Source organism: Zootoca vivipara, chromosome Z1, assembly GCF_965207765.1.
Source record: "Zootoca vivipara chromosome Z1, rZooViv2.hap1.1, whole genome shotgun sequence".
Taxonomy (NCBI): Eukaryota; Metazoa; Chordata; class Lepidosauria; order Squamata; family Lacertidae; genus Zootoca; species Zootoca vivipara.
In genome coordinates this window covers 35856650-35928738 of record NC_142583.1, presented here as the reverse complement: position 1 = coordinate 35928738, position 72089 = coordinate 35856650, and the positions used below count along the sequence as shown (strand labels likewise).

General features: G+C 42.5%; 1 protein-coding gene across 1 annotated transcript; it reads left to right on the top strand.

Moving 5' to 3' along the window:
• Window positions 1-19174: 19174 nt before the first annotated feature.
• FHDC1 (FH2 domain containing 1) lies at window positions 19175-52352 on the top strand. Its single transcript, XM_088660244.1, has 11 exons — window positions 19175-19800; window positions 28427-28488; window positions 29097-29199; window positions 36065-36150; window positions 36239-36339; window positions 38763-38833; window positions 38956-39063; window positions 40006-40076; window positions 41881-41998; window positions 44850-45014; window positions 48030-52352. Exons 1-11 carry the CDS (start codon window positions 19327-19329, stop codon window positions 50052-50054), a joined length of 3384 nt encoding a protein of 1127 aa, XP_088516370.1. The 5' UTR covers window positions 19175-19326; the 3' UTR covers window positions 50055-52352.
• The last annotated feature ends 19737 nt before the right edge of the window (window positions 52353-72089 follow it).

Below are 72089 nucleotides of genomic sequence, written 5' to 3'. Positions count from 1 at the left end.
AGGCTTATACCTCTCCTGCTGTTTCCTCTGCACAACACTTGAGTGTGTTTTGTGTTTATTTAGGGGGCCTCTCTGTAGTGGGGGCCAATGTGTTTTAAGGTATTTGCATATTATCAGTTCTTAAATACTTCCCAATCTGCAAACTGCCTTATTAATGGTCTCGACAATTTGACAGCTTGTTCTGCAAATGTGAAACTGAGATGGAGCGACTGATTTGCATAAGGTGACCCGGTGTGGCTGGAGGACAGAGCTGTGGTTTTACATTACCCAGGTGTGTCTGATCCAAATGTGCACTGCCCATGGCAGCTATATTTATCTCAGCTTCTTCAAATACTGTAAAACATTTGAGTTTAAATCTTAAATGCTCCCAGGTCATAGGTGTGCTTTCTCCCGATAGATAAGAATCTTACCTTAGAGAGGGGGGGAAACATATAAACCATCAGTTATCTGACTGCAGGCAAAATGGCACTGTGAGCAGGCTCAGGGGAATCCCAAGGTTTTAGAAGTACAAAAACAACAGCAACAAAAAATTAGGAGTGGAAAACCTGGAACATGGAGCAACCTGATGTTTGGTGGCCATGGAACGCTGTTTCTGTATGGGAATGGGGAAACTGGAAAACTAAGGGAGATGGACTGTGCAGTATCTGTGAAGAAAGTATGGGTAGAATCCCGAACAGGAATTCTCCACTCTGCAAGGTTTTGTTGCAGGTCCCACTCATTTTCTGATTTTTTTGTATTCCCGTTTGGTAATAAAAGCAAAACAGTGGTACCTTGGTTTAAGAACAGCCCTGTTTATGAACTATTTGGTTTATGAACTCCGCAAAACTGGAAGTAGTGTCCCGGTTTGTGAACTTTACCTCGGTCTAAGAACGGAATCTGAACGGTGGAAGGGCAGCAGCGGTGGGAGGCCTCATTAAGGAAAGCGCACCTCGATATAAGAACGCTTTTGGTTTAAGAACAGACTTCCGGAACGGATTAAGTTCGTAAACCGAGGTACCAATGTAAAACAAAGTTATTTTTTCCTTACTTACGCCTGTCCCAATTTTCTCCTGTTTTATTTTTTCTATATACTTCCAGCATAAATGTAATGTTTTGTTCATCTCTTGATGTGCATGCAGGGTTTCTGCATGTGTAAGTGCCACAACCCTCACGTTGCACCAAGGGGCAACTCCACCCAAATAGCTAAAATGGGGGAAGCCATATATTTGTGGGCAGGTGTGTAGGAAATGCACACTGAAGACTCCAAAGTCACAATACTGTGATCAGGGTGACTGCTTATAAACGTGAGCGTGCTTTGTTTACAAAGGTGGACCTGGCAGCAGGTGCTCGCCTCCCATCCTCCCATTGTGAATCCGGTGTAACATGTTTTGGTCTTGCTACTACCTCCAGCATTAATTGGCGTCCCAGCCTTGTCCCTCCGCACAAATAGGCTGGGTCTGCTGTATGGAACCTAGGAATCCTCACTACCGACACTGCAGGTATATGGAATTGAAAATGAAATGAGAAACAATATTTAACTGAAAGCAAGAATGGAAGCTGCAGTGGCTTCAGCTTGAGAAACACAGTTCTTTCTCTCTCTCGTGTGTATGTTAGCTACTGTGCAATATCTTTTACATATTCAAAGTACTAAAACCAGAGGCTTTTTGGAGTGGAGGCAGGGAGCGCTGCTAGGGCTGGGGTCTCTTCTTACACGGTACCAGGATTTCTCCAAGTGTTCTAGCAAATGCAGGGGGTTTGAGCAAGGGGCACCCAAGTGCAAAAAGAATTAGTGAGAAGTGGCACATGGCATAGCGTTTCAATTGCGGTTTGATAGTGGAAAGAGTAAATGTGAAAACGTGATGGCATCTCAAGTGGCTCTGTTTAACTGGATCCAGTTTGTGTGTGTGTGTGTGTGTGTCCCTGTGGCCTTTCATTCATTCACTAGTCTATACTATTGTATAGGGACGTTTTAATGTTTGATCATTTTATTATGCTTTTATATTTGCTGGAAGCCTCCCAGAGTGGCTGCGGCAACCTGGTCAGCTGGGCAAGGTACAAATAATAAATTATTATTATTAGTAGTAGTAGTAGTATAGCCACCCAACCTCTTAGATCACTCTGTTTTCGCCTCCTAGGTCCTTGGCCACTCTGCTTTATGTTCAGGGACATAGCTGAACATATTGAGAAGCAAACTAAGTTAAAGGAAGAAGTGGAAGAGAGTGTTGCTCTTTGAACTCCCTCCTTCAGCACTTTTCAAGGGGGAAGGGAAGGGTAAGCATTTTTAGCACCTCATGGCAGGTGGGTGGGTACACATATTGAAGTATGAATGGATTCAGGTTGTAGTAGCTCTGTGTGTGTGTGTGTGTGTGTGTGTGTGTGTGTGTGTGTGTGTATGATTCAGATCAGACATACTGAAATCAATAGACTTAAAGTCGATTTTTTTTCTGTGGATCTACTCTGAGTATAACCATCAAATGATTGGGAATAATAATGAAATAAAGCATTAGAGCCTGGAATGGAAGTTGTGAAATTATCTATCCTAGAGTTTCTTCAGGAGATGGGATGATAAGCATCTTCTGGGAGCGACTGTAGTGGGAAATTTTATCCCTGGAGAGAGTTTGACACTGACCATCAAGGTTCCTTTTCACTTGTCTAATATGATACATTATTAGTATGTGAGTAGCCCATAGATTTCAAAGGGATTGCTTTCATGTAATTGTCAGGCTGGTTGAGCACAAAGTGTGGAATGTCAGGAATGTATGCTAATTGCAATTTAAATTGTTATTCAACTACCAAGCAACCAGGTATCCACAGACATAATTAATTTCCTTCACGTTGTGTAATACATTTTTATCCCTCTGCGTTTGCTTCATATTATAAAACAAAAAATATTACACAGCCACGGACCTGGTAGAAGTTTCTTACTTGTCAACCCACTACCCATCTCCTTTAGATTCAAATTCATCCTATTTTAGCCTTCTGCTTCTTTCCTGTGCAGCTATATACAGGGTGATTCACTCATATCCCCTTTCAAATATCTCCCCCCCCCTGCACAAATATGTCTTGTACCTGTTTTGGGCATAACCTCTGAGGATCATCTTGTCCAACCCCCTGCAATGCAGGAATCTCAGCTAAAGCATCCATGACAGATGGCCATCCAACCTCTGCTTAGAAACCTCCAAGGAAGAAGACTCCATCCCCTTCCAAGGAGGACCATTCTACTGTCAGAAAGTTCTTCCTGATGTTTAGTCAGAATTTTTTTTCTTGTAACGTGAATCCATTGGTTTCGGACATAGCTAATAATAATAATAATTTATTATTTATACCCCGCCCATCCGGCTGGTTTTCCCCAGCCACTCTGGGCGGCTTCCAACAGAAGAATAAAATAACCGATTAAAGATTAAAAGCCTCTCTAAACAGGGCTGCCTTCAGATGTCTTCTAAAAATCTGGTAGCTGTTTTTCTCTTTGACATCTGATGGGAGGGCGTTCCACAGGATGGGTGCCACTACTGAGAAGGCCCTCTGCCTGGTCCCTGCAACTTGGCTTCTCGCAGTGAGGGAATTGCCAGAAGGCCCTCGGCACTGGACCTCAGTGTCCGGGCAGAATGATGGGGGTGGAGACGCTCCTTCAGGTGAAACCCTAGCCCTGTCTACACAGAATGTAGAATGAATTCAGTGGGGCTATCTCCTACATAAGTGGGGTTAGGATTACAGTCTTTCTATACAAAGCCAAGAATCCTATCCGTTGCTCCACACACTGTTCCCTCTGGCCTCACCCTCCACTAGGATGCGCTCCTTGAAACGTTGCAGAAGATGGAATGCAGCACCCAGCTGAAAAAAAAATTCCCACATAGATCTCAGTGACTTTTAGTACGTAAGTGGACTCCTCTCCAGTAATTCTAGTGAATCCCATTTTCAGTTTGCATTCATGAAATCCAGCATAAAAGGACTTCAGTGAAGGGAATAAATGCAGAACAGGATATACCATAGCTTTACCTTATCCTTTGTCGGTCACATTCTAATTGCTCTTCAAAACTTTACAGAAACTCTCAAAAGTGTGTCTCAAGACATTTTAGTCTCCAATGTAGAGTACATTCTTAGCTACGGAAGCCAATTAGTCTGAAAGTTGAATCCTACTCCATCACTAGCAATGGGATAGCATTCTCTACCATATCACACCTGAAGCAACAGACTAATGGCCGGGGGTGGGGGGGAGCACAGCAGTGGCAGACCTTGGGGCCAAAAATTCCAGCAGCACCCTGTGCAACACTAAAACAACTGCCTACCACCAGCAACCATCTAAGGTGTTTGCATAAGGTGGCTTTAGGGTAATGCGACCGGTTCGGCCACACTGGGTGCTGCACTGCAGAGGGTGCCACAACAATACTGTAGAATGGAGTGCAAATGGCAGAGGGCTCTGAACTGCAGCATTGAACAGGGCACCATTGGTAGTTGCTTCCCTCTGCCTAATGGCCCTAGCTGCTGTCCAGGGGTCCTTTTACCTTTTTCTACCATGAAGCAGCGAAGGGACCCAGGTGGTGCTGTGGGTTAAACCACTGAGCCTAGGGCTTGCTGATCAGAAGGTCGGTGGTTCAAATCCCTGTGACGGGGTGAACTCCCGTTGCTTGGTCCCAGCTCCTGCCAACCTAGCAGTTCGAAAGCACGTCAAAGTGCAAGTAGATAAATAGGAACCGCTACAGCGGGAAGGTAAACGGCGTTTCCATGTGCTGCTCTGGTTTGCCAGAAGCGACTTTGTCATGCTGGCCACATGACCTGGAAGCTGTACGCCGGCTCCTTTGGCCAATAACGCGAGATGAGCACCACAAACCCAGAGTCGGTCACGACTGGACCTAATGGTCAGGGGTCCCTTTACCTTTACCTTTACCTTTACCATGAAGCAGCAAAAAGGCTTGCTTGTGTGCAGACAATGGGCCTGGCTTCTTTTGTTCTGTTCTCTTTACCAATCACTGCCCTATAGAGACTGTTGTGACCCCAGCTTTCCTCCAGAACTTTCCCCCTGTACTTGCCTGCCTCAATGACCCTTGTAGACGTGGTCTACTCAGAAGCAAGCCCCATGGAGCTCAATGGGACCCACTCCCAAATCAGGATCTGTAAGGGTCCGTTGAGTCCAGTGGGGACCTATTCCTCCCCAGTGTAGGATCTGAGAGCCCCACTGAGTTCAATGGGAGGTCCTCTCCGTATAAAACTCCCAGCTCGCATCCGGGGCACCACGGTTTGCTTGCCTCTCAACTTTGGCCATTCATTCCCACCGGAGCCTGGTCGAACCGAGAGGCTGGGAGGAGGAAGAAAAGAACCTATATAGCCAGAATGTCCCCAGCACCAGCCTTTCGGCTTGACTCGGAGAACAGGCTGGTGGCGTTACCTGAAACAGCCCCGCCTAACGCCGCGCCTGCGCGGTGCCGCCTCCCTCCTCCGCCCGGGCCGCAGTGAGAGCGAAGGGAGGAGGCAGAGCAGGGGAGGCGGCGGCGGCGCAGCAGCTCTCTCTTCGCAAGAGTTGGACAGGCAGCGAGAAGGACTCCGGAGTCCGCGAAGGAGTCCCGGGTGGCCGAGGGCGGCGCGCACACAGCTGGGGGGGGCTGGGTAAGTCGAGGCAGCAGCAGCACCCGCTCCGTCTGGGAAGGCGACGCGTAGACGGGTGGGGGGGGGCGGCAGTGGCTCTTTCCAGGGACAGGTTCTCTAGCCCTGTGCGGCTAAGCGGGGGCTTCCCACACCCGCTCCCCGCCCCTTCGCTTCATCCCGGTAGGGGTGTCTCGGTGCGCATCTTCCATGGGACCACGGAGCTGCTTTCCTCGAAATTGCGACCTGGTAGCAATCCCGCCCCGCGCGACATCCTGGGCACTGCAATCTAGTAATCCGATCTGTAGGTGTCCAGGAGGAAATTAAAATCCGGGCACGGGGCCTTGGACGAGGGAGGACCCGGCTTTTTTTTTGGTCCTCTAGAATAACAGAAGCCGTGAAACCTCCCCTCCCCACGGCCCATTTAAAACCTATTCATCGCTGAGCCCCGGCAGAGGCTGCTGTAATTATGATTAGACGGCAGCAGGCTGGCTCTCCGGGGATCCTGGGCGCCCCCCGGGTGAATCTCCTTCCCAGATTTCTCCTCGCTCGCTCGGGGTCTGCTGGGTCCTCCTCGAGGGCAGCAGAAATGTTTGCTGGCGTTACGAGGAGGAGATCTGCGGCTTTCCGCCCGCCGGGTCGCGCGACTCCGCTGGCGAGCGTGAAAGGGGAGGGGAGGCTGAGCGGACCCTGCAAGGGCAGAGGAGCGCAGCAGCCTCGGCCTGGCTCTCCGGGCGTTGAAAGATAATTTTCTTTTTGCTGAAGTTGGAAGTCTGTAGCTGCTTCTCCCCCGCTCCAATTAGTGTGAGGTGGAAGCGAAACAGGGAGGGAAGGAAGAAACCTCTCCCCCCCCCCGCGCCCTCTCCACACTTTTAAAATACGCCGCGTATTGGTGACCCTTTGATTGCAGCCGCCTCGGCCGCCTCTTGTCTCCTCAGGGCTGACCTAAGGCTGCCAAACGCGATGCTCTTATTGCCCTTTTCCTGGGAACCATAAAGTTGGACGCGGGGTGAGGCCGGGAGAGCGAGCGAGCGAGACGGCGCACGTGAGAGGAGGACTTGGCCGGCTGGCGGCGAGAGTTGGCGGTGGGAAGCTGCCGCTGGGTGTCCTTTCCCGGGGAGTCACCCTCCGCTCTGTCTCCCGCCGCGCATCCCCCCCCCGCCCGGCCAGCCTCGCGCGCTTCCCTCGGGCTGTGAGGGGAGGAAAACGGCGGAGATCTGATTACAAAGCGCCGAGGCCACCTTGGAGCAGCCGCTGCCGCCGCCGCAAGGTGCCTGAGGAGCTCGTGTGGGGAGGGGGGACGACGAGGAGGACAGGGCCCTGGGGAGCGCGCCGGGAAAACAATAGGGCTGCGGAGAGGGCGAGGGGGGCGATTTTTCTTTCACACCCCGTCGAGGAAGGAGTGTGAGGAGAGGAGGAGGACGCCTCAGCCGCCGCCGCCCGCGGGGAAAGGAGCTCTGGCTACGGGAGAAGGAGGGCGAGCTAAGGAAACGCCAGTGTGGGAACTCCTGAGCCGGCGGGAGGCGGAGGTCTTGGGACCGCGCACGGGGCAGCGGGGGATTCGGGGCGTCTGCCGCCGCCTGGGCTGCTTTGGCGGCGGCCGAGGTCTCTTGGCTGCCGCGGCTCCCGAGGGGGCGGCAATCTGGTCTAGGCTGCCGCCTCGCCCCATCTGAAGAGAAGAGCTCTCCTCCAACTTGGTCTCTCTTGGCGGTGGGCTTGTTATTTTTAATTGGCCTGTTCTTTTCTTCTCCCCCCCTCCAGGATCCGCCCTGAAACAAAACAAGCAATTAAGAAATAATAATAATAATAATAATAATAATAATAATAATAATAATAATAATAATAATAAAAAGGCTGGGGAGGGTGATGATGAGGGAAGGGGCGTTTTACACTTTTGTTGCCGTTCATCCAAAAGTAGGGGCCAGGACTCGAGGAGGGAGAAGAGTCTGTCTCGGTTTTTGGTTTTTTTTGTTAAATCACACCACACTCCCTATAAAACACGGGCTAACAATGGAGTTTCCAATTTCAAGTGTTGCATCCAGGCAACGATTGTTAACCAAACCAGGAGCGGGGCAAACTTAGGTGAACCTTTTTCTTAATGATCAACTAGTAGTCGCATTTTCATGCCCAGCCCCTCTTGGGTGGTCTTGGGTGGACAAGACAATTCTATTCTTCCGAGTTCATGCCCCCTCCACTTTTGCTTTTATTAGCACGGAGGAGGTGCCTTTTAGCTGGTGAAGTGCAGGTTGCAAGTACTGTAAGCAAAAGAGAAATTAAAATTGTTTTTCAGATATTTAAGGGTGGGGTGTATTTTTTTCCTGTTGCAAAAACATGCTTTTTTACAACCTCCAGTAGCCTTAAATTGCATGTTGTGCTGCTAGCCAGAGGGACATTTGGGTTAATTGCTTGAGCTAGGACTATAATATTTCTTTTGGTCTGATTTATACAAAGTGTGTTGCTTTTAAGAGAACTCTTTTTTTATTCCAGAAGGTATCTTAAGGTTAATTTAAGGTGCTGAAACCCCATCCTTTTAGTGGCTTACTGGTGGTAGCCCCAAAGAAAACTAGTGTGTCACTATATCTCAGCATCTTCTTTAAAGAGAGTTGTACATAGGCTTCTGGGGAGGATATTCTCTCCAACTTTGCAAATTCAATTTTGGAAAGCAACATTTGAGAAGAGGGTGCTCTGAGGTTACAGGTGCCTGCCAGTAGATGCCAGCAGCAAAATCGCCAATAACATCCACACATCATTTTGCTTTCAGTAGTTGTGCTACCAGAAGTAATATTCACCTGGTTAGTACAATATTGTGGTTTTCAGCAATGAGAAACTGAAAATTGCCAGCAATGGATTTGCTTCTGAGCAATGGAGTATTATGTGAATTGCTGGCAAGGAACAATTAGCATTAGCATTGCATGGAAAGATTCAGTGCTTTTCCATGGAAATAACATGGACTTTATTCCCAGTTTAAATGTATAGGATTGGGCTATATCTTTTAGTATGCTAAGCAAAACAGGCTTGTGTTCCTTTCTTTTTGGGAAGGAGTAGGATTCCAAGTGCCATTTATTGAGCTCCTGCTAATGCATAACAGTAGTTCTGGTTAGTTGCTCTCTTTACCCATTTTGTATGGATGATGTTATTGGGGTACTGAGTTGAAAGGCTGTGTTATATATGAAACTTAAGACATCACAGTTCTGATATGGAAGCATGTATTTTGACTTGAGTCTATTCTGCACTCATTGCTTGTGGCAGGATCTCTGCCTCCTATGCTCGCTTTATATTGAATACAGCTGAATATTGCTGAGTAGACCTTTTATTTTATTTTACAGATATTTTAATGGTAGCCTGTTTGTTTGGAAGAATATAAACAAATGGTGAAAAGGCAAATGTAGCTTATTTCTGGAGCAATCCCAATTTGTCTATGGATCCCTGGTGTTAATTACTATCAGACAGACCCAGACGAATGAACTATTTGTAATTTGTTGCTTAAACCTGGTGATGGTCTACTTGCTTTAGACTGGAATTCTGTTCTCTCTCATTAGTCTTGTCTCTATGAAATAATAAAGTATAAACTGGTCTTGCATATTCTAAGCAGCACCATTCCATTGCACAGTTGTCTTGTTCCTCTAGCACTTTTGGCATAATGTACTCAAAGGGATCTTTGCTGTGTACACAACATACATTTAAAGCAAATATTTTCCTTCAAAGAATTCAGGAATCTGTTGCCCCCTGCCCCCAAGCCACAGTTCCCAGGTTCCTCTGGGGAAAGTCATGTGCTTTAAATGTATGGATTGCTCAGTTGGTTAGAGTATGGTGCTGATAATGCCAAGGTTGCAGGTTCGATCCCTGGCTGCATATTCCTGCATTGCAGGGGGTTGGATTAGATGATCCTCAGGGTCCCTTCTAACTCTACAATTCTATGATTCTGTGATTCCATTCAGCCTTGTGTGTCACTTTTGCAGCAAGGTGTTCAAGTTCCCCTGGTGTGGTACCATCAGTACAGAGGTCCTTGGTCCCACTAAGGAGGAGGAGCAGAGAGGCTCTTCAAACATAGCAGAGCTAGCACACCACAGTTTTGAAGCAAGTGAAGTGATACACGTTACCAGCTGAAAAGTGCCCCATTCCTCTCCAGAGTTCAGAATAACCTAACTGTGCCATTGTGCATCAGCTTTTACATTGCAAAGCAGTTCTGTGTATCTTTTTTGTGCAGAACACAGGTGTGTGTGTATATGCTATGTATGATGGTGCTGTGAGAGCGAGCCTTGGGTATGCACATCCCCCTCCTGGCCGCCCAGCATTCACTCACACCCTTTAATGTAAAGCAGGGCCCTATGTGAGGCTCACTACTGTACCCCACCTGTGTAACCTGAACACCTGGGTTGTATGGGAACCAACCCTAAGACCTCTTAGAATTGAAACGCCAGTTCCTTTCAGACTGGTTGTTCAGGCTGTTATCCCACATGCAGCAAAGTGTGTGGCAATAGCCTCCAGTTTTACTCTCGTACTTGCTTACAGGGTAGGAGACACCTGCTGAAGCAAATTGAGCAATAGTTTTCCAGGCTCCTGTGTAGTTTGATAAGTCTCATTTTCCTGAATCGCTGGGGACTGTATGGTGAATTTGCCTTAAGGTAGACCTTGGGTAAAACGAGCATCAAAATAAAACCATGTAATTCCTTCTCCAATTGTTGGGTTTCCGTGCTGTGCCACAATGAAGTACACCCTTGCCTAAAGCAGATACAACTGACACAACTGTGTGCATGCATGGGTTTTTTTTTGTGTTTATATATACACACACCCTGCAATAAACAAAAATTGGATGTTTTATCTAAAGTGAACCTTCAGCAAGACTAAGAAACATGCCTGTTTCAAACCTGAATTGAACTGAAATAAGATACTTCAAATATAGTTCTGGAAGCAAATTTATTGGGTTGTACTGTTTTAATAGTCAATTTCGTTCTCTGAAATGTTTTACCAGGAGAAGCCTAACCAAATCTAAAATTGGCTACAGAATCTGGAATTGAAATACCACAGTCAGATTTTCATCTGTGTCTGCTTAAATTCATTTTTATTATAACCTCTAGGTTTCCTTGAAAATTCTGGCATTATGTGGATTTGACAACTGGATAGCTCAGTCCGTACCGTTAGAGCATGGTGCTGATGACACCAAGGTCACAGGTTCGATCCCCATATGGGGCAACTGCATATTTCTGCATTGCAGAGGGTTGGACTAGATGATCCTCAAGGCCCCTTCCAACTCTACAACCCTATTATTCCTATCCTATTTTTTATTTTTTTAAAAAAAACAAACAAACCTGGAGTGAGTCAGAGATGTAAATGTGTCAAAGCAGCTTACAGTAAAAATAAAACCTATATTGGTGTCAGTCTTAAAATAGAATAGGTTATGTCTTCTAGTCTTCTCCTCTGAGGATGTTCACACAATCCCCGAGGAAACAGAAAGTACCTAACATGTGAAATAGTGTTAGGCATGTGACCATAGCAAATCCATATGTATGGAAGCTACTACCATTTATTGTGCTTCTTGTCTGAATGGTGTGTCTTTGGTGGGGGAGATGGTGAAGCCCATCTGTGGGTATCTTGCATGTGTGATTTCACTACTACCATAACTTACCGTTTCCAAAAACCTGGCAATTCTCTAGTTGTGCCAAGAAAAATGGCTGCAATACTGCAGAAAGAACTTACTGCAAATTGTGCATGGTGCCCAAATAACCACTGAAAGCTGTGGGTATGTACGTAGATACCGTATCTTCTTTCTCACCTTGCTGTTTCTCAGCTCTTGTGGGGGCAGAGGAGCTTCAGAGAGAATTCTTCCACAATTGTATCATAAAGCTATGTATGTACATAGAAGGCAGTTTTCAATTCAATTTGTAAAACTTGCATCGAAGTGATGTGTAGAATAGAATTATTAAACAAAGTAGTGGCTTCTCTTGCCACTTCCCACTGTCTTTGCCACTCTATGATGCTGCTCAGGAGGCGTGTTTTGTGTCCTCTCCTCTTGACTATAAAGGATTCTCCTCCCTCAACCTCTTGCATCTATTCATTCTGCGCATCAGTGCAGTATTATGAATGTATTAATCACTTCCTTTTAGATCATCCATTACCTGCTTCCTTTACTGATGGACAGAGCAGAGAATAATTTGTAGCATTCATACTTATCTTGCACATGAGATGTAATTTGGGATTACTGGGCTTCTGTGAATGTTATGTATGTGTGTGATACATTTAGAATGGTTACCGTACTTAATTAATGCACATATTGAAAGCTAGACAGTCTAGTGTGGAAGGTAACTTCAATTCAGTCCTCCCTGTTGCAACAAAACGTCCTAAGTTAGATGTCTTTTTCTTAACCACTCTTTACGATTTTCTCAATTAAGTAGCATGTTGTCAAGCACCCCTACTCTGTTTTTGAATGCATTAGTTGTAGATCAAAGAAGCCAGTCTTGGAACAATGGCAGTAATCTCATTTAAAAAGCAACATGGTTCTTCAAAACATATTTTAGAGCTGATGGTTAAGTACCAGCACCCTTCAGCAATTGGGCACAAACCCATGGAAGTTTGCAGTGACTGGGAATTGCATTTAAAAACGCCAACATTGTGTGACTTGCAAAGAAAAAGATGAGATGAGTTTCAGCCATGGAGAATAACCAGAATAAGGGAAAATATCCATTTCTGTGGATGTCTTGAATTTGTATAGCTTCTGAAGCCATTTGCCATGCTGGCAAATCCTTGATATATTTCATTATAATTATTGCATAATCTGAAGAATCAAACTCATTTTTTAAATATCCCAGCAATCCAAAATAAACCTCTTTTCTTATAGATGATCTTTGTCCAGTATGTATTTACCTTTAATCCAACATCTTCATTCTGTCTCCCCCACTCCCAGGAAGTTTTAGTAATCTTTCAGTATTCCTGTAACAAAGAACTACATTGTTGTGCTAATGCAGAATAGTAATTGTGCTCTTTCTGCTGCAAGCTTTTTATTCTCTAAGACTTGCTTGTGATCTTATTATCCTATGTCTGTTATGCACAGTTGAGTAAAACTCCTGCTAATATGCCTTTTTTGCTCAGCATGGTTTTAATTTCACCATATGCCTCAAACCAACTTCTTGGTCCTTGTAATCCATATTTCATCGTGTATTGAAGTTGAATTTTTAGATCTAACAAGTTACAGGATAAGGATCCTGCTTCAGGTCTGTTAACTGGTTCCTGGTTACCATCAATTTAGTAACTTGGCTCTGTGTACCTTTAGACACTGAAAAAAAGCCCACTGTTGTGCATCCCTGCACAACAACACTGCTGTGTGTTGGTGTTGTGTTTAAAAAAAAATATTATAAAAATATTTCTATACCTCTATTCATAAATATCAGACTAGGTTAGAACAATAGTGCAAAAACCCCATACAATAAAAACCATATTAAGAAAGCTAAAATCAGGAATCCACCAACTACTGTGGAAAGATATCTTAAGTTTTCAGTATTTTATCCTAGTAGCTCATACTTGTGGAAGGAAGCACCATGTGCCACTATAGTAAAATAGTTCCCCCCCAAACTATCAAGGGGAAGAAACTGCTTTGATAAACTTACATCACCCCCCAATAAAACATTGTATGTGTATTGTATAGTATAGTATAGTATAGCATAGCATAGCATAGCATAGCATAGCATAGCATAGCATAGCATAGCATAGCATAGCATAGCATAGCATAGCATAGCATAGCATAGCATAGTAAACTCTGCCACTGAGATGCAACCTATCATATAGCAGACTTGATTTACAGATGGTGTTTTCATATTTGAAGGTAAAGGGACCCCTAACCATTAGATTCAGTCGCGACCGACTCTGGGGTTGCGGTGCTCATCTCGCATTATTGGCCGAGGGAGCCGGCGTACAGCTTCCAGGTCATGTGGCCAGCATGATTAAGCCACTTCTGGCGAACCAGAGCAGCACACGGAAATGCCGTTTACCTTCCCGCTGTAGCAGTACCTATTTATCTACTTGCATTTTGACATGCTTTCGAACTGCTAGGTTGGCAGCAGCTGGGACCAAGCAATGGGAGCTCACCTCATCACAGGGATTCGAACCATCTTCTGATGGCAAGCCCCACAGCACCACCCGCGTCCCATTTTCATCTTTAAGTTAACATAAATTGCTTTGCCCTTGCTTTAATACTTGCCTATGATAAAATTGGACACTAATAAAGAAAGTATCACCATTCAATAGAATCATAGAAATGTAGAGTTTGAATGGACCACGAGGGTCATCTAGTCCAATCCCTTGCAATGCAGAAATATTTTTTGCCCAACATGGGCTTGAACTGAGAACTCTCAGATTAAGAGTCTGATGCTCCACCAACTGAGCTATTCCGATAGCTTTCTTCAAAGGAAAGGAGAAAGCATACAAGAAAAACTCTTTAGTGATATTGTCAATCACTTAGAGCAGGCATAGGCAACCTCCGGCCCATGGGCTGGATCTGGCCCACGGAGGCCATTTAACTGGCCCATGAGCCACCTGCTCGGCAAGTCCCCCGCAGGCTGTGCTAAACCGGTGTGGCGCAGGGACTCGCTGAGTGGTGCTGGAAATGGCATCTGTGCACACGCAGATGCCAAAAATTGCGTCTGTGCATGCCCAGACGCCGAAAATCGCTTCTGTCCAGGTGCTATTTTCGGCTTCCGGGCATGCGCAGAAGCGATTTCCAGTGCTGCGGACATGCGCAGGCATGATTTCCGGCATTGCACTGTGCATGTCCGACCCACAGACGATTGTCCATGGGAATGATCTGGCCCATGGCCGGAAAACCTTGCCAACCCCTGACTTAGAGACAGTCATGGCAAGCATTTGCTATATGCTATATGCAGGGGGAAATGATCTAAAGTATGGCTTGCAAGTTTCTAAACATCTAGTAGACATGTACCTGGATGACATGACGGTCACAACTGCATAGTTATGTGTCACACCATAATTCTTACTATGGCACAAAAAACCTGCTGCATCAAGCATGAATGGGCCCTTATTCAGTTCACTTAGTCTCACAACAGCCATACAGATAATTACTACTCCCATTTTATGGTACTCATTGTGTAGTTCCAAGTCTAGTACTATTGACTGCAGTGTTAGTTTTCCTTGCCTGTTTTTTTTTTTAAAGTTGTACCTCTTACGCATTTTTAAAATGTGGTTCATTGGATGTATCTGAAACCTATCTGACCATTATATGGTGACACAAGAAAGGGAATTCTCTGTAGTAGTGGAATTCCTTCTCTGTGGAACCTAGTTTGTCCCTCTCAGTGACAACTTCCCAATATCCACTGAAAACACAACTGTTCACTTGGGCTTGCGGGTAATGATAGTGATATTGAGCCTCAAAGTTAGTCTTTTTTTATTACTGTGTTATGGAAATGGTTTTGGCTGATGGATATAGTTTAATACTCTTAATTATTTTTAGAATTGGTTGTTTTCTGTGTGTTTTGTCTATAAACCACCCTGGGATCCCATGGGAGGAAAGGCAGTTTAATGATATGTGCCCCTTTTCTGCCATAACTGTGTCTGATATCCCATCTGCATGTTACTAAAATGAAAATATTTAGCAGCTTTTATATGTTTCTCCACACATGTTTAGGGAGTGCAAGTAGGATGATTGGTTGCTAAAATTTCTGTTCTTAGCAACTGCATTAATCCTGGTTTGGCTTCCTTTCTACCAATTGTGCTACATTCGTTTTCTTGTGGGTTTTCCATTCACCTTTTTCTGTTTACTGCTTTAAATGTTGTAGTTTTCCTATAATGCAGTTGTGCTGTTTACCACATCCCTGGTTAAGCCCTCTTCCTTATCTGATTCTTTTGCTTCATCATTTGAATTAGACAGGGTTTCACTGAAGCATTGGTAAAGACTGAGAATAAAGTAGTTGTTGTTTTAAAAAGAGAGAATGAATTTACACTTTAGGATGATTCAGATTTCAAAACCATAAAAGACTAAATTTAAAAATACGTATTTGCTTCCAATGCCAACTTTACTTGCTGGATGACGGCAGTACAATTATATGGTTGTTGTCTGGTTGTTGTCTGAGCTTTGAAAGTTCCCATTAAACTGGTATGAGGCAATCTGGACATACAGGTTTGCCTATGTAAATTCTTAGCTTTGCACATATGCAGAGTTTAAGGTACACATCTTCCTCTCCACGTATGATCATTTATTTTACTGACTTTGCAGTAGCAGTGTGTGTCCATGGAATTTTTTTATTTTTTTTACCTAATGCTGCTGAATTTCATTACGTAGTTTTGCCAACAGGTGTTGGACTGTTGGGCTGCTCTCGAAATATATCAGGATTGCTTGGGGATCCTTGGTTCATCCAATATCCAGAATTTGGTCTTCAACAATTATATTAATTTTACAAAATTGTTAATACTCTTAGTGTGTGGGTTTTAATATTAAGACCATGGCTTCTGCAATAAACTGCCTCTTACATTTAGAGTGAAATATATACAGTATCAGGAATTTCTAACTAGTGTATCATTTTAAATGCTTAGTGGAGGCACCACAGTTACAGAACTCATTTCTGATTGATTGAAGTACAGTGGTACCTCTACTTACGAATTTAATGTGTTCCGAATGCACATTTGTAAGTCGAAAAAAATTGTAAGTCGAATCCCATAGGAATGCATTGGGAGAAAAAATTCATAAGTGGAAGCAACCCTATCTAAAAATTCATAAGTAGAAAAAATCCTATCTAAACCGCATCCAAGATGGTGGATGGAGCTCCATTCCTAAGTAGAAACATTCGTAAGTAGAGGTACCACTGTATACTGGAGTACTGTATATTCCTGCGTATAAGACTACTTTTAAACCCAGGAAAATCTTCTCAAAAGTCGGGGGTCGTCTTATACGCCGGGTCATATTTCTTATACAGCGAGTATATCCCAAACTCTATATTTTAACTGGAAAAGTTGGGGGTCATCTTATAAGCTGGAATATACGGTATATCTCTTTCCAATGCTCGCCTTCCCCAAGGGTACAAATCGGGTGGCTAACCTGTGGCCCTCCAGATGTTGTGATACTCCAACTTCCACCAGCACTCAGCTAGCTTGCCCAATGGTAGGGAATGATGTGAGTTGTAGTCCAGCAACATCTGTAGCACCACCTTAGTGTACATGGTTTATGTGATTCAGTGAAGCTATCGCATAGATAGCAATGTGTACCATTCTGATGTGTCTTAAACAGTACATCTTGTGTACATTGCTTTGTGAAAGCATGGCTTTGAAAAGTGCCATATTAATACTTTGAATGAATTACAAATTAGTCCATTATACAGAGTATCTATATCACATGTGGACAGTTTATTAGCATTTCCTTTTATTGCCATGGTGATAGAGGGGTAATATCATTTTCTTTTTATACTTTGTTACATTTCAATTAAATAGCCAGTTTTAATCTTTATAATGGCAACTGGCTACACAATTAGGTGGTTTTTTAAAAATCTGTTTTGTAATAGAGAACCATTTTCTAAGGCAGGAAAAATGGCATTTGGTTAAATATAAGTTTCAAGTCCTGCTATGTATGTGGGCAGTGGTTCGGAAACTCAGTGTGTGACTATGGCTGTATACAGACTTGTCCTTTAAAATCTGAATTTAAAAAATGAGAATTTTAGTTGGTAAACACCTGACTCCAGAAGGTTGACAATTCACAAGATTTCATATTAATTTCTCAGAGTTTGAAAACTGTGGCTTCCTATTCCCTTGACATATCTTTCATGGGAAGCCTTGACTTCTGCACTCAGTTCAGGATAATTCTAAACTGTTCCATACAAATGTTACTCTGAACAAGGTGAAATGACTAAATTGCTAAACAATTCCAATGCAATTAAATAAATGTTTGGAGTATTGTTCTGTTATTATTAGTCATCAAGTTCCCATGGCAAGCTTTTGTGGAGAGTCTTGCATGCTTGAGGATAACAATGTTAGATAGTACTATGCAATATGTAAAGCATGCCTTCCTACTGTAGCTTGGCATCCATACACGTGATATTAATGATATGAAAGAAATGTAAATGATAAGCAGTGATGATGAAGTGATGAGTCCAAGGTCTACAATTAACTTTTTGTTTTTAATGCAGTTATAACAAGGTTTTAAGTGTTGGTATGATGAGTTTGAGAAGACTACCTCAATATTTTTTTCATTAAGCTAGTGTAGATCTATTTATCATACAAGTTGCTATTAAGCTTTCAGATTACCTTTTGTGTTGCATTTAAAACAAGGAAGCTAAACAGTATTGAATTTTCACACATTATGTGAATGGAGATTTGTCTTAAATTTTGAAGTACAGACTATAGCAGCAATAATAATAATAGTAATAATAATAATAATAAATAAATAAATAATAAATAAATAAATAATTATTTCTACACCCCCCAACAGATCATTAAAAACAGAATAAAACTTCAAATTTTCAAAACTTCAAACTTCAAAACATTAAAAACTTCCCTAAACAGGATTGCCTTCAGATGTCTTCTAAAAGTCGGCTAGTTGTTTATTCCCTTGACATCTGATGGGAGGGCGTACCACAGGGCGGGCACCACTACTGAGAAGGCCCTTTGCCTGGTTCCCTGTAACTTTGCTTCTCGCAGTGAGGGAACTGCCAGAAGGCCCTCAGAGCTGGACCTCAGTGTCCGGGCTGAACAATGGGGGTGGAGACACTCCTTCAGGTATACTGGGCCACGGCTAAAATAAATTTTAGATTTACTCAGTTAATGGAATGAATAATACTTTTCCAAAGCTGTATATGTAATTAGCACCCCATATTAGCTCAGTGGTAAACCATCTGCCTTGAATGCAGGAGGTCCCTGGTGCAATCTCTGACATCTCCAGGTAGGGCTGGAAGAGCATCCCTGCCTGAAACTCTGGAGAGCGATTGCCAGTCAGTGTAGGCCAGGCATCCCCAAACTCGGCCCTCCAGATGTTTTGGGACTACAGTTCTCATCATCCCTGACCACTGGTCCTGTTGGCTAGGTATGATGGGAGTTGTACGGTAGTCCCAAAACATCTGGAGGACCGAGTTTGGGGGTGCCTGCTGTAGACAATACTGAGCTAGATGGACCAATGGTCTGATTCAGTGTAAGGTAGTTTCCTATGCTTCTAAAAAATAAGTAACAATGTCCTAACACTGGTTGCATAATAAACTCTTTGAGTATCCCTGTGGATTGTCATGGCTGTCTCCTTCGTTAAGGTGCCACCTTCATTTGTAGGGTCTTGATTTCATTGCTCAATTTTACTGCCAAAGAGGCAAGGTCCTTTGGTGTGGAATGGAACTACTTCAGTAAAATCATGGACATCCCTCATGTGCATGACCTCCTCCTTTGGATCATAGTCTGTACACTCAAAGATCAGGCTAACAAGCCTTGGGCATGAAGGTTTTAAGCAATGGTTCCTGCCTCTGTTGTTTACAAACATGCCACTGAGATGTCTCCTAGAGCCCAAGAGCCATAGGGTGGAGCTAGTAATTGGTGTGTCTGGATTGGTCATCTTATTTGCACACAGCTACAAATTGATGCTTCAACCATGCTACTCAGCATATCCAGTCTAATTTTGTTTCTCTCTGCTATTATTTTGTTGCAGGTTTCTGAGAAATGACTGATTTCCTGCATTCCCCGTCGCTGATGGTAAATTAACAGTTCTGGTGTGCAAATAATAAGTTGCCGCTGTGTGTTTGGTGCTCCATGCACATCTGAGGAAGTAAGTCTCTCTCTCATAGAGAGAGAGGCTGTAAAATGCACGTTATGAATTGTGTCTCTTTGGTCAATGACAAAGAAAATGGAGCTCTTTCAGCTGAAGCTGGATTAATGATTGGAGATACAACAGAACCAGAAGAACAACTGTCTCCAGCACCGCCACCGCCGCCACCTCTACCATGTCCACCCGCAGAACCTGGATTTTCTTCACTAGAAGTGGTGCCACCCCCTCCACCCCCTCCACCTCTAGCACTGAGCAGACCTCCACTGCCGCAGCTGGTAAATGGGCATGGCCACCAGAGCAAGAAAAAGAGACTACGTAGCTTCTTCTGGAAAACTATACCTGAAGAACAAGTCCGTGGCAAAAACAATATCTGGACTATTGGTGCTAAACAGAATTATCAGATTGACACCAAGACAATGGAGGAGTTTTTTGGCCAGCAAGAAGAGACGCCACCCCGAGATTCCAAAACCAAAACTTTAAGGAGGTCCTTTAAAGATACTAAACAAGAGGTAAGTGTGAGCGTACTTCCTCTTCGTTAAAGAAAACCTTATGTGTTGCAAATTGCTATGGAATTTCTTGCCTTCATTTCCCTTGCCCACTGTTCTTGTGCTGTAGCCTTATTCCTATCAGGGAAAATGTTTATTAAATCTGTATACCACTCTTCATCTGCAACTAGAGCCTAAATTTGTGCGTCGCTCAAAATTGATGGTTGAAGGTGTCTGTAGATCAAGATGTGTCATGCAATGATATGGGGTTAATGTATTAGCAATTTGACATTGCCTGAAGTATTTAAGGATCGTTGGGACTTTGTATATTGCTGTGCGGTTCAAATATATCTGCTCTCATGAAAAGGGCAAGCCCCTAGCTCTCATGAAAAACTTGGACAGTGTCTCAAAACTTGTGCTGTCCACAGTTCCCACTAGTTTTTTATTTGTTACTGACCAACCCAATATTTGTCACCAGAACACACTCTCTTTACCAGGTAGAGGCCTGCCTGAAATGCATCTCCTGCTCCTCAAAGTCCCAAAAGGTCAGAGCTGGAGTGTGGCGAGGCTCCTTGTTCCTTGGTGCCTCTATCATTCGAGCTCCAAGCTTCCAGCATCGGAAGGGAGAGGCAGAGGTGGACTGTCTTGCTGTGCCTCTGAGCAAACAGGTGCTCAGAGCTGGAAGGGAGAGGCAGAAGCTGGTTCTGCCTCTATGCCTGACTAGTGTTTAGGAGCCCTCCACCTCTTCATCCCAGCTGCCAGAGCTGAAGGTGGGAGGTAGAGGCTTGTAATGGATCTATGATAGCACCCAGTAAATCAAGAGCGACCCTACCATTGGGCATAGTGAAGTGACACCTCAGGCGGCACATGTTGGAGTGGTGGTATTGCAGGAAGCTCCCCTGGCTGTTTCTCCAAAGTCTTCCCCCCCAGCCATTCCTGTCTGTTGGTGGGTGGAGACTCTCTCTCTCTCTTTTTGCTACTTGGCCTGTCCTGCCCCCTCTCCTGCCAAAAAACCCCACCCTCTCCTGCTGTCTCAGGTGCAGTGGTGGATATCATCTTGTCACTAGTGATGAAGTAAGATTCCAACACCAGTCTATGGTTAGTTTCTCTATTGGGAAGGGGTGCTTTATCCATCTTGATGAATTAAATTTTTAAAATTTGAGGCAGTTTAAAACAGATTACTAAAGCAGGTTTGTTTTATTGCATTGTTTTGCACATAGCATTTGCATTGTTTGACACAGAATACATGAGAGTGGTGGTATTTTTTCTTAATGAATGGATGGCTCTGTAGTCCGCAGTTCACTTCTTTTCTTCTGACTTTGAGGCAGTGGAGGTGACCCTAGTTCAGACATCCCCAAACTCGGCCCTCCAGATGTTTTGGGACTACAACTCTCATAATCCCTAGCCAACAGGACCAGTGGTCAGGGATGATGGGAATTGTAGTCCCAAAACATCTGGAGGGCCGAGTTTGGGGATGCCTGCCCTAGTTCCTGGAGCAAGGAACCTTCCTGAATCAGTATGGGCACACATGTTTCTGGTGTGCTTAAGGTCTCTGTCTTGGCTACTTGTTAGATCTGTTTGCACATAATTCATTTCTTCATTCAGGACAATTGAGGGCTAGCTTAGTGAATGCACACTATATGATCTGTACTAATGAGCTGGTGAATATTAAAGGGATAAGACTGTTGGACCACTAACTATGTACAGTAGAAAGAATTAAAAGCTGTCTAAAACTTGGAGGTTGGGCACTGCATGCATAAAGGGCTTCCTTCAGCAAAGAAATATTTCTGTCAGAAGTGGCTTTCTTTTCAGGAAATGCTGTATAAAAATTGTGCATGGTGCCATCACCCTCATAAAGTTAGTTGTTTGGATTGTAGCCAGAAGAGTTGGTAGGCAGCACATTTGCTGCCATGAATCCTAAACTGTGTTAATGTTGCAATCCTAAGCACACACATTAGTGAGTCAGCTCCTTTGAGCTCTGTGGACTTGCAGTCCTAAGCATGTTTACTGAAAAACATCGCATGACATGATAGGAACATGTTAGCTCTTTTTGAAAAATTAAAACCCATTTAACTTTTATCTCGTAGCAAATGCCTCTAAAATAACTTATGGGCGATTATTACAAATGCATAAGACTAAATCCATAAAACAACGCTGCATTTTTGTGGAAATATCCTTGTGTTTTATCAAATTATGTGTTTCCTAAAAAAAAAAAATACCTTGATACACTGCTTATTTATCATTCCCGAGTGTATGTTCTATAAAGTGATTGTTCTCTTTTTATAATACGCTAATATGTTTGGGCTGTGCCTTTTGAAGCTTTTGCCTCTTAGCATTACTTTTGTGTTGAAAATGCAATCTAGACTCAGACTTTTGGAAAGCTGCTAATGTTAGGTTTTGCTAGGATGGGTGTCTGTGTGGGGACGTCATCATGTGGTTTGGGGAAAATGTCTAAGATAGTGTGCAAGCACAATTAGAAGAAAATAATGATGCACTCTGTGGTAGAAATTTGTAGAAAAGACAAGTTCATGCATATAGAACTAAACAACAACCACCTGATAATTCTAGGAGCGCATTTAGAAAAATCTGCTTGGAAGCATCTTTCTGTCTGACTACAGATTGTTACAAGTTGGTGAAGGAGTTTGTGTACTATGACTAAACACATACACATATTTGGTAAGATTGAAAGGGAGGGTAGGGAAGTGGGTGTATATACTTAAGTGTGTTAATCATAGCTGTGTGTACATTTGAAAAGTTACTTCAAGTTCTTGTCCACCTCCTGCAGAGAGGTTGCCACCTGTAGTTTTCTTGTTGATTTTAATAGCTGACCTCAAACCACTTTATTCCAGAGTGGTTCTATAAATGTTTAATAGCGTTGTCACACAGAAAATAGTTTGAGGTCTCAAAACAAGTTATTTCTTTGCCATGGAAAACCAATATATACATAAAAGGTAAAGGACCCCTGGATGGTTAAGTCCAGTCAAAGGCGACTATGGGGTGTGGCGCTCATCTGGCTTTCAGGCAAAGGGAGCCAGCGTTTGTCCACAGACAGCTTTCCGGGTCATGTGGCCATCATGACTTAACCGCTTCTGGTGCAATGGAACACCATGACGAAAGCCAGACCACACAGAAATGCAATTTACCTTTCCGCCACAGCAGTACCTGTTTATATGCTTGCACTGGGGTGCTTTCAAACTGCTAGTTTGACAGAAGCTCGGACAGAGTAACAGGAGCTCACCTAGTCACGCGGATTTGAACTGCCGACCTTCCAGTCGGCAAGCCCAAGAGGCTCAGTGGTTTAGACCAGAAAACATACTGCACGTAAGCAAAATGTGATGATCTGAAGGAATTTAAATATTTCGCGTGAAACTGTTGGGTTAGCTTAAACTCCTGCCAAGTAAAAATCTGCAGTGAAGACCAGGTTGTTCTATGGCAAAGGGTGCAAAGGTGACCCATGGCACAGTGTAATTTGCCCATGACTGTGTATCTGTGATATTGAACCAAAATATGGATTTATATGAGTGCAGACAGAAGCTGGGGTAAAGACAGGTGTACTGTTAATACTAGGGCTCTGGACTAATCCTGAATCAGGCCAAATAAAGTTTAAAACCCTGATTAAACATGTGGTTTGGAGGGGGATCACATATTTAATTAGGATGCATTGTAGGCATACCAACTTCCAGACACCGATATACAATTGTGGTGGTGAACTAAAAGTCATTCCATGCTGTCTTCAGCATGTGGCGCAGGCATGCGTATGCCTGGTTCAATGTGACTGGAAAGCAGCAGAAATTGATTGGAAGCTTTTGATTCCCACTATTACGATCCTGAGAATAGGCCCCTAGAGAGCAGTTGAACAGCTGAACCACAAATGACTGGATGCTTTCCAGCAGGCAGAGGCAAACTCCGGCCCTCGAGATGTTTGGGACTACAATTCCCATCATCCCTAGCTAACAGGACCAGTGGTCAGGGATGATGGGAATTGTAGTCCCAAACATCTTGAGGGCCGGAGTTTGCCTATGTCTGCTTTCCAGTGTTGCAGTGATGAAAAAACATAGATCTGAGGCATATCTCCATATGATCCCTCATAATTTTTACAAGCAATTCCACCTATTAAACAGTAGGCCACCCAGTATATGAATTCTGTGATTCGGTGATGGTTTTTCTTGTCAGCCTATGCAAAAATCATGAAGATCCATGTGGATCTGTGCCTTGGATTGATGTCTTTGTAGCAAGCACTGGATCTGATTATTATTATTTTTTTACTCTGCAGTCTACCAGCATAAACTTTACTTTGGTGGTGTTTTGGGGAAATTCAAGAGAATCCAATTTAATTCCACTGCATCTGATTTTTATCCAGATCTCGTGGAAATTAAAAAAAATGTGTACACTCATCCACATGCACATATTATGTATTTCTGTTTGTACAAGTGACAAGTGAGGGAGAGGGGGAAGAATGAACCAGAGGGACTGAGGTGCTATGACACCTTTTCAAAATTCCAGATGTGATTGTGGGGCCCAAAAGAATGGTGACTCAGGTGAGAAAGGAATATACAAGTCTGTGTTAATGCCCCAATATTATATCTTTATCTGTCTTGCGATTTTTATCTATAGTTCTAGAGCAAGGGTTATCAACCTGGTCCCTACCGCTCACTAGTGGGCATTTTAGGATTCTAGGTGGGCGGTAGGGGGTTCTACAGCACAAGCCGAATCCTCCTTCCACCGAGCACTGGTGGGCAGTAAGGGAATTTTACCATCAAGAAAGATGCATTAGTGGGCGGTAGGGATAAAAAGGTTGGCTACCCCTGCTCTAGAGAGTTTTTGTTTGATTTCAGACTTGTTCATAAATATGAATCCAAAATAGGCATGCAAGGGTCGAAGTGTTGTGAAATCTACTTTTTCAGAGTTGTGGAAATGACAATTATTGGACTATCATCTTGTGCCAGGTGAAAGAAATGGGAAGTTTTTACTCAACAAGAGTATAATAGTAAATTATTCCCATGCAGATGAGGAAAACTGAGTGCTCTTCAAATAGAATATAGTAGAATATAGGTGTATACATACATATACATACACACACACACTGTCCTAATGAATGGAGTGTAGTGTAGTGCTGAATGCGGATATTACTGCTGAATGTGGATATTACTTTACATTGCTAGTGAGGAAGAAGGAAGAAGGATATTGGTCAAAAGAGTTGGGGAAGGGGAGATGAATGGAAGAGAAGACACCTTGGAATTTCATTGCGAAATGTTTCACTTGTGCAGATGACAAACTTAAGAGATTTTAAAAGATTAATGTGTGTTGGGGTAAATTATAATTCCAGATTTTTCCTATGCCGAATTGAAAAATCTATGTAGACTAAAGATATTTGGGCTTGAAATAGCAGAATCTGGTCTTCTGTCCATAGATCTTTCCTTCAAAAGCCACTTTTTTCCTACATTCAAATAACTCAGTTGTTTGACTGCCCTGTCTCGCCTTCCAATTATAAAATATGCATAGCTGCCAAGTTATCCCTTTTTTTAAGGGATTTTCCCTTATGCTGAATAGGCTTCCTCGCGAGAAAAGGGAAAACTTGGCAGCTATGAAAATATGGGATAAAAGTGGAATTCACTTAATGACTCTTGAAGAATATCAGGAGATATGACTCTTAATAAATCTATGAGTAGCTGGTTATCCAAAAAGAATGGAAATGGAACAGCTCAGATAAAAGATGATGGTGAAGAAAGAGCCTTTGAGCTCCATTTCAAGACTGAGAAACATGATGAAAAATGTAGCTTGAGCTTTCAGTCCAATGCATGTGTCTTGCAAGTTTGGCTTCAAAAGCAGGGAAAGAACTAGTGTAGTCACATTCAGGATGAATCAAGTTACAATCTGTTTAACATCTTTAATAGAAATGGGCTATCAACATTGTGCTGAGTTTATATCACGTGCTTAATCTTGGTCATCTGTCTGACTAAACTTTATATATGACTTCAGGTCAGGAGCCATGAGGTTGCAGAGATGCTCAAGTCTCAGGACTGTAGAGTAATGAAATGTGGAAATATGTTGGCATACCTTTTAAGTAAGTGCAAAGCCAAGCCCCAGAATGAGGTGATGGTTGTCAGGAATGCCAAACAGGATTTAGGAGTGATAAAAATGTGGCATTTACATGTAAAAGCACAGATGATAATTGCCATGTACTGAGCAACACTTGAACAGGTTTTATCTTTTGTCCTTGCTTGTCTTCCTGAATTTTTGAGCACTTCCAAAGGGTGGGTGCTTATTAGTTCCTGAGGCTTCCTATTAAATACTTGCTTGAAACATCTGAGGGCAACTGTTCAGGAAAGTATGTTGCATGAATCAGTAAGCAAAAGGGAGAAATTTGTTGGTAGAGTGTGGAAAAAGTAATGCTTGTTGAACGGAGAGAGCTCTTTTCACCTTGCCTGTTGCATCCTCTTCAATATCTGATTGTGCAGCTCACTAAGAGGGTATGATGGGTAGATGTTTGCAAAAGAGAGAATATGCCTCAAGTTAGTACTCACCCAAGGAGGTGGGTACCCACCCAAGGAGATGGTGTACTTTTATCTATTTCATCTGGTAACTTCAAAATTGATAGTATGATATGATCCCCCTGGGGGCTTATGTTTGCCCCTCCCTTTAACATAGTGATCTGGTATCTTTTAACACATCTTTTTAAAAATTATAAAGGATTCCCTTGCATTTTAATATGGGTTTACCAGTTAGCCAATGAATTTGCTTTTCTAGGGGTCAATGAAAGTACATTCAGGAAAACATTTGAGAACAGATTAGATACAGCTTCTTTAATGACAGTTCAGGCTTTACTATATGCATAAGTTTTCACTTAATCATCTACTCCTTGCTTTGGCAAATATTCAGAAGGGGTTGTTCTTTCTATAAGACTGGACTTGCACTATAAAAATCTAATTAAAAAATAAAATAAAACGTAGTATTCATGTTTTAGTTATAAACAGCGTATTGTAACAAGTGGGGACTATTGTAATGTTTGTACATTCTCAGATAAACACACCAACAGTAATTTATCAGGAAACTTAGGGTCTTGTTATCAATAGTTGCAGCAGTGTTCAAAATTAGCGATGTGCCAGGCTCATTTTGTACTTGACTATTGCCCACTTGCAACTAAGTGAAGATGCCTGGGCGCCAGGATAGTGCCTGACATCGCCACCATCTGGAGGTGCATGCCCAGGGATCAATGGATCTTGGCTATTTTCACTGCTTACTAAGAGTAAGAAACAATGCAACTTAGCCTGTAACTACTTTCCAGAATCCAGACCATAGAGTCGTTTGGAGGAGAACTCTGTTATCTGTCACTTCTGTTATCAATCAACATTATAGTATTGGAATGACTAACTGCTAACTCTGACTTTGCATGAGTCAAACAATTGTATTTTGTGAGTATTACCACACAGAAACCACAATTCACATTTTCACCCCTCCTTCAGGGAATTGAACAATAGTATACTTTTAGTTTTAGATTACCAAGTGTGGTTTGTTATGCTATTCTAAGAGGAATTTAACTGAGGGCTGCTAAACTAGTCACTGTGTATGATGGTGCAATGTATTATTGTACAAAGACATTATGCTTTTGGGTATCTGCCTTTGCTGGCCTACAGGTGACAGTTGTCATAAAGCAGTTTTCTGCTGCTAATGAACTGCATGGGGGTTAATAGCAGCAATGAAAGCCAAGTTACCAATGTAAAGTTTTTTCCTAATAACATAAGGTGGCATCATTCCTGGTAATTGTTTCTGGCTTTTTTAGATTCCAGTGTGGAATGTGGTGAAGTAATGTGTCTGGAGTGTGCAAAATGGAAGCCACATACTTATTTGGGCTTTTAGCATTTCAAGACTAGCCACAGATTCAAATGGGTAGGCAGGTATATCAAAAGGAGTCAAGAAAACTTTAGAGGGTTAGGATAGCCTTCAGGTTTCATTTGTATTCTCTGTCCCCCATCCCCCAATATTTTCACCTTTGTTTCTTATCATTCATTTGTGCATGCAACCATGCTCAGCAATGTTGGCTAACCTGTGGCTGGGCTACAACTCCCACAATTCCTGATCATTTGCAGGGGCTAAGAATTATATTCTAGCAATATAGTATTATAGTATTAGTGCTAAGGGAAAATTAATTTTAGTTAGCATGAATGTGAAAACCATGGATCCAATCAATTTTTTGTCAGATGGATATTAAACAAATAGCATCATAAAGATGCAATGCTATTTTTTAAAAAAGCTTAAAGTGTATTATTTATGTTCTAAGGCAGCAGTACAGGGTACTTAAAGTCAACTTCAGTTCGTAGAGGTGATGATGTTTAATGTGTAACGGTATGAACTGTTAACAGTATTGTGCTGGATACATGCATTGTAAAGTTTGTATAGGGGAAAAAGAGAAAAGCAAGTTCTGGTTATTTACAGATAATTGGCTCTAATGGCAACTTCTTTCATTGTGTATGAATGTTTACACAGTATTTGGGATGATTTGCATATCACAGAAGAATTATCCTTGCATTTGCTATAGGGTAGAACTTTCTTCTGCTTTTCCATGCCAGGAAATGTAAGCAAAGTAATCCAGCATTATTAAAACATTCTGTTTGAACAAGCCTTTTAATGCATCTTGCTCTCTTTTTTTCAGATTAATATTTTGGATGCCAAAAGAAGTATGAATATTGGGATCTTTCTTAAGCAGTTTAAAAAGTAAGACGTTACATGACTATGGCAACTGTCATACATGGTGATAAAAATATGGTAGAAAATGAGAAATACCTCACCATAACTAATATAGCTACAAGCCCAATCTAGCTAAAAAATGGGGTACAGATTTGTCAACTTGTACAATTTGTACTGTGTTTTTCTTATACATGTGCTAATCTTACATTCTATTCTGAACACTGCATTTGTAAAGTTGGGCAGTCTATAGTTAGATACTTCATTTTCAGTTGAGCTCAGTGTTTCTCTTCAAGGATTGAAACCCATTATAGTTTGAAGATTAATGTTATATTTTTCTAAAGTCATTTATTTTATGTGTAAAAAAGGCAGAGGGTAAGAATTGTGGGTTGTATTGGCATAAATGCATTAATTGTTCTAGACAGTTGTATTCATTTCAGTGGAACCTGCAATGAGGGCACTGATATCAATACCATGCATGGGCACTGAAAGTTGTATAGCAATGAAGCTGTCAAAGCATATAAAGCAAAAACAGCTTGGTTATGTTCTTGAACATGCAAGAAATCTAATCTTCTAGCTTATAGAAATGGCAACTTCCAAGATCAAACTGTATGTCTTTGTTATATTTCCCCACCAAGGTCAGTTGAATCCATAATTGAAGATCTCCACTCAGGAAGAAGTGATCTCTATGGTTCTGAGATACTACGTGAACTCATCAAGTTATTGCCAGAAACAGAAGAGGTAAGAGGAGGATTGTATTGAAAAACTTCTGTAAATAGAACAGGGACTATTAGCTACATGTTCTTGAAGATGAAAAAGAGATGTCTTTTTTCCGGAGGGGGGGGGGATGTTCTAACTGGTCAAGATAGTAAGTCAGATCCAGACTTGATCCTGTATGGAAGGGTTTCTTCCGTTGGTTCTGGGAGCTAAGATCCAGCGAAAGTTTCTTATTCCATCTGCAGCCCAAGTACCACCTCAAACAATGTTCTAGGGGTCCCCAAAACTTCCAGGGGCAGTTTTTCAGGGAGCACTGGCGACTGTGGAGAGTAGGAGGGACCATAAACAAACAAACTCACCCTGCCCCCCCTTCTTCAGCAGCGGTGGAACTCTGCTGAGCTCAGGTCGGGATTCAACCAAAAATATAATGCTTATCCTGTGACTTGCTGACTAATGTCACAAAACCCGACATTACAGCAGCCTTAAAGCAATGTTAAATTTGAGCAAATGTTGTTTAGGACTATGCTAAAGCTATATCTTGTAAAGGTGGTGTTATGGAACCGTCAGTATACATTAGGGATCTTAATTACTCCTTTCCTGTTGTGCTCTTGAGCATTTTTTGAAAACATTTTTTGTTACGTATTCAGTCTTGCTTAGTGGAAAGATTGTATAGGTCAGGGGTGGCCAACTCCCAAGAGACTGAGATCTACTCACAGTGTTAAAAACTGGCGGTGATCTACTCCTTTTTAGGGGTTCAGGTCACAGTTGTTGAGCTTCTTTTAGGGAGGAAGAAAGCCACATTTTAGGGGGTGCAGGGCAAAAATGTTGAGCTTTTTTAGGGGAGCCAAAGTTGTTGAACTTCTTTGGGGGAACCAGTGATCTGCCAGTGATCTACCACGGACGTCCAGTGATCTACCGGTAGATCACGATCTCCCTGTTAGACATGCCTGGTATAAGTGATCAAACAGTGCTGATGGAAAAGAAAAGACAGTCCTGAGGAGTAGGAAGGCAATAGCCAGTAACAGAATAGGCTAGGAAAATATTTCTGGCGGGAAACTGGATTGTGTGGAGGAACTAAGAGGAAGGATGGAAATTTGAAGCACAGTAATAGAGAAGTTGCTCCAGGCATAAGAACAGCATGGTTGAGAGAAGGTGTTCTATGTGCTGACAAAAAGAGAGAGAGAAAAATGAATAGATTAGGGACTTGAGAGTGAAAAAAAGTCCATTTAACTGTAAGAACAGAAGTTTTTAGATATTGAGTATTTCATGGATAACCAACTCTGACATTCAGGACCACCACAGAATGTTCATGTGGAATTGCTCCTTGGCACCTTCATACAGAATCTGTTTTCATATGGAGGACTATGTCAGATACTTCCCTGAATATATAAACTGGCTAGCAGATGTTATCACTAAAGGGAAATATGGCTTTAGCAGAGACCAGTGTTGAGGCCCAGGATGACCCAGTCATGAAGGAGTGTCCCAACAGTAGATACAAACAGAGAAAAAGGACTTCTTTTAGATATGGGGGCGGGGGCGGGGGGGAGGAACCAGAAGTTGTAAGATGTCCCCTCCTCCAACTTGTATATAAGAAGAGAAGGAAGGAACAAAGATGAAAGACATGGCAAAAGTTGCATATTTAGGAACAAAGGGGAATAGGTTTCTCTAATGGAGGTTCCAAAGGAATAGGATGTGTCTATGTGTTTGGGGGGGGGGGAAGGTGAGCAATGGCTTCTGCATTCAGTCTCAGATGCAAGAGAAGGGGAAAATGTGTAAGTGCACATGTGTGAGCACACACACAAAGTTCTGGGTCTGAAAAGTGTGGAATGTCAAGGGTAAGCATTGTTAAAGACGAAGAGCTGCCAGATGAGATGACTTTACACAGGTGGACGGGGAAAGAAGAGAGGGTGGTGCGCAAAGCCAAAGGAAGTTAGGGAATATTAGTATTGCAATTAGGGCTGTGTTCCAATGTATGCCATATCATGGGTGTTTTTGGTATAACTCAACATCAACATGCTTCGACTTGCACAGTTTTACTGCTACAGTGTAGAAGTAATTAAAATAGTCACACTTTGCAACATTTTGTTTTAATGCAAGCTAGCTCTATACTGAAGTGTTAGCTTGAAGATCTGAGCAAGCTAAGAAGATAGCATGTTAATCCCCAAACTATTGTTGTACTTAAGGCAACATTTTAACTACCCATATACCCAGTGCACTGTATGCTACAATTCTTTAGCCATTGTATTTGCTACTGGGTGTATACCGTAATAAAAAACATTCTGGCTTTTATTACGAGTTCAGAGTGTAAACAGAGTTCAGAAGACAGCAGCAGTCACACTACAGGAGCCTCTTACATAGCTCCCTGAACACATACAGGGACACATACAAATGTTGTGCCCCTTTCCTAAGTTCTCAGAAGACCGACGGGCTCAGGATAGGAGCAGAGTCTTATCTCTGACTTCACGCTGTGCTTTGGTGCTGCTCAGAATGTTTCTCTAAAGTGCAGTATGGAGACTGGGAAACTTCCCCCTACAAGCTTAGGTTCAGGAAAGAGGCAGGGCCATTTGAAGCTCAGGCAGTTGAAGATGAGGGCAGGGATGATTGCCAGAGGAAGGACGGACAGTTTCCATGGTGACTAAATTTATGGACTCTTGTTTACACTGTTTCGCTTAGTTTACATTGTTAAAGAATTCAACTTTCATTGATTCAGAGTCGAACAATGTATCACCCTGTTTACAGGTCCCAGCCCTTGAAACATTTCCTTTGCATAGTATTCCCTGCCAAAGTATCTATCTATCCATCAGTAGCAAATGGCTCATTAGCCAGCAATAGGCTACTTAAGTTCTTCTCTCGAGCAGTTATTCCTTTTTGTACCCGCTCAGCGAGAAAGTGCATATTTCTTATTTGTCAGAGGCCTGTGACATTTGGAGCAAGGTGCTTAAGCAATGTTCAATCATTGGGTTGTCTTTTAAAAAGATGTACCAAAACTGAAATGCAAATAGGTTGGGGGGGGGAATAGAAATCAAGCATGGAGATGGAGAAGTGACAAGTGGCTTTTGTTGTGTTAAATAATACATCATTTACTTTATAACTTTTTTTCGGGGGGGGGGGTATGAAATATTCACACGAGTTGCATTGTTGTAGACACAAAATAACACCAAGTCCTGAATGTGCAAAACTGTTTTGGGGCCAAATCTGCACTTAATAGCTTAGAAATAACTTCCCTGTAGCAAGATCTACTGTATGCAAAAACTATATAGGTAGGACTTGCTTCATTCTTTTTCATTCAGTTGCTGCCCATCTCCCAGGCCTATATGTGATGTCCAACTCATAATTCTTATACTAAGGAAATGGGTTCCATTCATCTCTTTGGAAGAGTTCTCATCTCTTAAATGGGTGGTGGGCATAGCATATTTTCAAAGACCTGGTTCATAAAGCACCCTTGTTTTAGAGATTGCCACTAGATAGATTCTGTTCTGCATTTGGATATTTGCATTATGTTTCCATACCAATGTTCATAGTCTCAGTGGAGGGGAAAACGGCAGGAATCCGAACAACCCATGTGAGCAGCGTCACTGTGTCACTGACTTTGTGAGGGAGCCAGACATTTAAGTCTATAAAGATAATGGTAATTGAACAAAGGGAAGCTTTCCTCCAATGTTTTCGAAGTTTTAAAACATTTGGATATAGGTAGGGTTTGTTTAAGTAGCTCTTGGGCACATCCCAGGTCTAAAAACAAACATTGGGGCTCAGTTTTTGAATGTGTACAATACAGAGGGTCTTTGAACATGTGCAGAATGCTTTTGCCTTCGCAATACCTAATCGCACCAATGTATCTCCACCTTGTCCCCTTACAAATCTGGGATTTAGTTTATGGATTCATACAGTAAAGGGCACAACTTCTTGCCATGTCTCTCACTTCTAGTTTTAGAAATCAGACCCGGGTGTGCAAAAGGGTGAGGGCATGATGGGGTGAGAGAAGCTGCCCACCTCCATTTCCGCCTAAACATGGCTATTAACTTCACACTTTATGAAATAGGCCTGCCCTGATAAAGCATAGCCAGTTAATGTTGCATTTGTATTTTGCCTACCCTTGTCTTTAGCATGGGTGCCTTTTTTTAAAAAAAGTACCTTATGAGTACTGAAGCCATCTGTACACCCACAGCTTCCACAATCAGTGTCTATGAAGGATTCAAGGAGCACTAAAAAAATACATAACAGATATTACTGTCATTAATTTGCATACTAAGTAGGAGTGATTCAATTATCTTTGCAGCAAAGCAATTGTTAACTTTTTAAAGAGGTTTTTAAAATTCTTACAGGTTTGCTTTAGGTGTTGGAAGTTTAGAAGTGTGTAAAAGTTTGGTTTTTTTAGTAAACTATTTTCCTCTTCATGTTATATTAATCTACCCACAAATTGTAAAGTATGTAGACTCACGTTTTCCAAAAGTAATGTAGATACCATATCCTTGTCTGAGTAAAGGCCAAGAATGTGTGAAATTGTCCCCCTAAAGGAGAAATGAAGGGAGGGAGGGAGGGAGAAATGAGACACAACTTGTTTTTGATAATTTCCACGGTAATGTGTTGGCAGGCTGTCTTGTGCTATCTTGTAGCGCTCAGTACTATTAACTGCCAGGTGTGTGTGCCTTATGCCAGTTTTGTGACAACATGGAGATTGATCTTGTGGTCCTCTGCATGCCTGATACCTGTCAGACAAAACATTTCAACGATAAGCAGTCAAATGAACACATTTAAGGCTTCTGGAAACCTCTGCTTTTCCTAGCAATGCACTTATTCATTGATGCTTTCTGCTGCCCCAAAGCAATATTTTGCATTCAGGCAAAGTCTGAATCGAGCCTATGTTTGAAACAGAGGCATGTGTGAGTGACAATTAAATTTAGTGGGGGGGGGAAATGTTTGTTTTGCCTAGAATTTCCAGATAATTAACTGGATTCAGTATTGTTCATTTGTTCTGTATTTTATTATTTTATAGTTGTTTAATGTGTTTTTTTTATTGTACACTGCCATGAGATTTGTTTTGAGCTGGTGGCTTTAAAATATTCTAATAAACAAATACACAGTTGAACAACTCTTTGCCCCCTTGTTAGTTCTAACCACAGAGAGAACTAGGTTGTTTTTCTAGAGTCCATCTTTCTTCACAATTACAAAAATATGGTTGAAAGAAGAGTAGGTTTATCAGACACAGTTCAGCCCTGCAGGGAGCCATACACACCAAGAGCTAGGTACTGTGTTTCCCCGAAAATAAGACACTGTCTTATATTCATTTTTTCTCAAGAAGACACACTATGGCTTATTTTCAGGGGATGTCTTATTTTTTATTATGCGTCCAGCCTTGCCTCTTCCTTGGTGCCCTCCAGAACTGCGCCTATCACTATGTCTTATTTTCGGGCTATGGCTTATATTGCGCAAATGCTTAGAAATCCTGCTACGGCTTATTGTATGAGTATGTCTTATTTTCGGGGAAATGGGGTAGGAGCAGCTGGGAAGGTTAGCTGTGATACAGTCTCCAGCCGAGGACTATTTGCTACACATTTGCCTGAGCACACAGCAGCTCAAGGGCTCATAACTCACAATTCCATTTTTCCCTGATAAGGAGCAAATGGAGCTGGCCTGTGTGGAGAGGGGCTCTGCAAAGTTCCTGTCATCAGTTGGCAACAGTGTGGGTCCTGGGAAGCCTTTGTCCTGTCTTTCCTTTGTGAAGTGCAGGCATAGGCAAACTCGGCCCTCCAGATGTTTTGGGACTACAACTCCCATCATCCCTGACCATTGGTCCTGTAAGCTAGGGATGATGGGAGTTGTAGTCCCAAAACATCTGGAGGGCTGAGTTTGCCTATGCCTAGTGAAGTGCCTTTCTATGAAAGGTAGAATAACAACATTTACCATATTTTTCACTCCATAAAATGCACTTTTCCCCTCCTAAAAAGGAAGGGGAAATGTCTGTGAGTCTTATGGAGTGAAGGCACTGGACGGCAGCGGGATCCCGTGGCTGCCACTGCAATCGCAAGTGAAGGGAGATATCTGCTGCCGGAGCAATGGCTCCTGGTGGTGGCAGAGGAACAAGCAGCCCGAAAGCAGCCCTTTCAGACTGCTCGTTCCTCTGCCGCTCGCAAGAGCCAGCATAGGAGCTGCGGTTGGGAGAGGCAACCTCTCCCATCCGCGCCTCAGTGTCTGCCCCAGCGAGAGGTGGCGGCGGGACCGGTTGTTTATTAAAGGTAGTTTAGTACAACGTTTGATCCAGAATTTCCCCCCCTTGTTTTCCTCCTCTAAAAACTAAGTGCGTCTTATGGAGCAAAAATGCGTAAATAGATAGATGTGGGGACAAAAGAAAGTGTAAGCTTGTTGTAGTAAATGTCACATTTCAGGCATGGTGGCATACTTCCTAGATGTATGCTATCAAGATTTGCCAAAAAGAAAGCAAGAAACAGAAACAAAAAACCCAACCCCACCTCTAAATGTTTGTATTAAACAAAGTGTCTTGGGCTTGAACTAGATCTTACAGCAGACAAAGGACCCTTGTTGGAAACAGCAGCCCAGTGTCCTATCTCTCTCCCCAATAAATGTTAGTGTTTGAAAATGAATGAGACAATGTTGTGCTGAGATATCCTGCTCCTGCAAATAAAAATAGTAGACAGGCAGGTGAATCTGGGGGAGAGAAACTTACAGGACAATGGCAAATCCGATGTTACTTGGTAATATATGCATGGGTATTGCTTTTGATGTAGCTATCTGCCATAAGATCTAGTCCTAGCACCAAAAGCAATTTTTAAAATCATGGTAAGCTCTTAAATCTCAGTTCATTCTTTAACATTAGTTTGACCAGTGACCAATTTGATTCTTATCAACCTCTTATCTACCCCCCCATTCCTAGGTAAAGAAATTAAAGGATTTCAATGGAGACCTATCAAAACTGTGTCAAGCAGATTCTTTTATGTACCTACTAATCCAGGTGCCAAAGTAAGGAAACGCTAAGCCCTTTTCTATTCACTATAAATTCTCTCTCACTTGTATACCAGTTCTAAATCTTAATTTGTTTATTTTTCAGCTATTCACTGCGACTCGAAGCCATGGTGTTAAAAAAAGAATTCTCCCCATCTTGTACTTCTCTTCAGAAAGACATGACAATTATAAGAATGGCTACAAAGGGTAATTAAACATGCTGCAGCATGCATTAGGCACTTGTTTTTCTTAGCAGGTTAATCAACTTAACTAGAGGGATGAGATCTGGAATTTCAGGTACCTATTAGCTATTTAAAGGAAGCTAGCCAGCTCTGACACATTCCACAAAGGTGTGTGTGTGTGTTATCAGTCTGATATGTTCTTAACTTTGATCACAAGGCCACATTATTGAAGTCATTTTCCCACTTGTTTGTACTGATGATACTCCCTTTCCTGTATATGAAATAACTTGCAGTATTTTCTCATTTGTGAAGTAGTGGCATCCACCCCCCCCCCACTATATATTTCTATGGTTGTAGTCCTGTCATTGTGATCCACCTTGAATCAGGTTGTGATCAAAGCAAAGACCATGGTTTGAAGTTGGTTTACAAATTTCAGCTTGTATTTCACCATGGTTTCTCATCACACTTGATCTTGCATTCCTGGCATAACACTGGTTCATTTTCATGCCCTGCCCCAGATGCCCACCTGGCTACAGAGCAGTTACAATTAGGCAAAACAAGCCACGGTTACTTGCTCATCTACAAGACTGATCCTGGTTTGTACTGCAAACCACAGTTAAAATAAACCATAGGTTAGTATCCTATATGAATGAAGCCAATAAAGCCTTGAGAAGTTCTCTTACCATCACTCCAGTCCCTACACTGCATTTCTCATTGCCATTTCAGATTGGCAGATGTGCCCACTCAGGCTTGAATCTGCTTTTAAGAGCTATAACGTCATTGATCACTAGCTGCTTGCCAAGTGCACAGAGAAGTGTTCTGGCATTAAGGGGTAATGGCTTTATGGTAGGTGCTTGAAAATGAGGAGGGAAGCATCAGGAGGGACTTGGCTGTACATAGAAAATGTACACTATTTCAATACGTTAAGAATTGCATACAGAAGGTCGGCAGTTCGAATCCCCGCGATGGGGTGAGCTCCCGTTGCTCGGTCCCAGCTGCTGCCAACCTAGCAGTTTGAAAGCACGTCAAAGTGCAAGTAGATAAATAGGTACCACTCCAACGGGAAGGTAAATGGCGTTTCTGTGTGCTGCTTTGGTTCGCCAGAAGTGGCTTTGTCATGCTGGCCACATGACCTAGAAGCTGTATGCTGGCTCCCTCGGCCAATAATGTGAGATGAGCGCCGCAACCCCAGAGTTAGTCACGACTGGACCTAATGGTCAGGGGTCCCTTTACCTTACATCTTACTATTTCTGATAACATTTTATTTCTTGCTGGTCAGTGGTTTAATTGTGATTTTTGATAAAACTATTTTGTAGTGTTTATCATGATGGTTAATTTTCCTAGGCTCTCCCAAGAGGAAGGGTGGGATCTAAGAAAAATAAATAATACTATATTTGTAGCTTTGTTTAAACACTTCATACATCCAAATTAGCATTTTGCAGTTCATGAACTGACCCAGAAACTGCAGCATTTATTCAAACAGACCATTCTAAGTTCCTGTTTCATTTTCTTGCTTCCTCCCACATACTCCTTATAATATATGAATTTAATTGTGGCCTGGGTACATAAGCACTGGTTACAGGAAACCCTTTGGCCTTTAGGTCACATCTATTGAACAAGAATAACAGTGGCCTCTTTCAGAAATGTGCAAATTAATAAGTTGAGAAATAAAAAGTGCTTGTAGGCTGACAATGATGTCTTGGCTTCCAATGCTGCACACTAGGTTAATCAGTATATTGAAAGAACTATGACTCCCTAAGATGATGTTGGACTACATCTCTCATGCTCCCTGACTGTTGACCATGCTAATTGGGACTGGTGGGAGTTGTAGTCCAGCAAACATTTGGAGGGTTACAGGTTAGTTGCCCCTTGCCTGACAGCCTTGGTGATACTAAATAGTCAAAACTGCATGTATATTTTGCCTCTTCAGATTTATTAGATTACCTCCCCTTCTTTTATTGGTAAACGAGTGACTGAAAACATTTGATAGTTAGGAATAGAATCATAGAACTGTAGAGCTGAAAAAGACCTTGTGAGCAGTCCAGCCCAGCCCCCTGCAATGCTGTAATCTTTTGCCCAACATGGGTCTTGAACCCACGACCTTGAGATTAAGAGTCTCATGCTCTGCTGACTTAACTATCCCATAAATAATGTCAAGCACCTTACCAGGCTGTGGTGCTGGTTTGTACATCACTGTTAAGGCAATCTGGTCAGACTCTTTGCAGAGTTGGTTCCAAAATACTCAGTGTTCTAGTCAGGGTGAGGCTTGGCTGGCAGTGGGGCTTTGCCTTTTCCCTTACCTTGACTGGGAACTTTCCTTTAATCGCCCTCCCAAAAAAAATAATGCCTGGTTTGACTGCAATTTTTCTGGAGCAATAAAATCTTTCTTGGATGCCATTTGAAAGCAGCCCATGGATTCAGAACCTTATGTCGTTGTTGTTTTTGCAGAGCTAATGTGCTGTGAAGAGTTACATTCCATATTGCACTTGGTCCTTCAGACTGGGAATATTATGAATGCAGTAAGTGGACAAGCTTCATTTTGGGGCATTGGGGGAGAGGGTCAGAATTTACAGTACTGCAGATTGACATCTTGTACCTCTTCTGTCTTGTCTTTTCCATCACCCCCCCCTCCACTCCTTAGGGAGGCTATGCTGGCAATGCAGTTGGCTTTAAGCTATCCTCATTACTCAAGTTGGCAGATACAAAAGCAAACAAGCCTGGGATGAATCTGCTTCATTTTGTTGCTTTGGTATGTAAATAACAATCATTTCCAAGATAGCAGGCTGCAGAAATCTAAGCAGCAGGGGGATGTGATTGATAGGCTGGGGGGGGGCATGCATGCCACAGAATTTAAGAGCAACATTTAATTTTTATGGTTATTAGTAAGCTCTTCGCAGGTTTCATTAATTTATGATTGCAATGCTGAAATGTGCAGAGTAAGCATGCAGTTAAAAGTCTTGGAACAAGCACTTTTTTTGGTATTGTATTTAAAATTCCCAATTCTAGATTGTCCTGTCTACCTAGCTATACCAATCTTAAATTGTTGTTTGTGAAGAAGCTACATGATCTGATGGATTACTTGCTGATAATACTTCAGGGTGTGTGTGATTCTCATAAGATTTAAGAGGAGGGCAATGCCCTCTTATTTCTTTTGAAACTGGTTGCATAGATTGAGATTTTCCTTACATGTATAGAATTGTCAATTTGCAATTAGTTTAACCTTGATGGTGATTATAGTTAATCTTTGCCTAGTTTGCTCTAAGTCTTAGCATTAGTTTCTGTGACTTTGTGAATATCCCTGTGCAAATAGGTTTAACAGCTAATCTGAAGGGGCCGGGGGAGGGGGACAGAGAAAAAAGGGGATATTAGGTGGAGATTAAGGAGGAAATATTGTATTAGATTGCATACATGGCATTAGTACACTGCTTTTGCCTAATAGCTCTCCTTAGTGCACCTGGGCTGAACTCACTGAAGGATTACTAATTCCCAGGCTCTCTAAAATAGAAAATGTCTTTTTTACCTTGTTTAATTAGATCCTTCCTAGCCTTCTAAAAGAGAGTCTTCTAAAACAAACACAGCAGGTTTAAAACAGAAACCTCTTCAGCTGCACTTCCAAAAAGACCTCTAAGTTTATGTACTGTAGGTTTCAGCATGGGAGTGGAAATTTATGGGGTCATCTTGTTTGTTTCAGGAAGCCCAAAAGAAGGATAGAGTTCTTCTAGCCTTTTCAGACAAACTACAGCACGTTCAAGAGGCAGCCAGGTAAGCAAGAAAACTGAGAACATTGACTGGGAACCTTTTTCTTTGTGAAGCAATTCAATACATGCACAAAGTTTTGGCGTGAAAACTGAGATCTTAACAAGTGTTTACTATAGACTCTGTGGTTTCATTTTCACTGTGGATAGAACGATGCCTGAAGCATGCCTTCACGTTTAGAGGTTTTCTGAGTTTATCTTTAAGGGCTTTTCAGAAGGACTACTAACTTGTTCAAGGTTATTGGTCTCCACATAATTTTGTTGATAGAACAACTGATTAGAGTTAAGTATTGGTATTACAGGGGATTATTTGGTGATTTAACAACTTCCCTCAACTGACCTAGGTAGGGTAACTCTTCTGGGGAAGAATTATTCCTGTGGTTTGGTGACAAATCCTTTAAAAATCCTGCAAGCAGAAAACCAAAATTCAAAGTCAAATTACGTAAGGTTGAACAGAAATAGTGCAGTTGTTTATTTTTTTAAAAAAAACTGAAAGCTGAGAACAATTGGTTCTCTTTTTAATTGATAGTGAGTTATAATGTGGTTGTTAAGAAAACATACATGTATCCCCGTTCCTTTTCTTCTCTCATCACCAGATGGGAAGCTCTGTTACGGGGGTGATGAGACAAGTGACTAGAGCTTCTTAAAGCACATGACAGGCAACCTGTGACCCCAGAGGCCACATGCAACCATGCCTACTAAGCTGTCACATTCTTCCATCCCATTAGAATTCCTTCCTTATTTTTCCTGGCTTCTTAAAGTGTTTTCTTGCTTTCTGTGTAGGTTTACAACAAGGAGCAATACTCTATTTCAGGCATGTCAAACCTGCGGCCCTCCAGATGTTTTGGCCTACAACTCCCATGATCCCTAGTTAGCAGGACCAGTGGTTGGGGAAGATGGGAATTGTAGTCCAAAACATCTGGAGGGCCGCAGGTTTGACATGCCTGCATTTGATTAACATTTTGTTTCTGTCTTTTAATTTTTCTCTGGTTGGGGGAAGAAACACTCTACCCCACCCTACCCCACCAGTCAAGCTGTTTGAGAGCATATTGGTATGCTTCTGCCATACGTGTGCAAAAAACGCTAATGTTAGAAAAGAATTAACTTCCACTTGCCTATCAGAACAGTAGCTGTATTGGTCTGTTACACCCTACTAAAAAACCACTCTGCATATCCGAAATTACCCATCAAAACAAGAAGCTTGCTGCTAAATAGGGTTGGGATTCTAATCTAAGGTGAAAATGGAAGCAAAATCTGGATTAGTTCATTCATAACACTTTACTCTCTGGTTCTGCCCGCCATTGGTCTGTGTCTCCTGACAGATTATTCCCAAAGGAATATTGCCCTCAAGAAAAAAACATTATGCACTCAGCCCCTGCTTTAAAACTTAGTTAAGTTTCTGTGATGTTGTACCAAGAATAGACAGGGCTACACAGAACAGGAGGTGTTCCACCACTGTTATGACTCCTTGAGTGCCCAAGATCTGTGACTCGGTAATCCCAGGCTCTTTTAATTTAGTGACAGGTAGTCTGGGGAAATATTTTGCCCTTTGGTCAGAGTCCATTACTGAAACTTCTTGATGAAATTGCTTTGGCATAAAACCTTGATCACTGAAAATAATGGGAGGGGAAATTATTAGGTCATATCTTCTACTGTGGGAAGATTTGCTAAACTGGCAGGTCCAGTTTGTTCACCTCGTGTTATAACACTTGCTGTCATATGTGTGTTTTTAATTAGTTAGGTAGTCAGCACTTACTGGTGGGTAGTTCGTCTCTCTAAAATTGCTCTCAATTACAACTCTTTCCTTGCAGAATATCTCTTGAAAGTATAGAAGCAGAGCTCCATTCACTCTCAGTCAAAACAAAGTCTCTTAAGGATAATATTCGGCGGGACTCTGAACTGTTTCACCAGATGGAAGGCTTCCTCCAGGTTTGTTGGTAGATTTCTGCCACTTCAGTTCCTTCTTATGTCCATATTCTGCGCCCTTGATGAATTTCACTGATGTCCTTAACAGGCTGTAATATTTAGTCTAGGAGTGCCTTGCCCACAATGCTTCTTATTACTGGTAAGCATTTCAAGAGAGCCTTTTTACAGAGAAGAACCCTTAGTTGTGGGGGAAATCAGGCTTAGGCAGCTGCCATCAATAGGTAGAGAGCTGCAATTTTTATCTGATACTTTGAAGAGCAAGGATACATTGCATCTTAAATTAGGTGGCCCTAAACTGTATTTCAGTAATGCTTCTGAACTAAATTATTGATTTTATATTTTGCTTGTGAAGAAATAAAGATTTTTAAATCATTTTTCCCCCTCTAGCAGACACCCCTCCTATGTGCTGCCTTTATCTCTGGGTTTGTTTGTGGTTTTTTGGAGGGGGTAGCTTTATTTTAATTTGACATGTTTGGATATCCATTGCAAACAATTCCACAAAAGCTTCAGTTTAAATACTGCTAGTCTGCAGGGAAGATGGTGATGTCATTCAATGAATTGCACAACTTGGCTTTCCTGGGTATCCATTAACATTCTGAGAACCCCAGCTTTTTGTAAAGAGGAACAAGTTTGTAGGTCTCCCAGTTATGTAGGGAAACTTAAAGATTCTGGCTGCTTTCTGACCCCTTCCTGACCCCTTCCCATAGACCTGTTTGCTTCTTGAGAAATGCTTGATGGAGACGTTAGAGGAGATGAGAAACAGTCTCATTTGTCTCTGCACAATAGTAATTGGAGTAACACTTCACCAGTGGCAATGTCTCAGAGAATATTTGCCTAACACATCAGATTTGGTTGGTTTATAGCTCCCAAATTTTTAAATAATTTGCATCATTCTCTTTCTATGGAACTTTGATTTCTGAATTTCAGGAAAGCGAAGTACCATGTTTTTGCTTTGTTTTGGTTGTGTGTTTTTTTAAAAAAAATCAATGAGGTTATTTTATGAGTGGCTGAAAACATCTGTAGGAAACAGCATTTGCTCGTACTGTTTTCTAGCAATAGTTGCTAAAACTGTAGAAAGGGTTGGCTTTGCACTAAGCAGAAGCAACAACATTTCCCCCCCCCAAAAAAAATCCTTCAACTGCAGCTGAAGGTGGGGACCTGCAAATCTTGCTCTCAATGGCTGGGTGCAAGAGATAGAGCTTAATTATGATTTCTTGCCTTACCCCTGATTTAAGATTCTGAGTATGCAGTGAAATCATGGCTCAGCTTGCTAAGCAAAGCTCATTCCCTGGTGGGTATGCTTGGAGAGATAATAGCAAGACCTGCTTGTCACGTTGCTTGCTGGCAGGCAGATGGGAGAATCTGGAATGCTGCTTTAGCCCTGGTTTGCTTGGAGCAGATGCATAGCTGCCAAGTTATCCCTTTTTTTCAGGGATTTTCCATTATGCTGAATAGGCTTCCTCGCAAGAAAAGGGAAAACTTAGCAGCTATGCAGATGTATAAGCATGGCTAGCACAAACCAGAGTCTACAAACCCAGTTCAACAGTACTGTAATTCCATAACCTGTTTTTTTGTGTTCACACTTTAGATATTCAGGTGCAATTTATTTATTGCTCCAGAGAACTTTAGATTCTGTGCTGCACATTTCCTATAGTTGCCACTTTATAGGTTCCCATGCACTGTTCAGCATATTTGTTACCGCGTCTGAACAATTGTACTCTGCCCCATTGCTACTAAATTTGCAGTATTAGGCTATGTTTGGAATCTCTTTAGCACTCATGTTTTTTGTTTTAAACATCAGGAGTAATTCAAAATGAATCGCTCTTCCTTTTACAAGGTTCACCTTATATAACACTTCCTAAAAATGGTGGGTGAGTAACCTGATTTAAAATTTGGCTTCTCCCATCCTTGTGAATAAGCTACTAATATGAAAGGTGGAGCCAATTTTCCATGTCACTCCTTTAGCTTATCTTAATAAATACCTTGTTGAGTGACACTCTTTTTTTCTTTTTGGATGGCTGACAAAGCGAAGATTATCTATCCTTCTGAAGGCAACACTTACATACTCCCCATTTGCAAACCCTTGGGCTCCCCGTTTGATTTCTTGCTTTGTAAGGGAAACCACCGAGAAAACAAAGATTAATACATTTCTGGCACTGGCTTATTCATTGTTAAATAATGCTCTTTTATTAGATGAGTAAAGGTTTCTGCAAGTACCTGTGTGCATGCTTGTTATGAACAAAGGGGGATAGGAAAACAACAAGTTAATCTTCTTAAAATCCATGGCTGCAACATCTTATCTTGATGAAACAAATGTTACTTGAACAGTGTTTGTCAAATCTCAAACTGGATTTCAGTTTCAAACTAAATGGTTCCTATAGGCAAATTCTCACGATGTTTAAAAGGCAGGTATAAGGCTGAGGTTTTTTACAAGCTATCTAAAAATGTGTTGTGCTGGAATTGCATATAAAAATATAATATAAGCTTGCTGGATCGGTCTAGCATCCTGTTCTCACATTGATCAACCAAATGTTTGTGGGAAGTAGGGTTGCCACCTTTGGTTGGGCAAAATACGGGGCATAAATATCATTTTCCAAAATGGATATCGTAAATACAACCAGAGAGCAAGAGTTTGAGCTGACTCACCACCACCATTGCAAGGAAGGCATTTCCAGTGTTTTATGTGCTCTGCTGCACTCCAGACGCTGTGCTGAGTATGCTCAGCGAATTCTTTTTCTTCCGACAGCTCCAAACACTATAGTTCTGTAGTCTCTAGCCAGTTAACATTAATCCCAGACTTGAGCAGATGCTAAAATTGGTCAGTCTCTAATTTGTATTTTGGTTTTATCTTAAGTTTGCTGTAAAAGAGATAAAAGAGCTGGAGCGCTGGAAACGAGACCTGCTGAAGGAATCACACACCCTTATGGACTTCTTATGCGAAGATAAAGAAACCATGAAACTGGAAGAATGTTTTCAGATATTTAGGGATTTTTGTCTTAGGTTCAGCAAAGCTGTTAAGGTAAGAAAAACGTCTCTACAAAACTGTGAGGGTAGTATTCAGCTAAGTTGTACTTGGCTTTTTGAAATTAACAGATCTAACTTAATCATGCCGATTGATTTTAAAGAATTTATTCTGAGTAAAGCTTTGTTGAATATTACCAGAAATATCCATTGACTTTTATGTAACCAAGCTGCATTACTGTTGGATGATTTTAATAGTGGTAATCCTTCATATGATATAATGGAACAAAGTTATGTCTGTTGTAGGACACTTCTTCCAACCTCAAACCAAACATTTTGTTACAGAAAAGATTTTATTAAGCTGTAGCTATTTAAATTTCATTGTTTGCTCGGCACAATTTAGGATTATTTTAATTTACTTACTTATTAAATTTGTATAGTGCTCTAGATCTCTGCAAGCAAATCCCCACAATGCCTTTTCTTGGTTTGTATTGTCTTTAATGGGGGAGGGGGAAATGGCATTATCAGGTCCATTGTCTTGTGTAGTCCATTTTCTTGTAGTTTTTTTGGGTGGGAGCAAAGGCACCACCAGCCATTGTCTAGAGATAAAACTGCAGGTGGCCACATGGTTGGCTTCTGTGCCTGAGGCACGCAAACACTGCAATCTTTTTGGTGCTTTTTAAAAACGACAATAGGCAAAGTGCCTGGAATCATATATGTATACTGAAGAGCATTTGGCTCCTTTTGATCCAAAAGGTCATGCATCTATGGCCTTGAGCTATTGAACAGCAGTGTAAGCAGGTGTGCACTCAGTGTACATTTTTTAGTATGCAGCAGGTGTTGCTTCTCAGAATAAAAATGCTGCTAACTGGATTATTATTATTATTATTATTTATTTATACCCCGCCCATCTGGCTGGGTTTCCCCCGTCACTCTGGGCGGCTTCCAACAAATACCAAAATACATTAAAATATCACAGATTAAAAACTTCCCTAAACAGGGCTGCCTTTAGGTGTTTTCTAAATGTCAGGTAGTTGTCTATCTCCTTGACCTCCGATGGGAGGGCGTTCCACAGGGCGGGTGCCACTACCGAGAAGGCCCCCTGCCTGGTTCCCTGTAGCTTTGCTTCTCGCAGTGAGGGAACCACCAGAAGGCCCTTGGCGCTGGATCTCAGTGTCCGGGCTGAACAATGGGGGTGGAGACGCTCCTTCAGGTGTATAGAAGAGAGTACTTAAATAGAAACATAAAATGGTGTGTGCAATTTCATGTTTCAGCTCTGGGGCATCCATTAGAGAAAGAAGTGTTAAATGGAGGGGGCATCCATTAGAGTTTGGAACATATGGTAGTAGGAAACCTGGGTTGCAATTCCTACTCCTCCATGGTCCTTCTTGTATGCCTTTGGTAAGCCTCTGGGTGGAATTGAATGCTAGTCTTTCACAGAGTACACCCATTGAAATGAATGAAGCCAGGTTAATCACGATTCTACAATTCTGTGTTTATTAACTTCAGTTGGTCTACTCTGAGTAGGACCAGCATTGAACACCTCCCATTGGGCAGGAGTCACCTAACAAACCCCATCAGCAGAAGCTGTGGTGGACTTTGGGCTTTAAGATTTCAGCAGCATCCTGTGTGACACCAACATTTGGTGCCCCCCCCACCTCCTGCCTTCCATTGTCCGTTGTTGTTGGCTACATACTGAGCACTCATTCTGATTTGATTGTGGGAAGGTTAGAGGATGTCACTTCAAACATTATCCCACACTTTTCTTGCATTTCCCTATCACAGGCCTTATAGCAAAAAGTAATATTTTAGGGAGGGGGAAGGGAGTGGGATTGCTGTACAGGAACACCCAATCAACCTGAATTGTGCAACCTGAATTTTCTGGTATGTGATTGAAGCCGACCTTAAAATAGCAACAGTCTGGAAGAAGCCTCAGATGAGACAATAAGTGAGGAACTGGCAGGATGTATCTGGCCCATATGCTATTTAGATCAGTCCAGCAGCCTCTCCTCAGTGATTGTCCAAATGGTACTGAAAAATTGCCACTCTTAGGACCCACCCCTTCAACCAGTAGTTGAAGTGGGAAGTAGGCAGAGTATTGCAAACCTTGGAGGATATTGGACATGTCCCCCTGTCTCTTCTGATGTTTGCAATGCTCCTCTTGCCTCCCTCTTCAGCTACTATAGCTTTAGGAAGCAGAGGCTTTCCTTGCTATTCTGTTGGGAGCTGGTACCTCAAAATAGCATTTCTGAAAGGAGCAGCTCTCTGTTTGCCACTGCTCAGCAGCTTCCTAATCAGTTGACCTGGAGGGAAGGAGGAGATCACAGTGGGGAATTCTCTCATGGAAGTGTGTGCCTGGGAAAGGAGCTGCATCCCTTGTCTAAAAAGATGCACAGTCTAACCAGGTATGAGACAGCTTCACATGCTCCACTTGTAAGTGTTCCAAAACCACAAAATGTTTAGTTTGCTTTAGTGCTTTTAGGTTGCATACAGTCATGTATGAGCAAAGGTTTAGAGTTTCCTGTTCAAGAAAGAGCAAGAAACATCATGTCATAGGCACCTTTGCCCTTTAAATAAACAACATCTTCTTATTTGAGAGAGCACTTTGAGAGTAGAAGTAATAAATATCTAAGAATTTATCCTTCTGTATTCAATATACTATGTTTGTGAAAGTTTAACCTGACCAAGAATTTTATTACATTTACCTGGCTGCCCTACATTATGGTTGTTTTGTTTTGTTTTTTAACTGGAGGCTTACTTAAGCAGTACCATTTAACTAGGATTCAGAACAATATTCAAATTAAGTTGAATTGCAAAGAAAGCTGCAGGATAATGAACCTGAGCATGAAAAGCAAGTATCTCATAATGTCTTCACCAGCCAGGCCTAAATAGATGCTATTGGGGGAGGGAGTGTTTTCCTGCTTTAACTGGTACCTAAGCAGAAAATTGTTGTCATAGTAATTTGTACTCAAGAACCAAACTCAAATGCCAGGGAAGAACATGAAAAATGTGAAAATGTTAAATTTAAGATTTTTGAATTCCTTTCCCCTGCCCCTTCTCTCTTTCTAAACAGGAAAACAAGGAAAGAGAGGCCCAAGAACTTCAACAGCAACAGCGATTAAAGGAGTTGGAGCTAAAACGCCGATCATGGGTTGCCGGAGATCTTGGAGCTTTTGGCAGGAGCAGCAGTGAAAATGATGTTGGGATGTTGACAAAGAGAGGACTTGAAGAATTTATGCCCTTCTTGCAGCAGAGACCGCAAAGTCCTTCTTACAGAAATGTCAGCACCAGGCGTTCCCGGCATTCCCTGGGAGTCACTGCAGACAGAGAGCTGTTGAGTTTCCTGGAGACCTCAAAGGGTGAGGATCCAAACAAGTTCAACAGCCTTCCTCGTGAGCATGCAGGTCAAGCAAGACCCAGAGTGGCCTGGACTGAATCTAGAGAGCCTGGAGATCTTGGCTTAACCAACTTGCACTTGCACCAGGCACCAGAAGAAGGCATGGAGTGCAGTTACTTCCAGTTGCCCCCATCTCATTCTGATGACATGGTAGACCTTGAGGACAATAGCACTGCCCATGCTAATCTCTACAGCAACCAAGAGAGTGCTGGAAACGACAAGTGTAGATTCGATGTGCCTTGTACTAAAGCCACCGATGCAGCACCCTGGGATTTGTCCCTTGAAGAAGATGAACATGTTCCAGGGATGCTGAAGCTTGACTCCCATGAACCAGATGATGTGGAGGGCCTATCTGCAGTTCATTTTGAGGCTGATGAGAGAGGTTTGGAGACTCTTGGTGACTCGAGCTTATACACTCCTGGCATAGTAGCTCCTCCTGTACCAGCCTTCAGAAAATCTAAAGCTGACCATGCAGCCAAAGTAGCAGGTCATGCCCCTGAAGCTCTGGAACCAGGCAGTGGTAGCCCCACATCCTCAGATGGTAGTGTTTCAGGAATTCAGGCACATGGACCAATGTTCCGTACATCTGAGACTTCTGACTGTTCTTTGACGTTCGATCTGCCAGAAGGAAATGATCCAAGGCTCGGGGACAGCAACAAAGTGAACAGCAAAGACAGTGCTATTGCCCCTTTTAGGAATGATCTTCAGGCTGGTGGTGATGTCGTCTTGGGACTGAACTCACTTTCTGCTGATAAGGATGATTCCGGCAGCAAGTCAGGTCTCCCAAAGGAAAAACCTGTGAGAAGCAAAGATGCAGTGGGGCCAAAGAGGAATTCTCTGAAAGATAAACCTTCAAGTGCTGCAAAACCCGGCAATGGTCCTCTCAACCACCCCAGACCCTCAGTCAGAACGCTGAATTCTTCGGAGAATGCAAGCATGAGAAAAGTAGTGCCCATTTCTAGATCAACTAAAGCAGCACCCCCGAGCTGTACCAAAAAGCCAGATCCTAAGCCAGCACCCCGAGACACGGGTGCACCTGAAGCACGACTCCCGCGTCGCAACTCCATCCGGGGCAACTCCGCAGATGCAGCGCCAAAACCTCAGTACAGGCAAAGCACATCTGTAGAGGAGCCGAAATTCCAGAGGGGGACGGCAGCTTCAAGTAGCGGCCATTTTGAAAGAGAGCCGCTCCAGCACAAGGGCTCCTTCAAAAAGCCAAGTTCCAAACCAGTCAGGTACGTCCCCAAGTCGAAGAATGATGAAACAAAGATGTGCCGCTCTTTGACCAAACCCCCGTCCCCTACAGAAGCCAGCAAAAGCACAATGGCCCCTGTGCCCAAGACACCAGCTCCAGTTCCGAGCTTTGCAAGGAATACAGTGGCCTCTTCCTCAAAATGCGCCAAGGTGGATTTGCCAGCCCCTTCCAAACCTCCAGCCCTCACAAGGTCTCTGTCTCAGAGGCTTCCTAGGATGAAGATGACACCAGCCTCTGACGATTCTTATCCAAGGGAAAGTGGTGGAGGAACGCTCAAGCGAGCAAACAGTGCTAGGTTTATCAAAAGGAACACTGACAATGGTGACCTTCTAAGTGTTAAAGCGGAGCCTGTGCTAAAGGAACAAATGATAATGGAAAAATCAACATCCCTCAAATGTAAAGATGGAAATCAGACTACAATAGGGAAACTGCTGAATCACTTTTGAAAATAAAGGGTGTGTGTAGTGTTTGGCAATACAGAATGTGAAAACCAGCTCTTTTAAACACTGCATTTTCCTGTTGTGTGAAATACCCCCAAACATTAACGTTAACGTATTAATAATACCAAATGCAAACTAAAGGTACATTGTGTGGATCCTGCTGTATGTCTGAACTGAATGTATTGACCATTACTGTGATGGAATTGCTGTAACAAAGTTCCTTTGCTCTACATGAATTTTACATGCTAAAGGAATGCATCTGTTTAATGAAAAGGAAAGGAAAACAGAGCTAGGGATTATGGCCAGTTGTATGAACACTGCTTTTCTGAAAATGCCGTCCTGAATTCTTTTTTGGGAAAGTATGGAAAGCAGATGTGGATCGCTTTAATTCATTGGGTCCAATTAAAAAAAATGTGTCTGTTGCTGGGTCCATTGCTGGCAATTGGACACAAAGAACCTCTGGCCTACAATAGGATCAAACAGGATATTGCTGTGTTTGTGGGGGGAGGGGCGTTGGTTGTAATATCATCTGAGGGATTTGCAGCATGTCTTAAATTGTATGTGTGTCTGTAGGAAGGAGGGGAAACTCTGCTGGGCAGAAGGTTTATTCTCCATGAGTGTGGCAAAACTGCCTTGCATGTACAAATAGAATAGTCAGTGGAATGACTGGTGCTGGAATTACTGTAGTAGGATTAGCCTGAAGGTTGTGACTTTCAGAAACCACAAGTAGTAGCTGGGGAAAATGGCTACAGGTGACTTGCCTTGTGTCAGTTAACATGCAAACTTGCCAGCTTTTGGCATACAGAAGTGCCATATTTATATTACATATCACAGATCCTACGAGGGCTACAGCCTCTAGCAGAGCACTTTTCCTGCCAATTCTCATTTCCATTCATTTTTAACTACTGTCAGGTGACTTTAAAATGCTGCTATGGCTCTTGTTGGGAAGAGCTTTTGATTTCCCTGCTGCCTATTTTCTTTTATCAAAATGACCAGTTGGCATAAAACATGCAAGTTCCTTTTTTGCGTGACAAAAAGCTCCCCGCCCCCTTTTGGTAAATTAAGCTTATTTTGCTCCTGGTGCAGATTTTAACACTACTTTTTAAACTTCACTTTTTGATAAGCTTTGTTTTTATATATAAAAAAAGACTATAGTTCACTGCAAAATAAAAATGACATCGGGTCAGATTAAGATACAGAGAATGAGGAAAAACTTGTCACTACGAGTTCTGCCTTCCCTTTGGTCCCTTTCCAGATAAATATATGTAGGTGGGGAAACTGGCTGTTGCTGCTCAGCCTATGTACTTAAATAGTTGCCATCCAAGTCATCTATGAAAACCTTTTTTTATTAAAAAAAAATATACCCATGCAATGGAAACAGATGGGCAGGTGACATTGAGCTGGTCATTCCTCCCCATTAGAACTCCCCACTTTTTCTTCCTTCCTTCACCTAATACTAAGTGTAATCAGTCACAACAAGACACTTGCACTGATGTGACAACTGAATCTTGAGGGTTGAGTCCCTCCATTGATGGAAGAATCTTTGATCTAGCAGATGCTTCCACTAGCAGAAGGAAGACAATTCTCCCTCCCTTCTGCATCCCCCTGTCCAACTCCCATCTGGTCAAGGGAGTGGGGGGGGGGACTTCAGGAGCAATGTGGTAGATGTCTGCAGGAGAAAGGAGAGATTTGCTAAAACAAGCTCCCTCCATTTCAGTTCATGGAGCCTCCATTCGCTCAGACTCTTTCATCAGCAGAGAGGCACCATGCTGAACTTGACTCAACCAACCAATTCTACCATTTCAGTTCATGGCCTTACATTTTTATTTCTTTGTCCCATTATAGAAATAGTTTTCAGGAACTCCTCAGAAAGTATGCCAGAATGTCACCAAGTGTGCTATTGGGCTCTCTCAAACAAGACACCATCTCAGTGTGATAGTTGACTTGGGCTCCCTCTTTATAGTAATGGTGCTTGGAAGGAATCCTTGTTGTTGGTTTTATAAGCTTCTTGGGTACTCCTCCCTCCATGTTTTAAATGCAGTAATCTGTCCATTTGGCGCTACCTGTATCTTTTTGTGTGCTCATCTGCAAAAGCAGGTGTTGGATTTTTTTATTACCTTTTGATGGTAGTAAGCTTGAAAAGAGAAAATAATTTAAATGTTACATGTTCAGAAACTGTAAGTAAATTTCTATATAAGAAGTATCTGTAAAAATGAACTGGATGTATTTAATGGACCATTTATACATTTCTGAGTTTATCTTGCTAGTTTAATAAAGTTCCCATTTATGGGAGTTTGTGCTATATGTTTCCATTATTCCATTGTAATTTTGATTAATGTTTGAGGCTCACGTTGGAGCAGATGATGCTTGCCATAATTTGGTGTCCCTGAACGGGAATGAATGCATTTCCAATAAGGTCTAAAATGCTGGGTTGAGAACATGTTTCTTTTCAATGGTTAAGCCTTTCTGAAACTAAATGAGGTGTGCTGGAAATGGATCTTGAATGCCTATCACCCTCATCCTAGGTCTAGGAACACAGAAGGAACCCAGTTGCATTGTCCATGCCTCAGCAGCCAACCAGCTGCATATAGGAGGTCCACAAACTCAACATGAGGGCATTAGTCCTCTCATGTTGTTGCTCCCCAGCAACAGGTACTCAGAGTCCTGAAGCCTCTGGTCCTAGAAGTACCATATAGCAAAGGCTTATGGGAGTTGTAGTCCAAGACATCTCTGGAGCGCACCAGAGATGCCCTGGGGAAGGCTGCTTTAGAATACGAAGATCTAAGATCGGATAGCAACTGTGGTCAAATGAGGTCTTTTTGAATGTGAATGCAGATCCTTTGAGTCTTTCAGTGCAAACCAATCACACACTTCTATTAAGATATATTCTTTAATTCATGTCCTTGTTTTGCTGTCAAGGATTGGCAGTGGAGGGTAGAAAAAACGGGTCTCTGTGTGCTGTAGTGGCCTAGTAAGATTCAAGGTCAGAGTGGAGAGGTGTGATTTTTGCACACACACCCTGGGCTTGAACCCTTGATGGGTGTCAACCTAGCTAACACCTGGGTACGCCCCAGAGCCCTCTGCTTGTTGGGGGCAGCACTTAGACCCCGAGGATCAGGGAATGTGTCTCTTCTTTCCACCCTCCTGAATGGGGGAATAATGTTTGAATGAGGTTATAAAAACACTCAATGGAGCCACAAACACTTTTTTTTAAAGAGTGTAGCCATTGGCTGGTTATTTCCACAGCATAAAGCACATGGCTTCCTCCAAAGAACCACGTGAACTGCCGTTTGTTAAGGGTGCTGCCGGGAACTGTAGCTCTACAGTCCCCCCCAGAATTCTTTGGGGGGAGCCATTTGCTTTAAATGTATGGTGTGCATGTGAGGTAGAGATTTAGCAAGGATACTAGAAGCAGCTGGACCTTGCTAAGTGGAGAATTTGAACACACCTGAGTGGGTAACTCTTTAAAGGCATGGCTCTATTTCTTTCGATTAAAAGACACGGCTGCAAAAGCGTGCTATGTTAACCGACAACTGTCATTTTAAAAAGGGGTGGTGGATTTAAAATAACGTTGGGTGGAAAGCCTTCTCCCCGTTGATAGTGCCTGTATGCCAAAAAGCCCAAAGTTATTCTATATTAAACGGCAACAAAACAAAACTGTAACAAAGGACTTGAGGTGAAAGGTCTACATGTGGAGGGACTACAGCATCCGGACAACAATGAAAGATCATGAACCCTCGACATGCAGCCAAAGTTAAAACCTTTCCCAGCCAACCAAGAGAATACTAACCACGTCTATCACACCTAGTACTATTTTTATTTGGTCTCGTATCCTTTCTCTCAATCTGGGGATAACCAATATTGAGGGTTTATATGAAGTGGATACTCATTGCCAGTTCCTTTTCTCAAAAGATGTATAAGTGTTTGAGCCGCTATATGGCCTGAATATCTTCAAACACCCCTGTCATGTGGACCTATTCAATTCTGGATGTTGTATTCCTGTGTGATTATAAATGCTGCTTTTCTACCTGTTGTGAGATCTATTGGTTTATATTCTACAACTGGATGAACTGCCTCAGAACAATTCCCACTCGGGGGGGGGGGGCATTTCACTGCTATTTTTTTTCAGACACTGTGGGCCTGAATATGACAGTAGCAGGGCTGTTGCTGAAAAAGGCATGCCACAGCTTTAACAGAAAATGCCCAATTGCGTGCAGATGAGTGTGTGTGTTTTAAACAAAAGTTGGCCCTTCCATAACCATGGGCAATCTTCTGTGAGATTAAGGCATGCTTTAAAATTCATCCCCCAAACAGCTGCAGCACTTTTAACATTTCATTATCAAGCTGCTATTCCATTCCCTGTTGCACTTGTTGACAGTGTCTCAAAGAAAATTTCAGACATCCATTGACCCCGAGAAACTAGCAAAGGAACTGCAAACTGCAAAAATCCTCCCACCACAACAGGATAACTTCCTTCTCTTTGTTACTCTTTCCTTGTGATTTGGGTTGTGGATTTCAATGCAAAGATGACTATTAGCAGTGAATTCATGTTGGGAGGGTTCTTGCATATGCAGAATCGGTTTGAACAGGGGGGGGGGTGTTCAGAAAAGGGTACTGTAGGAATTGCATAAGTTGCCAGCTGAGGTTCCATAGTAGTGTGTGGGAAAATTCCATCTTAATGTTGCTGCTTTGTTAGGAGCAGGAGCAGCATTGCATATTCGACCTTGTGTTTTTTCCCACAAGCTTCACATATTTCCCTTCTTTTCCTAAAGTTATGTGTTAAATAGTCTGACCCATAAGCAGAGTCAAGAGGCTCTTTTTAATTTAAATTGCTTGCTGTCCTGGTGTACAGATCCCAGCTGCAGCAGATTGGAAACAGAAGCAAAACTCTAGACCACCTTAAGCAGATTACTATAATTGCAGCTAAGGGTTGACCATGTCAAAAAATAAAACTGGTGTTAGAATAGCTGTAACTTTGGCCAAAAGGGGTTTGGTTCCCTACTCCCCATGGCTGTGGAGTTTTATCACAGAAAGCAGCAGAAATAAGCCCCTAGCCTAGCGCTTTAAAGGTGAGTGTGTGGTATTCTATTGAAATTTTAAAAACTGTCATGTGTGCTTATAGTATTAAAAATACCATATTAAAGTAAGTTTAAAACAAATTGCAGTCAAGAGAATAGAATGGGTCCTGAAATATGTATTGCAAGTGTCAAAAGACCCAAGAAGTGTGTCTTCAGCATATGATGGAAACTGACTACATAATAAAGGTGCCAGACACACCTCTGTGGGGAGGGAATTTCTGTCACAAATTCCTCTCCCGGGCCTCTCTTGGATCACCACCACCCACTGAGGGCAGTGGAACAACTAAAAGGGCCCCTCTGCTAATCTTAAGACCTAAGAGACTCTGGGGAAGGAGGAAGTCCTTCAGATATTGACGCCTAGGTGCTTTAGAGCAGGGGTCAGCAAACATTTTCAGCAGGGGGCCGGTCCACTGTCCCTCAGACCTCATGGGGGGCTGGACTATATTTTGAAAAAAATATATGAACAAATTCCTATGCCCCACAAATAACCCAGAGATGCATTTTAAATAAAAGGACACATTCTACTCATGTAAAAACATGCTGATTCCCAGACCGTCCACAGGCTGAATTGGAAAAGTAATTGGGCCGCATCTTAGTTTGGGGACCCCTGCTTTAGGGCTTTAAATACTAAAGTGAGCTTTTTGAATTTGGCCTAGCAGCCAGTGCAGCTGTTTAGAAAGGGGGTAATATGAGTTATAAATGGAACCCCAGTCATTAATTTGGCTACTGCATTTTGAAGCTTCTGAGTTCTCTTCAAGGACAGCCCCATGTAGAGTGCATGGTAGTTTAGAAGTTACCAGAGCATGGAGTATGGCAGCCAAATTGTCTCTGTCCAAAAGGAACCTGTCCAAGATTGATTTGGGCTGAAGGATCTAGATTTTACTCATTTTACATATAGACTAATCTGTGTTTGGTGAAATTGATAAAATATTGTTCAATAAAAAGTATAAATTTAAAGAGGCCATTTTGTGATGGGAAGGAATGCTTCCATCTCCTATGCTGGATTCAGACATAACTCTGCATAAGTGCTAGTTAGTGCATGAAGGGGTTAAAATCACAGAGTTGTGTTCCTAGACTCAGTTAGGTCAACTCCCCGCTTTCTCCAACAAGGGAGAAAGTGAAGCTTTTTCTTCTTGTTCTCCATTCACCTTTTCCCTGTGCCAAGAACTGATCAAGGAGGACTTGCCTAAGCAACCTTCAAGCTAAGAGCATGTGTTTGAATCTATCTTTCTGTATGTTCTACCCAAGAGTATTCTGTCTGTGTTCTCCTTGCTGCTGCTTGTATAAACGCATGAATCTGACCTTTGGAATGTTTTGTAAGTAGCAGTCTGCTCTTCGCAAGAGGCAGACTAAATGGGATATGCAAAAGGTTTAACAGCGTACATTCCTAATACTTCACCGTGCTGCTTGACTTTGTAAATTTAACCTCTGCTACTGAGGCTTTCTCCTGCTGAAAGGTGCATTTATTCCTGCGTTTTGAATCCAGGCACTCAGCTAATTATTTTATTTACCACCCCCCCACGTGTGTCACGGAGATTTCTATTTCTCCCACAAAAAATATTAAATTGTAATAACATTATTATTCTCCCTACAAGGTTACTGCAGTGAGATCCAACATGGCTAGGTGATCGCTTCATGACATAGCTAATGCAGCATGGTTTTAGTTCATTGCATACTCTCATCTGAATCCCAAGAACCAATATCCACGGAATAACAAAGATTAAATCTAATGCTTTACCTGGTACAACTTGTTTAGCTAGCTGGCTGTATGTGAATGGAATTAAGATGTCACAGAACAGATTCAGGTTCAATATTAGGAGCAACTTCCTAAAGCATTAGAGCCCGTGAGCAGTGCGAAAATTTGCATAGGGATGTTGAGGAATTTATTCCTGTGGCGGGCCTTTGAGAAGGGTCTAGATGGTCATCTTTCAGAAGTGCTTATGTTTTAAGTTTTCTGCTTCAAGGTAACGATGGCCTTTTCCCTTGCCTCTTCCCTCTGTTCCTGCCGCTGACTTGAGGCTCTAAGAAGTGCTTCGAATGTCTTATCAGGAGCTGAAACAACATTACAAATGAGTGATGAAAATTCATTCCACTGCATGCACTATCAAGGCCTTTTAAACAGAATTTATTCCAATAATTACTGTAGCTTTGCTTACTCATATGTACAGCACTTGTAAATAACCTTTTGCAGACCCCGTTTAAGGTTCTGCACTTAATAATAATAATAATAATAATAATAATGGTGCAAAAATGCTTCACCTACCCCAAGGCTTGTTTATTATAATTATTATTGTCTATACAACCCTTCATCTAAAGATCACAGGGCACTTTACAGTATAAAAACATAAAAATACATACCATAATAACAAACAAAAACAATAGACCCTCCCCCAGTTTAAAAGGCCATGGATTGATTGATTAATTAACCAAGGCCTGAGAGAAGAGGAATGTTTTTGCTGGGTTTAGGTTTAGGTTTCTTTTTTTGCGTGTTTGATTACAGAATTTTCCCAATGCAAAGGTTGTTAATGATTCTATATAAAGTTGTGGTTAAAAAAAAACTTTAAAGTATTTTAAGATATTTGTAGTATTTTAAAAATGTTTGCACGTGCGCTTTGTGTTTCCCTTACCCATCTGATATTTTGGTTTTTCTCTAATTCTGACCCTCCCTTTAACTATGTCCACGACAATTTCCTCCCACTCCCATCCCCTTTATTGTCTCTTTTTTCCATCCTTCCCTAACAAGCACTGCTGTAACTTATATTTTCTTTGTTCAGATTGCAAAGGGTTTTTGTTTTGGTTTTTTGTTTTGCTCTTATGGCTTCTTTCTTCCCCCCAACCAAAAAACAAAACATCACAATAGTGCAGTTCGGTAATTTTAAATTCTGAACATACAATAACTGTCACCCAGACCATATCTCTAGATAGTAATGTTTATTACTTTATTCATTTCAAAATGTGGTCACGCCAGTGTGGCTGACTTTTTATATACTGTATCCGCATTCTCATTTTTCTGCCCCAAAGCCAAGCCACCTGATGTTATCAAAGCTGGTACACTTGAGTTGTTAACCTGGAACACACCATCCTCCAGTTCTGAATGTATGATACCGACCTTAGCCTTCTAAACTTATGAGGGAAGAGAAGTTGGGGAAAATACCAGACTACCTTATGGAACAGTGTCTAAAGCTTAAAGCTGCCACTTCATTGCTTTTCTGCCATCATGCTGAACAACGGTTACTGACCCCAAATAGAGAAACTGAACTTATTGTGCAGAAAATGGATAAATGTTACTAATAAGATATTTCAAGGGCAGTTATAGGCATGAAAATATTTCCTGCCTGGCTAGAGTTTCCACTGATGCAACTTTTCCCATCACTGCATCTTTGATGCAAAAAAAAGTTGTATCAGCTATCAATACATCCCACAAAACATATTGTTGCGCAATGCCCCAATCTCCGCTGAGCAGATGCACAAGATTCTAGACACTCTTCCAGTTGCGAAATCAAGGCACAGAGGAGACTAGTGTCTTTAAGAAATACAGTTTATCTACACCAGGCATCTCCAACCTTCGTCCCTCCAGATGTTTTAGACTACAGTTCCCAGCATCCCTGACCACTGGTCCTGTTAGCTAGGGATCATGGGAGTTGTAGGCCAAAACATCTGGAGGGCCACAGGTTGGGGATGCCTGATCTACACATATTTACGCTTGGATCTACTGTGGAGGGAGTTCAGAGCATTACATCTCAAAATGCCATCTAGCTCCAGTGACTGTTCATTTTTTAAATTTGCCATTAAGAGCTAGAACTTAGTGTTTTGTCACCACTTTCTGCCTCAGTTCTTCAGACCGCCTTTCTGAAAAGCTTAGTTTAGCCACAAAGATCTGCCCTATATTTCCCACTGTGAATACAGAGATAAAGACTTCATTCAGCTTCTGTGCAATCTCCTTTTCCTTCACTTGCACACCTTTGACTTCTTTGTTGTTCAAAGATCTAATTGCCTTCCTGTTTTCCTACTTGTAATACTTATAAATATATTATTGTGGGACCTATTTTAAAGTGTGATATTATATATATAGATATAGATATAGATATAGATATATATAGATATATAGATAGATAGATATAGATATAGATATAGATATATAGATATATATAATTATTTGGTTACATACCGTATATTTTGCCTGAGTTTGTATCCCTTTTTTGTTCCCCACATTTGGACAAGGCTCCCATTATTTTCTAAAGAAAGCCTTTTTGCCCCTCATAACTTCTTTGACTCTTCTCCTTAACCTTGCTGGCATCCTCTTGACCCTGGGGTGGGGGGTCCTAATCTGTGGCATTAATTCTAGATGAGCTGCGCTATGGTAGTTTTGAATAATTCCCAAGCATTCTGGAAATAATTTACCCCAGGGTCCCCAAACTAAGGCCCGGGGGCCGGATGCGGCCCAATCGCCTTCTCAATCCGGCCCCCGGATGGTCCGGGAATCAGCATGTTTTTACATGAGTAGAATGTGTCCTTTTATTTAAAATGCATCTCTGGGTTATTTGTGGGGCATAGGAATTCGTTCATATTTTCCCCCAAAACATAGTCCGGCCCCCCACAAGGTCTGAGGGACAGTGGACCGGCCCCCTGCTGAAAAAGTTTGCTGGCCCCTGAATTATTTTTACCCTCTCAATTTGCCTTTTCAACTCCTTTTTTTTTTAACTAGTCCCCTCGGGGTTGAGAAGCTTCATCTGAGCACCAGAGATGAGGAATCACCAACTACTGAAGCCATCCTACTTCTGTGTTTGGCTCCACCCCTGGCTTCTCCCAGCATCCCTGCATCACACACACAACATGCATATGTCATAACTTCTGCTCAGGTTGGCACCTCTGATCCTAGCAAAAACTGTGAGGGAAGGTGCAAAGCAGTGTTGGTGGGGGAGAGACCTGGAGGGCTGCATTTGATTGGCTCTTGAGCATGAGGTGCCTCATCTCTGACATGTATTGCAGGGAGGTAGGACCCAGGTGGCACTGTGGGTTAAACCACTGAGCCTAGGGCTTGCTGATCAGAAGGTCGGCAGTTCGAATCCCTGCAACGGGGTGAGCTCCCGTTGCTCGGTCCCAGCTCCTGCCCACCTAGCAGTTCGAAAGCACATCAAAGTGCAAGTAGATAAATAGGGACCGCTCCGGCGGGAAGGTAAACGGCGTTTCCGTGCGCTGCTCTGGTTTGCCAGAAGCAGCTTTGTCATGCTGGCCACATGACCCGGAAGCTGTCTGCGGACAAACGCTGGCTCCCTCGGCCTATAGAACGAGATGAGCGCTGCAACCCCAGAGTCGGGCACGACTGGACCGGATTGTCAGGGGCCCCTTTACCTTTACCTTTATTATAAAAGACACCGCTAATAAAATAAGTTAATGGCTGCCAGAAAAAAAATGTGGTAAAAGAAGCAAGAAAATAGGAAACCTCCATATGAGGAGGAGAGGTTACAAAATGTTATTAGATAATATAATCATACAGTGTGCCAGGAGAGGAGAACATAAATTGAAGAGGGATTTTTGTGCTGGAGTACTGAACGCCTGGGGTGACCATTATGCAACATCATGGGTTCTGTAAGCTAAAAAATCTTTTAAATAAAATAATGTAAGTAACAGCATAAAGAGAAAAGTGGCTGCCTGTCTTTTCCACCCTCTGCAGCTATTATTAGGGAAGGAATTAAAGTGGTAAAAGAAATAGGAGGTCTCCCCCAGGGCTGCAGTCCCTGTCCAGTTGGATGTCAACCACTCCAGAGAGCCAGTGTGGTGTAGTGGTTAGGAGTGGTAGACTCGTAATCTGGTGAACCAGGTTCGTGTCCCCGCTCCTCCACATGCAGCTGCTGGGTGACCTTGGGCTAGTCACATTTCTCTGAAGTCTCTCAGCCTCACTCACCTCACAGAGCGTTTGTTGTGGGGGAGGAAGGGAAAGGAGATTGTTGGCCACTTTGAGACTTCTTAGGGTAGTGATAAAGTGGGATATCAAATCCAAACTCTTCTTCATCCTTCCATGGTTGCTTTTAATTATAAAAAAAGAGAAAGGTCTGGTGATGGATCTCCCTCATCCCATCCCGTGTAATCTGGCTCTTCTTAGCTGAACATCACAAATCAGGGGTTTCTCATCATCCAGCCTTAAGGTTCTTCACATGTGGAGACACACAAGACATGAGAAGATCCTGCTGGATCAGCCCAAAGGCTTAGCTAGCCCAGCATCCTCTTCTCCAGTGGCCAACCAGATGCCTATGGGAAGACCATCGTCAGGACTGGGATGCAACAGCGCACTCTCCACTTATGATTCCCAGCAACCAACATTCAGAGGCATATTGCTTCTGCCGATTGAGTGAGTGATTGATTGATTGATTGATTGCATTTGTATTCCACCTTTTTCTCTAAGGAGCTGAAGGTGATGCACATGATTCTCTGCTCCCTCATTCAGTCCCCACAACAGACTAGGCTGTGAGACAGTGACGGACCCAAGGTCATACACTTCATGGATTTGAACCCTGATCTCCCAGATCCTAGTCCAACACACCCAGTGTTTCCCAAACTTGGGTCTCCAGCTGTTTTTGAACTGCAATTCCCATCATCCCTGACCACTAGTTCTGCTAGCTAGGGATGTTGAGAGTTGTAGTCCAAAAACAGCTGGAGACCCAAGTTTGAGAAACACTGCTCTACCCACTATACCACACTGACTCCCAATGGAAATGGAGCAAAGCCATTCATTGATTGCCTTATTTTCCATTAATTTGTATAATCGTCTTTTAAAGCCATTCAAGTTGGCGTACATCACACCTTCCCCATTCTTGAACAGATCTTTGCAACAGCTCCTGAATGCAGGTAGCTTTTGCTTCCTGATATGATTGGCCATGAAATTTGCAGGATGATCTGGACTAGCCAGCTTATTGTCTTCCACATTCCTTCACCTCCCTTGCATCTACTCTTATAGTGTGGTGACCCATATGTTGCATCAACAGTGTGAGAGTACATGTATTCAATGTTTAAAGGTCACTTTTGCTGCTTGCGTGGCCTAATGGGCTTGCTGCATTAGAACCATGGGTAAATGTGTGTGTGTGATATAAATATAAGTAAGGAAGAGTATGGATTTCCCTACCCCAGCATAATATTGCCTGAAGCAAGGTTATTTCCAAGGTTATTTCCTTCCATCTTCAGGTGCTCAAATGTTAATTAGCATGTGAGGCTCGTGCCAATCTGTCCACTTAGGCACAATGCATGCATCTTACATCTCACCTGCTCTGGGAGTTTCTCAAACAATCCACATATCCTTGCAAGCAGCTGCCCATAGTATGTGGTTGTCAAATCTTTTGCAAACAGTACCAATTAAAAAAAATGTGATCTCATTCCAACCAATACAGCAGAATCTGGAATAAGTGGAACACAACAGCTGTCAGATTGGAATCCTCACCTGTGGCTGTTTATCTAGATAGCCAAGTCCCCTATTTGTCTCTCCCCCCTTTCTCTGCAGAGAGCAAACATGCTCTGTACACACTCACACTATCCTTCTGACTTTGTCTTTTTGACATTATGGGGAATTATTTCTCTCTCTTCAGAAGTCACAGCCGGGAGTTCTATAATTAGTAGGTATTGACCAAAGCATTAATGCATGGCTTTGTTTTTTAAATGAGCAAGCTTTGACTTTCCCTTCCCCTCATTAAGAATGTGGTTAACACACGTAGCCTTGAGCTATCCCAGCTATCCCAATCAATCCGGAGTGAAAGGACTTGGAAGGCCATCAGTTATGAGCTGTAATTTCTCAATACTGTTCTCCCCACTTTGAATCAATCTCGCTCTCTGATGTCTATATTATAAGCATGAGGTGGTTTAATTGCCCTGCTCCCTACTGCCTGGAATCTTGGGAGTTTGCCTTTTTGTGAATGAAATGAATCGAAGGACCTCAGCACACACATATTGCTGCAAGCCTGAGAGTTCCTTGTGGTGATAGTAATGGATATAAGTCCCTTTTATCTTTATTGCGTAATCAGTTGATAGAATTCACTGCCACAGGGTGCAGTACACAGCTTGAAAAGGGGATAGACAAATTCGTGGAGGATAAATGTGTCAATGGCTGCTTGGCCACGATGGCCACACTGTGTTCAGGTGTCACTGAATGTCAATTCCTTGGCTTGGGGGGGGGGGTTGCCTTCATGTTCTGTTGGGGAGTTTCCTGGATGCACCTGGTTGGAAATTGCAGGAAGCAGGGTGCCAGCCTAGAAGATGAATCTGTGGCTTTATCTAGTGGGGCTTTTCCGATGCCCTTGGCTTCTACGGTATGTGGAGAATGTGCCTGAAGTCAAACTCTATTTGTTACTTCTACAAGGATGTCCTTGTTTTGTAGGTGCAGGCAGCTTCACAATTGATATTCAACACCTCTCTGGAGCAGCTGACGTGGCACTAATTAGGACTTCTGCTGCAATTGTGCCTTTGACGAGGTGCCATGGTGCAATTTCCATCTGTGGCCATTTGCCACTGTTTCCTCCATCCAAAGTGATGGGCTCACCAAAGCTGGGAGGTTAGGCGTAGGTTGGTGAGGAGGCAGGAGTGGGGCACTTTGCTAATTGCTGTTTGTGGGTGCTCTGGTAAACACCATTGTGCCAGCCCATTTCACTGCCAACCTGATCTCCAGTCCATTTGTTTACTCAACAGTTGGGTGAGTAATAGGGTGGTTTGCTTCGCCAGAGCCACACCAGGCAGATTCAGAGTGACTCACCGCAGCTTGAGAAGACTTGCATTGCTTCCTGGGCTACCAGAAAGATGCAATAATTATCACTTGGTGATGGAACATGTGCGGGATCACATGTAGAGCTGGGTGAGCAGCCAGGCAAAGCGCTATTCCAGTAGGAAATGCTGCACGTAATGCACCAGGAATGCATTAATCATAGTGACAAAAGTCAAGTTGGGACACTTTCCCTCGCAGTCAAGCCTCCAGATGCTCAAAGAGACACCTGAGACTCCAGCACTGGGGCAGGGGACCTGCAGCCCTCCAGATGTTTGGGACTTCAACCCGCAACAGCAACAGCCCCAGTCAGTGACTCCAGAGTTCAGGAATGATGGGAGTTGTATTCCAGCAATATCTGGAGGGCCATAGGCTCCCCACCCTGCCACTGTGGGCTTTTTATAGTGGGGAAGCTGGAGTACAATAGACAGGAATGTCAATGAATGAAACACTTCACTCACATCCACTGTAAAATGCAGAGTCCTGGCCGGAAGGTCATGGCAGTCCAACACTTGCGATCCAGCGTATGACACTGTTTTTCCCAAACTTGGGTCTCCAGCTGCTTTTGGACAACAGTTCCCATCATCCCTGACTGCTGGTCCTGCTAGCTAGGGATGATGGGAGTTGTAGTAGTAAAAAAACAACAACAGCTGGAGACCCAAGTCTGGGAAACACTGGTATGGAAGGTCATGACTTTGAGAATTAGTACAATGGGCAGGTGTTGAATGTGATCATAGCTGTATGGTGTGCAGTGACTGATTTAGATGTATACAAGAAGGGCAGGTTTTCACTTATCTGAGATCTCCAGCGTTATTATTTGGGGTGGGGGTGGGGCGGATTGAGTTTCCACCTTTATGCTAAATGCTGGATGCAACAACTCAGAAAAGGTTTGACCAGGCGAATCCACATATGTTTGTGAGCTCGCGTGTGTGTTAAATATGTGAATATGGGTGAGGGGATTTGTTAACATTTGTTAACATTTGGATTTGGCAATCGCGGAGAAGCGGTTTCCTAGCCACGGCTGTATTAGTTTATAAAATGCAACTGACTGACTTCCTAATCTGTCCCTGCTTTACCCAGCCAATAAAACTGCGAGTGAGGTCATGCTTGTAACCTGATATCCTTGCTGGGAGGACCTGCAAGGCTGGAGCGCCCGTGTTTGCGAATTGGGATTAGCTCAGTGCCACTAGGAGAGAAATCCTTCCACTTTGTTCATCGGATTTGCAAGCAATGTTTATTCCTCCAAGGGCCACCAACCAAACCCTGTCCCTAGACGCTGCCCTTAAGGCTTCTGAGACTGGCAGCAGCTGTTGCTCCAGCTGCAGGCTCCTGGCTCCACTGTCTCAGCGTTGCCGTGTCTGAAAAACTTGCTAGTCTTGCCTTCACACTCTTCCCTTCCTTTTTATAGCTGAGCAGGAAGAAGCAGCCTTCCAGAAAGTGTGACTGTTCAATCTCAGTGTTGCAGAGGTGGAACAATCTCACTTCCATCACTAAATAAAGAGCAAATAACACAAGGTGGAAGAATTTGCTTCTGATCTTTCCCATGATCTGTAATATTATTATTTTTAGAAAAAAGGGTGCCCCATTTATGGTAGGATTGGGGACAATGGTATGAGTGGGTTTACACTGCAGGATTGTTGTACTCCTACTATACAGTAACTGTACCAAAAAGAAGTGGAAGATACGATGTACAGAAGCCCTAGTTTGCAGTGCAGAATGATGCAGAGCTGGGATATGGTGCATAAATCTCACAGGTCTCATGTATATTGAAAGGCATCCAAAAATAATGAACCATGATAGTGTTTCCCTCTCCCATCGGGGTCCCCCTAGTGGTGCTAGGCTTAAAAGGTAAAGGGAGACCCCTGACCATTAGGTCCAGTCGCAGACGACTCTGGGGTTGCGACGCTCATCTCGCTTTACTGGCTGAGGGAGCCGGCATACAGCTTCCAGGTCATGTGGCCAGCATGATTAAGTTGCTTCTGGCGAACCAGAGCAGCACACGGAAACACTGTTTACCTTCCTGCCGGAGCTGTACCTATTTATCTACTTGCACTTTGACATGCTTTCGAACTACTAGATTGGCAGGAGCTGGGATCGAGCAACGGGAGCTCACCCCATCGTGGGGTTTATTTGAACCGCTGACCTTCTGATCAGCAAGCCCTAGGCTCAGTGGTTTAACCCACAGCACCACCCACATCCCTGGTGTTAGGCTTAAACTTTGCTAAATCAAGAGGCAAGGTCCTGGAAGCAAGACCAGGTGGGTTGCAAGCAGCAGGCATCAATGGAATGGGGTGGAGCAGATCAAGGCAGAGGTGAAGACCAAGAAGAATCATAGAGCTGTGGAGTTGGAAGGGACCACAAGTACCATCTAGTCCAACCCCCTGCATTGCAGGGATCTTTCACCCAATGTGGGGCTCGAAGCCATGACCCTGAGGTTAAGAATCTCATGCTCTACGGAGTCCTGTTATTGGATTTGATATCCTGCTTTATCACTGCCCTAAGGAGCCTCAAAGCGGCTAACAATCTCCTTTCTCTTCCTCCCCCACAACAAACACTCTGTGAGGTGAGTGGGGCTGAGAGACTTCAGAGAAGTGTGACTAGCCGAAGGTCACCCAGCAGCTGCATGTGGAGGAGCGGAGATGCGAACCCAGTTCACCAGATTACAAGAGGAAGACTGGCCAGGAAGTTTTTGTAGGAGTCAAGGAGACTCTTCTAGCATTATTCCTCTGCAAACGGCTTCTTGTCATGTCTGGCTCTTTGGGTTTGTAGTTCCCTGCTTGGCCAGAACTTGGCAGTTGCACATAGGCTGAATTTTTGTTCTATGCATCTTCCAAGTCCTATATTTAGTGGGCTTGAGTCCTCCTAGCAACAGGTTGTTGTGGCTGTGCACAGGATGAAAACTATCATCAGCCAGCAATATGGTTTAGGGCAATCATATTTGGAAAACAAGTTTGATATCGTTTTGAGGAGCACAACACTACCGGTATGTGTGGAAAAGATAAATGGCAGTTAAGTGCTCTGTGACTTCCTCATTCCATTATATTAAACCATGAGGTCTAGTCGGAGTGTGCTAGGCAACCAAAGGATGGAGCAACAACCCTGTAAGGAAAGGTTGTAGCATTTTGGACTTTTTAGTTTTAAGAAAAGGTGAGTAAGACACTGTGGGAGTTTGTGAAGTTATGCATGGCATGTAGAAAGTAGATAGAACAAAGTTTTTGTCCTGCTGTCATAAGACTAGAATGTGTGGCCCTCCAGTGAAGCTGAATGTTGGAAGATTCAGGATGCGTAAAAGAAGGTACATAGCTCATAGTCTGTGGAACTCCCTCCCACAGGAAGCAATGATGGCCACCAATTTGGATGGTTTAAAAGAGGATTAGACAAGCTCATGCAAGATATGGCTGTCAGTGGCTACTAGTGATAATGGCTATGCTATGCCTACATGGTCAGAGACTGAATATCTCTGAATACCGGTTGCTGGAAACTGCAGGAGAGGAGAGTGCTCTTGTGCTCACACAAGGTTTCACACAAGTATCTGGTTGGCCACCATGGGGACAGGATGTCAGAATAGATGGCCTATTGGCCTGATCCGAGAGGCCATTCTTATGTTCAGGAATAGACCCAAATTGATTGAAATCCTTGGGGAATGTTTCCCATGACTAACTTACTGAAACTGATGGAACTTAAGCACAACTAAACTGCTCTGAGGTTTACAGTATCTCTGAAAATAGAGGGTTCATGTCAGAGTATTCATATTGCAATAGGAGAATCCAAATTCATCTTCAAAAGAAGGGCAGTTGTTTTCCTGTCCCTATTCTGACTTGGAAATCATACAGAACAATTACCCTAAGAATAGATTAACAAAAGAGGGCCTATAAAGTCAGCAACCAATTCTATGGCAACCTCTCAACGCTTTACGCTTAACTATCTAGGATTATTTGAGTTTTAAAATGGATGAGACCAGGCCTGCGATGACTTAATTCAAGTATGCTTAAGTCCGTGAAAGCTGGTTGTGAAACTTAAAATTATGTGCCTTGCAAATTCCTATTTTCACTACAATTTTCAAAAATGCATTTTTCAGGTTGCAAGGTTTGTCCATTTGGGGATCTCGTTTGTTTTCACCATTTCTTGTGCTCCCTCTTCTGTCCAGAAGGAAGAGCTCTTGGCGACTCCAGAGCTCCCTAACTCTACTATTCCCAGCAGTTTGACAGATAGCATGCATGGCCTGAGCCATTACGACACCTTTCTGCTACATTCTTTCTTTATTCCTGGACTTTGACAAATGTTAGCACAAGAAGCCTGCCTTTCTTCAAGCTATATTTGTATAAACCACACGTCCATGATTCATTGTACCACACTTTAGCATGAAGATGTTGGAAGCCTCCTCTAATTAGCACTTAGCTTGGATTATAAAAGGGGTGATTTAAGGTAATTCATGCTCAAACCTGGAGGCTAGGGGCAGGTTTGCACATTTGGGTGTGGGCACCACCTACATTTGGGTTTAGGCAATTATGGTTTTGCTGGTCTTTGACCGTATTAAAGTTTACTACTACTGTTTGAATTCAGTGTAGGTAATGTAACAGACATAAGTTTCTGACCTCTCCTGAAATGCATGCAGTACACAAACCCATCAACTGGCAATTATCCTACAGTACTACTTCCGCTGGTAAAAGGGATCATTATGATTAATTGATGCATCGTTTTTGGTCTTAGGTTATTTTTCTGTATTTTTCTTATTTTTCTTGGTTGATCGATACAGACTAGCACCAGGGGATGTGGAGCGGGACAGGAAGCTTCAAGCCATGCCCCCGATATAGATGAGCTAATATTTATTCTTAAAACAAAAAAAGCCACTCATTTACTAATTACATGAATGCCATATTCATATAGATGGACTTTCTATGCATACAACTTCATCCTAGGATTCATGCAAATGCTAAACTCTGACGTGTAATATTTGACAACCATGGGCATATTAAACATCAAGGCTCATTCATTAGGCTTGTTCAAAGCTATACTAAGAACCCTTTGTTTGCCCCTAATACAAGGACTCAATTGAAAGGGATCCACTTCCTTTTGTGCTGGATCAACAGTGAGCTAGTTAATGTTTTAGTTTGACTGTTATTGAAATGAGTGTGGTTTCTGTACTGTACATTATTATTGGCTATTGGCCAGATGTAAATTCAGTTGGGCTAGTCAAGAGAGGATTAGCCCATTTTTAGGTTGCCTCTCCAATAACTTTGAGCTGCTGTACATTCAGCTGGCAGTTGAACAACATAGTGCATGATACTGTGCTTTAGGATCTCCTCGTAAATCCAAACAGCTTCTGTAGATGCAGCTGGAAAAGAATCCAGTGATAAACATTCACTTACTAAATCATTTTGAAATTACTCATACTTAAATTTTCTAAGACAATGTATCCAAGGTTGTAAGCCTAAGCACAGTTACCTGGGAGAAAGTTTCACCGAGTCCAGTGGGATTTAACTCTGAATAAGCATTGTACTGTAAATTCTTTTTAATCGTCTACAGATAAATATCCTCCAGCAAACACCTGTTGCTGTTGGTTGTTCTAGTCTTCTGTGATCTCATATCCTTTATATCCAAAATGGAGGACGTGTGGACATCCATTCCCATCATCTCTAGCCAGGGCTTTTTCTCAGCCAGAACTTGCTGGAACTCAAGTCTGGCACCTCTCAGGTGGGCAACCATTGGCATTATAAGAGAACAAGGGAGGCATTCATGGTGAGTTCCAGCACCTCTTTATCTAGAAAAATAGCACTGTCTCTAAACATCGGCTATTGTGGCTGGGGCTGATGGGAATATCTGGATGGACACAAGTTTCCCACCTTTGCTTTATATTTGCATTAAATGAAAAATGTTCAATTTATCTCTCTCTCTCTCTCTCTCTCTCTCTCTCTCTCTCTCTCTCTCTCTCTCTCTCTGTGTGTGTGTGTGTGTGTGTGTGTATCTGAAACCCCAGCTTTCATTTTTAACTACAGTAATTTGTATAGTGCAGTTGCTAGTCTCTCTGTGAATTCTCCCTTATGTTACAAGATGTCTTGTAAATATCGCTATTCTTTCCTTTTTTAGCTGAAATGACGATCTTTTCCACGAGGCTACAGAGTCTTGGTGAGCTCAGTCTCACCTGCAGCTGAGAAGCAAGAAGATAAAATGCCATGAGACGCTGTTTGCAGAGGGTGAGTGACAAAGAGACCATGACGCAAAACTCCTATGGTTGTTTAATCAAGATCTCCCTGTTTCATGCAGGTTCTTGACATGCTTGTACTCTTTTAAGTTTGTACTGCACGCAATATTACTTCACCCTGTTCACTTACTCTTAAGTGACTTAGACTGAAGTGGGGGAATAGAGAAATGGTAGTTTGAAGAGAGAACAAGAGTTTTGAGAGAGAAGGAGAGGGTTTTTGTGTTAGGCTGCTGAATATATTTAGCCTTTAGCCCCGATTCAGTTTGAGCTTGGAAAGTTCAGTTGCTTGGAAAGCTTACTTTATTATTTGTTTTAAAAGTATTTACATACTAACATATCGTAAGTTGAAACAGTAGCATGGCTTTTCAGATAGGTAAAATGGTAAATACAGTGGCCACAAATCAAACAGAGAGTTAAGTGTGAGGAGATATACTGTATACACACACACACACACACACACTGTTCCCCAGAAAATCATAGCACCTACTTTCAGGTATAATGCAGAAGATTTTTTTTTAAATTCAGTGAGTTTAGTTAATCTGAACTAGCTCATTCTATGCACTGGTTTGACCATTGTACAAAGGCCGTGTAGAAGGAAGGAGATGTGTTTTGCTATGTGCAGAAAAGCATAATTCTTAATTACATCTTCTTCCCATGGTGCCAAACAATCCACTGGAATTGTGCAGACAAGATTGGAGGCCTCTGTCAGCCTCATGAACTTCATTATTAAGGAACACTGCATCTCCTTTCCCTTTTTGAAAAGCTACATGCATGGGTCCATGTGTGGTTGTGTTAGGATGGGCAGATGAAAAAGAGGGCAGGGGCCCCTCACCTTTTAATTGCAATATTTCAGAGCCAAATACACACATAGATAAATGTACACAGAGAGAGGGGGGAGGGAGAGAGAGGGGGAGAGAGAGAGAAATATGAATGTGAGTAGCAGGGTCATTGGAAGCTGTACTCAAAGGTATTACTCCATCCTATTTTCCTAGTAAAAGAAAGAGAGTACTAGTCGTGATAAATAGGCTGGATTCCTGGGCACTTTTTTCCATCCAAGCAAAGCAATTGCCTGATTGTGGTGTGGTGCAAATCCAGAGTGCATGTGAATTGCACCCAAAGATCCACCAGGATGGAGGCTGCTCCTTAAACCACCACTACTCCTGTTTCAGCAGTGTCTACGCAGGAACTCATTATTCATGATTTCATCTTGTTACTTAAAATGTGTAATAGCTCAAAGGTTCCGTTGATGGATTTCTTCCAGCTCTTTGATGAGCCAAAGATAATTTCTCCATGTTCTCCCCTAACCAGTCCCCACTCCCTGTTTGTTGTTTAATGTTTACACTTGTGCTACATGTCTCTACTAGACTGGAAGATCCCCAGGGCAGGGATCTTATCATATTTGTCTAAGTAGCATGCACACCCATAAAGCGATAGATAGTATTTGCAGCTGCAAAGCATGGTGGAAATTGCTACAGCGGAGTAAGCATATATGTTGACTTTGTGTGTAATACCCCAGACTTTCAGTCCCTGTCGACTGAATACTCCATTGAAGCAAACAGAAATCTCTGCACACCAGTCTGGCACACAGCAATCTTTTCCCACGTTATTTGATTGACATGGACAGAAAATTGCCTTTCCAAACTCTTTGCAGCTGCTTCATGTTTCAGAAATCAAGCCCAAGCATAGGAGTAAGGGCATCTGACTATATAAAGTGCCTTCACTTTCCCAGTCTTTTACAGCTTCCTCTTTCACAGGACATCTTCAACAAAATTATATCTTCTGCGGACCAACATATTTGAGTAACTTACTATTACTACTAACGTACACAGCATTTTAATTTGCAAAGATTACTACTGCTGCTTTTGCCATCCAAGTACATGGCACTTTGCAGTGCAATGTGGGCACAAACAAAAACAAAAACAGGTTCCTGCCCTTTTACAGTCTTTGTGTTGAACCCTACAAAGTATATAATTGCCACTTCTATTGTACAGGTGGGGAATTGTGACAGCATGGCTTGCTGA

Coding starts and splice junctions, on each gene's coding strand:
- FHDC1 (XM_088660244.1), top strand. CDS start 19,327: ATGCACGTTATGAATTGTGTCTCTTTGGTCAATGACAAAGAAAATGGA. Junction 36,151..36,238: donor CTACTAATCCAGGTGCCAAA/GTAAGGAAACGC, acceptor TTTATTTTTCAG/CTATTCACTGCGACTCGAAG. Junction 45,015..48,029: donor GGTTCAGCAAAGCTGTTAAG/GTAAGAAAAACG, acceptor CTTTCTAAACAG/GAAAACAAGGAAAGAGAGGC.